At 45.3% G+C, this 57236-nt stretch overlaps 3 protein-coding genes across 10 annotated transcripts; 2 read left to right on the top strand and 1 right to left on the bottom strand.

Annotated features, from left to right (window-relative positions):
• Positions 1 to 1047: 1047 nt before the first annotated feature.
• On the top strand, positions 1048 to 16044 carry ACKR2 (atypical chemokine receptor 2). Of its 4 annotated transcripts, none has more exons than XM_047739227.1 (4): positions 2359 to 2721; positions 5761 to 5807; positions 7878 to 7961; positions 10926 to 16044. In XM_047739227.1, the coding sequence occupies exon 4, from the start codon at positions 10955 to 10957 to the stop codon at positions 12107 to 12109; it is 1155 nt and encodes a 384-aa protein (XP_047595183.1). In that variant the 5' UTR covers positions 2359 to 2721; positions 5761 to 5807; positions 7878 to 7961; positions 10926 to 10954; the 3' UTR covers positions 12110 to 16044. The 4 variants fall into 4 exon arrangements, with proteins under 4 accessions (XP_047595207.1, XP_047595183.1, XP_047595192.1 ...); XM_047739236.1 differs by lacking the exon at positions 2359 to 2721 and adding an exon at positions 3434 to 4226; XM_047739251.1 differs by lacking the exons at positions 2359 to 2721; positions 5761 to 5807 and adding an exon at positions 1048 to 1173.
• Positions 16045 to 16347: 303 nt separating this feature from the next.
• LOC125105604 (5-beta-cholestane-3-alpha,7-alpha-diol 12-alpha-hydroxylase) lies at positions 16348 to 19654 on the bottom strand. Its single transcript, XM_047739218.1, has one exon. It carries the CDS (start codon positions 19501 to 19503, stop codon positions 17998 to 18000), a length of 1506 nt encoding a protein of 501 aa, XP_047595174.1. The 5' UTR covers positions 19504 to 19654; the 3' UTR covers positions 16348 to 17997.
• Positions 19655 to 30169: 10515 nt separating this feature from the next.
• On the top strand, positions 30170 to 38221 carry ZNF662 (zinc finger protein 662). 5 transcript variants are annotated; one of them, XM_047739186.1, is made up of 5 exons: positions 30170 to 30523; positions 32149 to 32275; positions 32952 to 33065; positions 36017 to 36118; positions 37172 to 38221. In XM_047739186.1, the coding sequence occupies exons 1-5, from the start codon at positions 30434 to 30436 to the stop codon at positions 38200 to 38202; spliced, it is 1464 nt and encodes a 487-aa protein (XP_047595142.1). In that variant the 5' UTR covers positions 30170 to 30433; the 3' UTR covers positions 38203 to 38221. The 5 variants fall into 5 exon arrangements, with proteins under 5 accessions (XP_047595142.1, XP_047595130.1, XP_047595150.1 ...); XM_047739174.1 differs by having other exon boundaries at positions 30186 to 30523; positions 32949 to 33065; XM_047739194.1 differs by having other exon boundaries at positions 30186 to 30832; positions 32949 to 33065.
• Positions 38222 to 57236: the final 19015 nt, after the last annotated feature.

Below are 57236 nucleotides of genomic sequence, written 5' to 3'. Positions count from 1 at the left end.
TGGAAATGCATGCAACCCTTCTAGGGACGCCCAGCTGCAACTCTGGTCCGCCTGAGGAAAGCACACTTCTGTCAGAAAAGCAAGACGAGGACCCGCTGGAAGATCAAAACTTCATTAGAATATTGAGAAATTAAAGAAGGACTTCATGGTGAAAAGCGAGGAACTCTCTGACTCTCTCATGAGTTGCCAGTGGCAGCCCTCCGATGCGGTTCACTCTAAAATCCCAGATGAGCCCCCACTGAAGCATGAGGTTCATTAAATTACCTAACTGTCATATTAATTGTCTCCTGTTTTGTTTTTGTTTTTAAAGATTTTATTTTATTTATTTATTTTTTTTTGAGACAGAGAGAGAGAGATAGAGTGCACTAATGGGGGGAGGGGAGGAGGGAGAGGAAGAAGCCGGCTCCTGGCTGAGCAGGGACCTGGATGCAGGGCTTGATTCCAGGACCCTGAGATCTTGACCTGAGCCAAAGGCAGACAGGTAACTGGCTGAGCCATCCAGGTGCCCATTTTTGTTTTTGGAAAAAAAAAAAAACTCCCAGAAATGTCCTGAATTTTATATGTAAATAAATACAAATCTCTAGGACTTAAATGTGACTGATGTGCTGAAATGCAATGTAAATAAACTTTACCAGCACACACGCACGCACGCACACACACAAGAATTATGGAAATAGAAAATCACTGTTTGGCAAACAATACAGTAATAATTGTCAGCACCATGGATGAATGAATATTAACATTTGTGGGCAAAAGTTCCTCCCCACAAGCTGCTTATTAATTACGAAGGAATAAGTAGTAATTTTATGGTGGAAAAACCTGGCAGACACCATCTTACCGGGTGATTAAAGTTAACACTGTCAGTAATGAGACATATTGAAATCATATACCTCTGGTATAATGCACTGAGAAGGACATGTCACTTCTGTGGGGTTCCTACCTAAAATACATAACTGTAATTTAACCTTGAAGAAGTATCAAACCAAAAGTTAGCGGTGTTCTACATTCCTCTTCAAAACTATCAAGGTTATAAAAGACAAAACAAGATGGAGGAACTGCCCCCGAAATGGAGCGACTGAGGAGCCACGACAATCAAATGCAATGTGGGAGTCTGCTTCAGATCTTGGACCAGAGTAAGGACATCAGTGAGACAGCCGGCGACATTTGAATAAGGTCCATAGAATGGTATCATGTCAATGTTCATTTCTTTGTTTAGATCATTATACTGTGGTTCTGTGGTTAACATTAGGGGAAACTGCCTGACAGGTGTATAGAAATTCTGTGCACAATTTTTGCAAGTCTAAAAATTATCTTAAAATAAAAAATTTGAATAAGGTGGTGGGGGGAAGAGGAAAGAGCCTAGATTCTAGAACTTAGCTGTTCTACTTCTCTTAAGAGACTTAATACAGAATGAAAACAAGACAATCTTTAAAGGTTATCCATCCCCAGGGTGGAACCAGGGCTCTGTGGCTTCTGTTGGCCATCTCCCTATTCTTTATCCTTCTAGCATTTATTTGGCCTGGAGAGACTTGGAGACCCACTCACTTGGAAGGTCCTTTGCTCCCCTCTATTAGGGTGAGAACCCATCACAGTTTGACCTCAATGCTAGGTGGCTTGTGGACCCCCGGTCCGTGCCCATCTCTCTGGGGACATTTAGTTCTCATCATGACGGTCTGAAGAAGACAGGGTCCCCACCTCCAGTGCAGATCTGAATACCAAGGCACAGAGAGGTGAACCCACCATCTCTAGATCACACATAGGTACTCATAGCGCCAGATTCAAGTCTGGCACTGTGTGACTCCAATGCCAGTACCTGTGACCACCAGGCATTATTCTGTTACTGCTTAATTCAGGTAGCGACAGCAGGACCAAGCTCCTGCTGTGTATCAGCCTGGCTATGGGGGTGGAGGTGGAGGTGGCTGAGATGTTGTCCCCAGACCACAGGTGCTGTCCTGGCAGAGAGTTACCCTCATACTGGCATGCATATGGCAGGCAGAATGTCACACACGCACACATATTCAATGAGTTTCTGCTCTTGCCTGGCCCTAGCGTCAGGTTGGTTGGTCAAGTATGGTCCTTGCCCTGGGAGTTCCAGACCCAGGAGGAGAGCAGACAAACAAACAGGCAGAGATACATGCTGTGATGTGAGTCCTAGAGGGAGAAGGGTGGGGAGGAGGGAAGATGGTTTGGAAAGTCCAGGAGATGAGAATATTCCTGACTCTCTGGGGAGGCAGACATGGCTCTGCTTGGTGGGAATTTTGGCTGGAGGAGATGTGGGGGAGGATGGTAGTCAGATCGTGCCAGAGAGGTGTCTGAGATCAATGCAGCTGGATGGAGTTTGGCAAAGATGCCTAGCAAAGACCTGAAGGTCTGGTCTGGAGCTGTTCATCTCCTTGGTGCAGCAGCCCAGGAACTGGTCCAGAGAGGTGTGGTTGAGGAGGAGTATTTTCTAAAGTCATTAGATTGTCTTGGGGTGGGGGGAATTGCTCCTAAATGAGGAGCGGTCCTTTGGGCTTGACTCCTTTCCAGGGAGGGAAATAGGCTGCGGCAGGAGCAAAGGGATGCTCTGTCCCCGCCTTAAAAGCAGGATGTGTGCAGGGCTGATCCCAGAGGGGGAGGATTCATACTCTCTCTGCACTTCTCTGAGGAAGCAGGACCCAGGCGCTGCTGCTCTCCTCCTGGGTGAGGTTGGACACCCCCAGGCAAGTGGGTCTGGCTCTGGTAGGTTATGGCCATGGTGGGATTGGGCTGGGCCCTATCCGGGGGGCTGCAGAGAGGGAGACTGGGTCCAGAGGCTTAGAGAGTGGCCACAGGTGTGGGGAGAGAAAAGTGCGAATGGGTCAGGTGGAACATTCTCTCTAGGGCAACTCTTGGAGCAATTGCCTCAGCAGCTGTGGAGTGAGGCAGTCTGCTGACCTTTTTCCCCTTGACTCCAGCTCTGAGAATCTGCTTTGGTGGATTCTGGAAGTCCCTGAGAGTTGGTATCAGACAACTGAGTACCTCAGGCATTCCCTTTCCTCCCTGGGCTTCAGGTTCCCCATGGAGACAGACAGGGATGGACTTTAAAGCTCTCCCTCCCAGGGCTGAGGTTCCCCAGCTGTGCAGTCTTCTTTTGCATATGTCTGCACTCTCTCCTTAGATCCCCTTCTTCTGCCCCAGACAGTCTCAAGATTTCCTCTTATCCATCCCAGGCTGAGCCAAGGGTTATTTTGGGGTCTGGAAGGGAACCAATAGTTAGGTGCCAGACACTCATTTGATTATTATAAACACTCCAGGAAGGAGACATTTGCTAGGTAAGGCTCAGAGAGGTTAAGTAATTTGCCCAGGGTAACTCAATCATTAAGAAGTGGACTCATCTATTCTGTTTATTCTTCCGTGCCACACCATGCTGAGTGTCCCACCCTCCCTGCGGGTAGTGGAGGTGGTGACTGTGTTTCATTCTGAACCAAGCATCATGCTGAAATATAAATGCAGAGAGCCCTAGTGGTAAGATTTCAGGCAACAATGAAAGAGACAAAGGAGAAAAAAACAAAAGTGATTCAGGAAAGACATGAAAATCATACCTTCTTCTCCAGCAGCAGCTCCTTCAAGAGTTGGGCTCTAAAACCACTTCGTTTTTATTAACTGAAATAAGCTTGGGGAGGAGGAGTTGCCTTGTGATTTTATCAGTGTCACAAACATCCCCAGTCCCTGATAAAAGCCAGGAAACATTGAGTAATGTGGGGTCCCAGGGAGCATGGGGAGCAGGCAGGCCTCGCATCTCCTAGGGAGCAGGAGTAAACTTCAAAAGCCCTTACGTCCTGCAGGGGACTGAACAAAGGCACTGTCTTCCAGCCAGGCTCTGTGATTCCACAAATCCAGGGAGGTGTAGTGCAGTGGACAGAGCTCGGGACATGAAAACAGACAAGATACACCAAAACATTCCCAAAGAATATTCCTGGAAGCAGTCAGCCTCTTTTCTATTTTTTTTCTCTTATATTTCTGCATTTTACATTGCACATATGTTACTTCTGTAATCAGGACAAATACATGCTAAAAAAGTAAAGAGAGAGAGAGAGGGAGATCGTGCCATGGTCCAGGGCTCCAAAATTCAGGATTCTGAGGTCAGCTGTGCCTGACTTGTGGCTTGGCTCTGGGCTTCCTGAGAAACCAGGGAGGTGACACCTGCTGCCTCTACCAAGGGACCCAGGACGACTTGCAAGGAGCCGGCTTAAGAGTCTGGAGAGGTAAAGATCCCCGTGTAAATGTTGGGATGCAGTTACTATTGTTTCCACTGTGTCTTATACATCACAATGAATCCAAATGCAAGGCTTCCCAAAGCGGACCATGAAGAGGGCAGCTGTGCCTCCCATGAGTCTGAGATTAGGGCTCCCAGCAGTGGAGCTCCCAGTGTGAGGTCCAGGGCTCTGGCCCTAAAGCTGCTGCAGGGACTCCATTTCTGACCCTGTAGCACACCTGCCAAGTGTCCTTGGGCAAGTTAGTCCCCCTCTCTGAGCCTCAGTTCCTCATTTGTAAAATGAGAATAATAATAGTGCTTGCCTCACAAGGTTGTTGGGAGAAGTAAGTACATTAATACACAGTAAGCTTGGCAGAGGGGGACTTTCTTTGAGAGGCAGTATGACTTAGTGTTGAAGAGCATGGACTCTGGGAGAGGTGCCTGAGTGGCTCAGTTGGTTAAGTGTCCGACTCTTGGTTCTCAGGTCATAATTTCAGGGTTGTGAGATCCAGCCACATGCTGGGCTGGATCTCTGCTTGAGATTTTGTCCCTCTCCTTCTGCCTTCTGCCCATCTCCCCATGCTCACTCGCTCTCTCTCTCTCTCAAAATAAATAAATAAATAGATAAAATCTTTTTAAAAATCTGGGTTTCAGTTCCTGAATCTACTGCTCACTTGCTGTGTGATCTTGGGCCAGTTCCCTAACCTCCCTGTGCTTCAGTGTTGTCGGCTATAAAAGGGGGCTGATAATAGTATTGAACTTCTATAACTTCTGTAAGGTAAATGTGAGGATTGAATAAGTCAATACAAGTAAAGCTCCTTGCCTCAGCACCCGGAACATTGTCTGGGCTCTATGGTGTTAGCTCTATGGTGTTACAATGATTGCACGCCATTTACTCCTCACAAAATTCTTTTCTGTGAGTACTCTTTATTTTATGGGCCAGAAGATAGGCTTGTGCAAGTCAAGGGCTCCAGGATGGAAGCCTTGACTTTGTGTTAGGGGTGGCAGGGCCCTAAGTTCAAGCCCTTCCAAACCAAGCAGTGAAGCAGAGACCCAACTGAGTTCATGAGTTCTCTCCCAGTGTGCCATTCCTGAGACACTAAGCTTCTTTCTTCGGGTCCTCCTTGTATGGCTGGCATTTCCTTTCCCTGTTTTTCATTCCCGTACCATCAGCCCCCCAGCCTCTTCCATGCAGGCACCCCCAAGCTACAGTAGCAGCCTGATCGGTCACTTCATCTCTAGTCCCCATCCTTCACCCTTGTCTTTTAATGAGCAAGCCCAGACTCAGCCTGCATTCAAAGCCCAGCTCTGTGACTTAGTAGCTGTGTGGCCTCGGACAAGTCCCTTAGCCTCTCTGTGACTAACTTTCCTCATATGTAAAATGGAGATGACAATAGCACCTGCCTCCAGGAAGAAATGCATGGAGTTCTGAGAACAGAGCCTGGCCCAACATAAGTGCTATGGAAGTGGTGGGTGTTTATTGCCGTTGTTGAAATTGTCACATAGGCAGTAAGTTTTAACATCTGGTGTTTTCTCAATCCCAGGGGGAAGAAAATAGAATGATCCCCAGCTGTGACCAGTTCACCCTAAAGCAAGTATTCCTCTATGTATGTCCCAAGGCCAGAGCACTTTCCCGGTTGGAGAGGGCGTCACTTCCTAACTCCTTGCTTCAATTTTTCCAGCCACAGCTAGGCCAGAAATGCAGAATGGTAAAACCAGATTTAGAGGCAGAGGGAGCCCATCCCAAGCTGGGCCAGGGTGGAGACCTGGCCTTGGACTCCATCTCCACCCCAGTCCTCCCAGAGCAGTTAGGGGAGCCTCCTGAGGGAGGAAGCTGGGGGTGGTCCAGGGAGGCTGTGCCAGCTGGAGACAGCACTTGAACGTGGCTCAAGGAGAGCAGTGGGCCGGACGTGCTCCACGGCTAGGGGCTTCCAAGGTCGCTGTGGCAGGGCTGACCCAGGCTGGGGAAATGCCCCACACAAGGAGGGTCTTGGCTCTGCTGTGTCCAGGGCACCAGTGAGGGGGAAGGCAGAAAGCCAAGCAAGGCAAAAATGTGGTGGGAGAAGAAGGGATGAAGAAAGGTGATGGTACTGATTAAGTCCACGGTCACTTGCTGAACGCCTCTCAGATGCCAACCCTGTGCTAGTGAGTTGCAACCCCTGCCTCACAGAGGAGACAAGCCATTCTCACAAGGTGACTCCACTCAAGGAGACAGGCACCAAGGCTGAAGAGTGGCCTTCTGTGAGTGCTAGGAGTCAGGGCAGGAGATACACCAGGCTAGAGGCCTGGGTAGGCTTCTGGGAAGGGAGAATTGGGTTGCATTTTAAAGGATATGATTTCTAAATTGTAAGGAAGCCAGCATAATTTTTGTTCACTAGGAGTGATCTCAGATGTTATTCTTGGTTTTACATTTTGAAAGCTGGTGTGGCTTTTTGGGGCAACATTTGAGCTTGTTTATTTGTTCACTAGTCACAGCTGCATGGGGGCAGCATGGTCAGTACGGCCGTGCCACAGGCCACCTACACGTGACTCTGTCCCAAGGGCCCTTGGCTAGAGAGAAGGGCAGCTACAGGACTGATGTGGCACGTGGAGGAGAAAAGGTGATGGAGACACAGACAAGGTCAGAGGGAAATGGACAGGGGTAGGACAGGCTTCATGGGGTCTTGATCAGGGGTATTCCAGCAAAGGTTTAATAATCAGCTCTCAGGGATGGAGGTGGTGGGGGGGGGCATTTGCAAGAAGGAGAGGAAGCTCCAATTTGTAGCATTTGCAACCGTATAAATAGCCCCACCATGATCAATTTCAAGCTACCAACTTAACATCCCCAAATGAGGAATTGGTTAATTCTACGATCATTTGTTGGATGCCTCCCAGATGTTGTGTAACTGGCTCTCACGAGCCTGTGGGAGTTGTTCCAGCATATTAACGACTTTGGATATTTTCTGCCACTGGTTACTAAGGTCAGAAGTCCCGCTACCAGAGGCCCATCCTTCAACTTCAGGTTTGGCCATACTGAAAAAGGGAACTAGAGGGAAAGAGTCACCAGTTCTACCTTATATTGTTGGGGCCATCCAATCCTGGGTCCCTGATTTGCTGATCTGAAGCTGGGGGCAGTGGGACTCCACCCATTCCAAGCCTCAGTTTCCTCATCTAGAACATGGGAATCACAGTAGTATTGCTTCAGAGCTATGGTGAGGATTAAAGGAGAAAATTCCATCCGGGTGTTCAGCTCTTGGAAGGAGCTCAACTAACATCGTTGCCTTCTTGCCTAGATGGACATAGCAATATCCTCTCTCTTGTTGCCTCAACTGTGACTTCTCTGAGAGGCCCAGGGAGGCGAGCCCTAGATCCTCAGGAGGGGACATTACTCTCCGGCCAGAGATTCTTGCTGAGTCAAAGCTGGAGCCAGCCCAGGCTGGCAGCCTCAGGAAGTCACAAAGACCATGATGTTACGCTCCAGAGACAAACTGTAGTTTGCCTTTGTGCCCTTGGCTTCATTGTTGGGGAAGCTCTGCTCACCTCACCTTTGTTTTCCCTCCTCTTTAAATCCTCCTTCTCCATATAATTCCCTAGATTTCCACAAAGGTTCCATGACAGAACTTCATACTGCTAATTCACACCAGCATGTATATAACTGATACCCTCCTTTATTCCTCTCAAGGTATTGCTGGATAAACCAAATGAATTCAGGCATAAAGAAAAGTGAACACAAAAAACAAAAACCCCAGTGAATTCAGAGGAACAGGTACGTGTGAGCTGAGAGGGACATGAAGGGCAGTCTGGAGCATGGGGTTCATGGTCTCAGAGTTCAAGGCAACCTGGAAAGATTCCCAGAGTGAAATATCAGGAGGCCAAAGGCCACGAGAGGGAAGGGAACAGTGTTCCAACGGGAAGGAACCTTGTAAAGGTGACCTCGGCCTGCCTGGAGCCTGCTGACCCTGACTTCTGGCTTTGATCAAAGCAATCATCAGACTTGGCTGTTTGTTAAAGAGGGGACTTTGAGAAACCAGGTCAGGATCAACGTCAGTAATGCTGGCTGGACCAGAAGAGCTGGTGTTTAGTTAGTGACAACTTCTAATTAATAATCCCTAATCAGGCCCAAGTGCAGAAGAGCACTCACTCCTCCCAATCCCAGTAGCTCATGGACTCCAACATCAGCCATGGCCCTTACTGCTGCCTAGGAAAAGGAGGGGCTCAGGGACAGGAGACCCCAGATGCAGAGGAAGGAAATGGAGGAACAGGAAAGGAAGGCACGAGGCAAATTTCCTGAGGCCAGTCCAGAGCCCAGCCCTAGATAAAGCCACCCAGGCTGAACTTCTAGGCAGACCTAGGGCATGTGTGTGATTTTTCCCATTTGGCAGATGCCATTTGATAGGAGCCCAAGGGTGGTGCGGAGGTTTACTGAGCAAGAAGACTCAGGGGCTTCCCTGGGAGACATTCTGTCTCGGCAACATAGTATATTTCCATCAGCTGTGAAGTCCAGGTGTCATGGATATAGGCTGGGTTAGCTAAGGCCCTGAGTCAACAATTCTTTCAGAGTTCTTCCTGGGCAAGGGTTGGCGGAGGGGAGGGGGAGAGGCAAAACTTCTACCAGGAAGGATTGGGGCAAATGTTTGCAATGTATAAGTAAGAAGCTAAATCCCTACCAAAAAACCTCTTATAAAATGAGAATCCCACCCATCAAAACAAAGAACTCTTCACAGAAGACATACAAAAAGGCATTGAACATATTAAAAAGTTCAATATCTCTTGAATCAAAGAATAACAAATAAAGCACAGAAGTGCAAAGTGGGCTTGATTTGTATTTCTTGATTTATGAACCGTAATCACTAGCCTATAGGCCCCACTCCAGAGGCCATGCGTGATTGCTTCCTTGAATGACGATTTTTTATCTCCTACTCTCTCCTCCAAAACCCTCTTCTTCATTGGCAAACAATCTAACGTGTTGAACATGAAGTCTGTCTCCTGGAACACAGAATGGGAATCATCACAGATTCTTATCACTGGCACATGTGAGGCTCTCTCTTAAAAAATCATTGATTTTATTTTATTTTTTAAAGATTTTATTGAATTATTTGAGAGAGAGGGAGAGAGAATGAACAGGAGGAGAGGAAGAGGGAGAGGGAGAAGCAGACTCCCTGCTGAGCAGGGAGCCTGATTGGGGGCTCAATCCCAGGACCCAGGATCATGACCTGAGCTGAAAGCAGACCCTTAACCCACTGAGTCACCCAGGTGCCCTTAAAAATAATTTTTAATAATACAATTAAAACCTGGGAAACTACTGCTCCAGAGGGAACTAACTTGACCATAGACAGTGACCTGCCCTCCTCCCATGCCTCCAGCTTCTACCCAGGCAGCCCCCATCTTTAACGTTGTGCATATCAGTTCCCTGCTTTCCCTTTCATCTCTTTGAACTCCTTCAAAGTATTTTTGTTTCATTTGTTTTAATTCTATTAAACGAGTATCATGTATGCATTTTTATGGGACTTAGAAATGTTGGACATATTCAAATGGCAGTAAGGAGGTAGAGATTCTCAGGTAGTGGTGGGGTGGGGGGTGAGGAAGGAATCCGAGGTGTCTCCCATTTTGCAGTCCTAGGTGACTGAGTAGTTGGTGGTGCCATTCAGTTAGAGAGACGCAAGAGAGGAGAAGACACTGGTGGGAAGACGATGGACTGAGTTCTCAACAAAGCAATAATTTAAGCTAACATTCAATGAGTGCCTACTCTGTTCTGGCACTCTTTCCATAGAGTGTGAAGTGCTCTACATGATTGATCACATTTAAGCTTCACAAGAACCCCACAAAGTAGGTACTGTTATTAGTAGTATCATTTTAAATATGGAAGAATGGGGGTATGGAAAGTTTAGTAGGTTCTGAGTCTCTCAGGAAGATGGATCTTGCCTTTCTGCTTCAAAACTACATATACTGGATAAAATGTTTTTATTTTTAAAATATTAAATATTTGTAAATAAAATATTGATATAAAACTAAATTTTTAAAATAAAGTGTTTTAAAAAATAACAAAAATAAGGGAAATCCTTAGGTGATAGAAGTCGAGAAAATTGAAAGTCAGGGTGGACACACTAGATATTTATGCATAAAATAAGCCACTGAAGAGAAGTGCTTGTTAAAAAAAAATAAGGGGGCGCCTGGGTGGCTCAGTGGGTTAAGCCACTGCCTTCAGCTCAGGTCATGATCTCAGGGTCCTGGGATCGAGCCCCGCATTGGGCTCTCTGCTTGGCAGGGAGCCTGCTTCCCCCTCTCTCTCTGCCTACTTGTGATCTCTCTCTCTGTCAAAGTAAATAAACAAAATCTTTTTTTTTTAAATAAGGCACACAAAGAAGAATAATTATAAGGCATACATGAGGAAGAGTATGGAGAGATAATACACAGGTGAACTGGTATCCCCTAAATAATAAAGAAAAATCTGAGAGACTATCAGTTCTTTCAAACAATGAAGGAGAAAATAAAGAAGAGAAGCCATAACAGAAGAAGGGAGTCCTATGAAAACACCTGAGGTTAAGGCACCCACCTAGGGTGACATAGCTCTAAGTGGTAGACTCAGGCTCCCCACACTTGTGCTCTTCCTTGCTAGCTTACAGGTACAGATATCAATGTGAAGAGTGTGCAGTAGCAAAAGTGGGTTTGGAGAACAGTAAAGAATGCCTGGTTTCATCTTCTTTCTCTCCCACCGTACTCTGGCCCACAGAGCTCCAGAACTGGACGTGTCCTCCCAACATGGCCTCCACCACCTCCCCTCTGCCTCCCACCACCGAGGTCGCAAGTTCTGAGAACAGCAGCTCCTTCTATGACTATGAGTACTACCTGGACCAGGTGGCTTTCATGCTCTGCAGGAAGGACGAGGTGGTAGCCTTTGGCAAGATCTTCCTGCCAATCTTCTACAGCCTGATCTTTGTGCTGGGTTTGGGCGGGAACCTCCTCCTTCTAGTGGTCTTGCTTCGGTATATACCTCGCAGGCGGATGACTGAGGTCTATCTGCTGAACCTGGCCATCTCCAACCTCCTGTTTGTGGTGACACTGCCTTTCTGGGGCATTTCTGTGGCCTGGCATTGGGTCTTTGGGAGTTTCTTGTGCAAGATGGTGAGCACCCTCTACACCATCAACTTCTACAGTGGCATCTTCTTCATTAGCTGCATGAGTCTGGACAAGTACCTGGAGATCGTCCATGCTCAGCCCCACCACAGGCTGAGAACCCGGGCCAAAAGCCTGCTCCTGGCTGCCTCGGTATGGGCTGTGGCCCTGGCCGTCTCCGTCCCTGACATGGTCTTTGTGCAGACACATGAAAACCCCACGGGTGTATGGAACTGCTATGCAGATTTTGGGGGTCATGCGACCATCTGGAAGCTCTTCCTCCGTTTCCAGCAGAACCTCCTAGGGTTTCTCCTTCCGCTCCTTGTCATGATCTTCTTCTACTCCCGCATTGGCCGTGTCCTGGTCAGGCTGAGGCCCCCGGGCCAGGGCCGGGCTCTAAGAATCGTCACAGCGCTGGTGGTAGCCTTCTTTGTGCTGTGGTTCCCATACAACCTCACCTTGTTTCTGCACTCACTGCTGGACCTGCAAATCTTTGGGGAATGTGAGGTTGCCAAGCAGCTAGACTATGCTCTGCAGGTGACCGAGAGCATCGCCTTCCTTCACTGCTGCTTCACCCCCATTCTCTACGCTTTCTCCAGCCGCCACTTCCGCCAGTATCTGAAAGCTTTCCTCGTCACTGTGCTCAGGCGTCACCAGGCACCTGGCCCAGCACAGGCCCCACTGTCCAGCTGCTCTGAGAGTAGCAGACTCACCGCCCAAGAAGAAATGACCAGCATGAATGACCTCGGGGAGAGGCTGGCTGAGCTCTCCCCCAGCAAGAGTGATATGGGGGAAAATTAAACCCGAGTGACCATAACACAGTCTGGCGAGTGTGGATGGGACCTAGCTCTGTTGGGCATCCACCCAAAGCCCTCTTTCCAGAGGCTTCAGGGACCATGTTGCCATACCCTGTGGTCGTCCAGGAAACCAGACTCTCGTGCACGAATTGCTAGAGTAGCTTCCCAACCAACTGCTGTGCTTCTGGTCATCATGCTCTCCTGTCATCTGATCTGCACCCACAGGCCAGAATGATCACCTCACCTGCAGCCATCACTCCAGCCTCCTCAAAGTAGCCCCAGGCTTGCCACCCACCAGTTGGCTCCCTTCCCTGGAGCTCAGCTGGGGACTTACTGCTGCAATATTGTTTAATGTCACAGTGTTGATGGTGGCTCCAAGGGTCCGGCAAGCAGGAGGGGTGGGAAGGGTTCCACTACGGGGGCCTGGGGGACTTCCCTGAAACGTGAGAGTTGGCAGGTGGGAGGCAGAGTGAACATGTGTTCCCAATAGTCCAGGAGGATCACCCTCTCTCTGCTTCCCATGTCCCCTCCCTGGAGCCTTCGGGGGTCCCTAGGGCCTGCACAATCAAGTCTAAAATCTCTGTCCAGCTTCAAGACTGGAGCTTTCACAAGAAGAATCCCATTTACCAGCTTGACCTTATACTCCTTCATTACTTCTCATTTCCTGGACACCAGGCACCCCTTGTTTCTTTTCTTTTTTTTAAGATTCTATTTATTTATTTGCAGAGAGAAATCATAAGTAGGCAGAGAGGCAGGCAGAGAGAGAGGAGGAAGCAGGCTCCCCGCTGAGCAGAGAGCCCGATGTGGGGCTCGACCCCAGGACTCTGAGATCATGACCTGAGCCGAAGACAGAGGCTTAACCCAATGAGCCACCTGGGTGTCCCACCCCTTGCTTCTTACACATTTCCACCTCCCTGTTTTATGCTTGCCCACTCTCTTGTGCAACAGGGGTCTTTTTTCAGCCAGCTGTCTTCTCATCTTTGTTCTGTAATAGAATTCTGCTTGCTCTGGGAAACCACTTGTTTTTCCCTCTGCCTTGTGCTTTGGGTGGCATTCATGTAGAGCACAGGACTTGGGCCATTTCCAGCCTTACCTTTCCCTGGCATGGTGATTCATTTAGGATGGGCACAGGACCCAGATAGAGCTTGTGAAATGCAGCAACTAGAACATGCTAGAACAGAGGCATGAGATTGAAGCCAAGAGGATGTGTGGTGTGTGTGTGGGGGGTTCTCCTTCATCAACTCCAACTTCAGAGGGTGAGGTGATAGCCCAGTGAGTGTGCAGACCCCGAGGGCACTGTGGAAGCCCCGGAATCCAGGCATGGCTGAAGCTCATCCCAGTCCTGGACCTGACAGTTACATGAACCAATATATTCCTTCACATGGGGCTGTTTTGTCACTTGCAGTCTGATTCCTGGCTGATCTGCCCTGCCTAGGTGCTTCCCTCTTCCTGTCTCCAGTGGTTAACATCTGTCCTGGCCACTGAAAACCTTTCCCCAGGGAGCCCCTGGCCCACAGTACAACCTATCCACAACTGGCTGTGTCTGTCCTGAAAATCCAGCACAGAGCCTGGCAGGCAGTAATGCATGGAAGGAAACTTACAGGCGGATAGACTGGAGGACAAGAGAACACAGGGCTGGTTATACGCAAGCTCCAGGAGATCAGGGACTTTGCCACGTATTAAATCGGTATCCCCTGTGCTTAAGCCAGTGCTCAGAATGTAACAGAGGTTCATTGAGCATTTTTAAAATGAATGGATGGATAGAGAATGGACCAGGTGGTCAGTATTCTGCCGTTCTTTCTTCTCTCCCCCTGAGCTTCGGATGCTCTAGTCACGGCCCATGTGTCATGAGCAGGGCTGTCCCCGGATGTTGCCAGAGTTGACTCTGCTGGTTTTATACGCTTTGCTTTTCCCGTCCTCCATCTCACTCAACTCTTGTGCCTTTAGTTCTCTCTCCCAAGGCCCCGGATTCCCACTGTCACAAAGGACTCTGAGCTCCCATGGTGCCCTAGGAAACGGAGCTCTGACTCTGAAGGTGCTGACTTGTTTGAGGATGTGGGTGATGTGGCTCTACTTTAGAGCTCCTGAAATCTGCCCCAGGGGGGACCTCAGGCCTGCCCACAGAGCAGCCTGACTGTACTGACAGGGTCTAGCGACCCAGAGTCTCCGACGTTGTATCCATGATGCACAGATGCATGATGCACAAGCCTGGCAGGGCTTGTCCCCAGCACTGGGGTGTGTGTGTGTGTGTGTGTGTGTGTTGCCGTGTGGGCTGTGCATAGTACATATGGCTGTGTATGTGGGTCCGACATGAACATGTCACCGTATCTGCATGGGTCTGGGTTTGTGCCCATGGGTTTTCTGTGTGTTCCTGTGTGTCTTCCTCTAGGTGTGTAGGTGTGGGTATGTGCTCTCTGCAAACAGCAAGTGTATAAGAAGGGACCTGAAGCCTGTGCCCAAGGAGAAGGAGAAGGGCTGGCCATAGGTGATGTTGATCCCTCTCACTGTCTTCCTTTCCATTGACTGCTGCTGACCATGTTGAGGGCTCTGACTACACACAGACGGCACTGGTCAAGGAGTGAATTGGAGGTGGGCTTTTACAGCCCAGGCCAGGACAGAGCCCCCTTCATCCTGACCTTACTTCCCAGCCTGGACGTTGGTTCCTCCTGCTGCTCTTTCCTGGGAAAGAAAGCTCCCAGGATTGTCTTGGCCCTCAGATTCCGACGCAAGACGGACTTTTCCCACTGGCTGACCTGGGAAGAAGGACAGGCACGGCTCTGCCTGGGAGCAAGGCTGCCCACCCTCTACTCTGTGAAGGTGTGTGGGTTTACAGCAGTTACTACCTATGGGGGTGGTGGTGGAAACAACCAAACCAAACCAACAGAAAAACCTCTTTTCTTTCCCAGATGCCTGCAAATCTGCCACTGGCATGTCACCCCAGATCTTGTTCTGTTATAAGCTATTGTCACAGAATACACATTGTGGGCTATTCTTTGAGGGAGAAGAGACTGGTACAGAAATGAGGATTGGGGGGTCAGGCCTGTTGTGTCAGAATAGGTAGTGACTAAATGTATCCTTGGGGGGTCTCAGTCTTCCTATTGCCTCAAGGCCCCTGGTAGGGAAGGAAGGGTAGTCTTTGTAGAGAGTGTGTCCAGCCCTCGTGCAAAGCACATAGGACTACAGTTGCCATGGGGCCCTCCCTTGTCCTTGAGTAGGCATTGGACTCTGTGCACACACTCTAATCCTGGGTGCTCACTGTTTCCTGGGAGGCTGTTGTTATGGTGGATATCCATGACTCTGGGATGGTACACTTGTATTCATCTCAACCTGACCCATGGAGGATTCCCTTGGTCCCAGGCATACCCTAAAACATGAAGTTCCTGGGAGATCTAAACGAAGTCACTTTCAGTTGAGACCTCTTGACTCAATGGACTTTGGCCCTCCGGTCAGGTCCCTGGTCCAGATTTCTCTGGGTGTGGGGAAAATGAGGGGATGCAGCACCTAGGTCTGGGCAGGGCCCAGGAGTGTGTGAAGACTCTGCGTCTTTGCCCTGATCCAGCACAGGACCTGGCTGTGCAGAGAGCCAGGAGAGGCTCGTTGGTAATCTCTCCGTTGCGGCTCCCAGCCTCTCAGTTCCCTTCACCTTCTTCTGTGTTCCCCATGTCATTTTTTCTTATGCTCCTAGCCCCTTGCAGAATAGGAGGGAATATTCTTCCTGAATATTCCTCCTGACTGGCTTGAGCTCTGTTAGCTCCAGGCAGACATCATCATTTTGGGGCAGCTAGACCCAGAGAAGGGCAGACTCTGGCCCAGAGTCACATAGCTAATGGGGACAGACTCCTAACTCCAGCCCCAGGCCCTGCCTGAGTCGCTCTAACAGCCTATTATCTTAGCAAAACTCTGGACAGGACAGCCAGCCTCAAGAAAAAAAAAATGGAAGAGATCAGTCATAGATGTGGGATAGATGAGTAAGAGAGAAGCCCCACTGGGCATCCTCACAGGGGTCTATGCTGCTTGGCTCCCCTTCTGCAGGACCCTTGGTTAGTCCCCACAGCATCTGCCCCTCCCCTCCGGGGCAGCTCAGCTCTGGCAGCCAGCAACACACTCTCACCCTCTCCCAGCCCTAGTAAGCATACCTGGCAATGGGACTGTCATCATTTCTTGTGCCAGAAAGCTGAGTGAGGCCAGGGAGGGAGAAGGAAATGATTTGAGGACACGAAGTAAAGTAGCTGAGGTGGAGTTGATTTTTTATCATTTAATTTCTATTTGGGGAATTGGGGATCAGAGAGGAAGTAATAAGACACTAAGCCCTATGAGCTCCAGTCTGGGGGAGGGAGCAGGACACAGAAATTGAAGGCACATAACAGATTTGCTGTGATGTAAACTGTGCTAGGGGAGCCTCAGGGGATGGAGTCCATTTCTGGCCAGAGGATGGGGTGGGGGAGATCCAGGAAGATTTCTACCCGTAGCTAATTGTTGGTCATTAAAGCAAGCAACTCTACAGACAGTTCCACTAGAGAAAGTTGGCAATGTTGAATTGTGCTAGATTGAAAATTTGGGGACCAACTGTGGCAAAGTTTAAATGTTAGGTGTGTGGAGGAGCCAGAAAAGTGAGAGAATGACAATCAGATGCAAAAGTTTTGGAGAAAGGGCAGGGTGAAGAGAGGGCCAGGCAGGCCTGGTGTGGAGAGATGCAGAGTGTTGAGCTATCACAGGGCAGTGGGGTGGGGAAAAGGGGTCAGTTTCAGAGACACTGCAAGGGCTTGAAGTGACAGAACTGGAGCCTGATTGTGGGTGAGAGCTGGGGAGGTGAGGATGTCATCTCTGTGTCTGTCTTGGGGGATAGATTGGTGGTGATGTCTTGAGGAGAGACAGACAGGGAAATCCAGAGAAGGACGTGGTTCAGGGCAGAGGTGGGGGACAGATGCTGAGTTCTATGTGAGCCAAACTGAGTCAGAGGGTCTGTGGGACCCCAGTGGGGAGGATGAGGGTCTGGAAGTCAGAGAGGTCTCCAAGGTCAGCAATGGTTGAGGAAACCAGAGGAGGGACTAGGATCACCCTGGGGTGGGGGTGTGGTGGGGGTGTGGAGGGTCCCCACGGAGTGGGGGCTCCTTGAATAACTCCCATTTAAAAGGCAACATGTCTCCAGACCTGCTCTATCCAATTCAGGAGCCACTAGCCACACATGGCTGTTGAGCACTTAGAATATGGCTGGTCTGACATGAGACGTGTTGCAAGGAGAAAAAGTACATGCCAGATTTTGAAGGTAACACAAGAAAAAGAAATGTAAAAATATTTCATTAATATTCTTATATTGATGACATACTGAAATGCTAATATTTTGGATATATTGGGCTAAGTTAAATATATCATAAACATGAACTTCACCTGTTTCTTTTTGCTTTTTTAAAAATGTGTCAACTAGGAAATTAAAAATTACACACATGGCTTGTCTTGTGTTGCTCTGGATGAATCTGAATTCCATAGGATGTGGAATAGGCATTGAGGAAAATAATACAGTGAGGTGGAAGGGTGGAAGGTAGCATCTGCACGGGAATATCATGGCTCACAATAACCCATTTCTCTACCGCAGGACTTGTCAAGTTAGGCATTCTTTCCAAAACTAAGTTTCCCCTAGATAGTTCCCCTTCCTGTGGACTTTGTATGAGAGGGGGGGTTGTGCAGAACCCACTCTGAGAGACGGTGATTTCAAAAGAGATTGATAAGCCTATCAAGTAGCTAGAGAAAAGCCAGAAAGCTAAGGAAGGCCACCTGGACAGAGGTAGGAGATCCCACAGAACCCGAGGGAAGGGGGGTGCTTCAGAAGGGCTGGAGGAGGTGGAGATCCCAAGGGAGGTCTGGAGGCCAGGCTCACATCCACCTTGTCAGGGCTCAGTCGATAGGTCGCAGGCGGTAACGGAAGCGCACCTCATGGCTGGGCTGCATGGTGCCAAAGCCCCAGCGGCGGGGTTCCACAGGTGGCACAGGTGTGTCAGGGTCCACGAGCTCCATGTCAAAGTACGTGACCATGAGCAGGACAAAGAGCTTCATCTCATTGATGGCCAAGAACCTTCCAGGGCAGATGGAGACACCTGAGCCCCAAGGCATGGTATAGTGGTGGATCTTCTTGCCGGCCTTGTAGAAGTCCACTTTGCGGCTACCATTGGAGTCGAGGAAGCGATCATACTTGAAGGCAGTGGGCTCTGGGTGGATGTCAGGATCCATGTGCACTGAAAGATAGGGGAAAAGGGCCACGGTGTCTCCACTTCGGAGCTGGTACTCTTGTCCGTTGGCCATCTTCAGGACGTGGTCACCGTGTACCACCCTCAGGAGGGTGGGTGCAGCCCCCAGCCGCAGCGTCTCCTCCATCACGCTGTCCAGCACTGGAGTTCGGTGCAGGATGCTGACATCAAAGTCGAAGGACTGCCTGGCCTTCAGCTTGGCCTCCCCCAGGACTTGGGTGGCCTCCTCCTTCACAGCCTGCATGGCTTCTGGGTGCTTTAGCAGGAACAAGAGTGCCCAGAAAGAGATCGGGCCCGTGTTCCCCTGGGAGGCCCAGAGCATCATGAAGTTGAACTTGTCCTGCATGGCTGGGGCTACTCCCTGCTCCCTCAGATACTGAAGCATGTAGGATATCCAGCTGCTGATGCCATTCTTTTCCAAGTTTTGCTGCACGGACAGCGCCTTGTAGAAGAGACGCTGGAGCCGGCCCACTTCTAGCCACTCCCGGGGCCCCAGTAAGGAATAAACAAACCTGGGGAACAAGCGGTCAAACTTGCGGAACTGGACAAACAACTCCTCGGCCTGTCGCAGGTCCTGCTCCTGGTCCTTTGTATAGCCGAATAAGCTCAGGTAGCCAGCCCTGAACAAGACGTTGTAGCAGAAGTGGAAGAGGCCGTCTTCACGCCAGCAACTAGCATCTGGACTCTGGCTCATGGGCCCCAGCATGACCAGGGACAGCCCATGCAGCATGCTTTTGTTGAGCTCTGCCAAGCCGTCCCCCATGAGGTATTTGGTGCTGGCTGAGTGTATCATCCGGTAGTCTCCTTGCATTGACTGGTACCCAAATACCTTTAGCACCAGTTTTTCCGCATACTCCACAAAGTCTAGTTTTCTCTGTGCGTCCTTGAGGATGGGGCCAAAGGAGAGGGGGTCCATGACAAAGGTAAAGTACTGGCCGCCTAGCTGCACTGTGAACACATCTCCATGCTTGGCCCACATGTGCTTCAGGAATTCAAACATATTCTTCCGGAAAGCCATGGCATGGCCCAGCCAGGGTATAGGGCCTTTATCCAGAGGGGGCTCCTGGGGCCTGCGTTGCCGGGGCAGCCCCAGCAGACACAGGAACCCCACGGTGAACACCAGCAGGGCTCCAAGCACGAGACCCCAGAGCACCATGCCTGTGCCCTTCCAGGTTAAGCTTTGGACACACTGTTCTCTGTGTGCCAGAGAGCTTTTAAGAGGCTGTGTCAAGTTAGGGATGAACAGGTCTGTCTGCCTGGACCTTGCCCTGTAGCTGTAAAACTATTAAATAACCCTGGGAGCAAAGTGTTCTCTTCGATTTAGCACTTGCTGCAACCTGGTGGGAGGAGGGGGTGGGACCAGAAGGAAGCCCAGAAAGAAGCCTCTGGTTATGGTCACAGTCCCCTCACCAGCTTTAGGCTTTGCTCTGATCTTTTCAGACTCAGCTCCAGCATAATGTCTACAAAGCTTTCTTGGATCCCACCCTACCCCCATGATTTACTGACCATTCATACCTTTATTTTCTCATGCATTTATTTATTCGTTAATTTATTAGATCATTCAGCAGAAATGCACCAAGCACTTATTAAGTTTCATATCTCTCCCTTCCTTATCTTTAAACGATCCATAGAGCCTCTGTTGGGGTCTGTTATCAAAGGAACAAGACTGAGACAAAGTGAAAGTTATGCAAAGCCTTATCCTATGCCAAGCATTAGAAGTTAGACTGACCAAGCAGGGCCGCCTCCGAAGACAGCGACCCCCTCCCGATCTCACAGGCTGGTTTTATAGGGCATGACCACAGACCCAAGGTATGTGGCTTCTATTGTTAAGGCATTTACTCCCGGAATCCATACCCAGAACCATACCAGGAACTGCGGGGGCATTTATTCCCAGAATGAAGTCCATGGATGTAAACAACAATATGGCTACCTAGGCAATATGGAGTTGCTCTGGCTAAGCAGGCCCTAATGGTAAACAGGTTTTAACATTAAACAGCCTCCCAGACTGGCAACTCTTCAAGCAGAGGTTCAGACTTCAGTCCCTGAGCCTGGGGCCTGGAGCCCTACTTCTGGCCCAGCTGGCTTGCACACTTCTCCAGCAAGGGCAGATGGGGAATCTTGCAATACAAAATGTTGGAGTTGATAAGGATTCAAACCAATTGCTTTATTTCATGATGAGGATGTAGGTTCAGAGTATAGTGGGGACTTTCTCTTACAACTGTCCTGGCTTCAGTGGGGGCAGTTGACCATTTTCTCCGGACCTCCTGGGAGGTGTCAGGCCAGGTCCCTGCCAGCACGCCCAAGAAGGAGAAAGCTGTGCCATTGACTCTAAAGCCATTGCTGAAATAATGTGAGGTTCAGACTCAATTCAAGCCATTCTGATAACCCCCAGGTTACTCTTTAACTTTCTAAGTGACCCACAAATAGGGACTTTGTTTCCTCAGATTTCCACATGCCCTCTATAGTGAGTTCCCTTTGTCTTGTGGAGCTCCCCTTTGTGGGGAGCTGGAAACGTCTATACTCTGCCTCCAGGAAGTCCTCTCTGGTTACCTGGGACAACCACAGCAAGTACTCAGTATCATCCACTCTCTTCTCGCTTAGAATCAGCGGTCAGAAATTGTGGGCCAACTTCCATGAGCTGAACTTTGCCCCCCAGCCTTTAACGGATCGCAGCATCACCTTACCTTCATTCTCACCTATATTTATTAAATCCCTCCTTCCTTGGAACAGACCCATGATATTTACCGCTCACTTAACTGCCAGAACTTCTGCTATAACCAAGCTCGAATCAGAGGGACACGGTCCCTGCTCTCTTGGAGTGTATGGTCTAGGGAAGGGGGAAATATATATTAGTTCCTAAACAAATACGTAATTACAATTGTGTTAAGTGCTCCATGGGAGAGGAGATCGGGAAGTGGGGTGGGGAAGTCAGGAAAGCCATACTGATTAGGTAGTGATTAAGTGGAGGCCCGGAGGAAGACAAAGCCAGGTCAGTGCGTGCTGCGTGCGGCGGTGGGGTAGACGTGGAGGTCGGGGAGCGCGCGGGACGTGCTGTTCAATGCAAGTAGCAGGCGGGTCCAAGGGACGGATGCATATCCATTCTGGCGCCAGCGTGACTGAGGGGCTCAGAGGAGGGGGAAACGTTTTCAGCGCAGCGCAGGCTCGGCCAGCTCAGGGTGAATTGGAGCTTGGACCTATCTCACAGCACTGAACTCTAGGGCCAGCTGGTCCAGTCCACTTGGAGCCACTGGGGGGCGGCCTGACGCAGGGGCAGTCCTTACTGGTTTTTAACCCGCCGGAGGCTCGCTTGCCCCGGGGAAATCGGCCCATGCGGCTGCCCGGCCAACCCTCCCGAGTGGCCAGCGACCCAGAGCGAACCCCAGGAGCCCCGCGGGACGCCTCAGCCTTCCCAACTAGGGCCGCAGCTCCGCAGGAGGGTGGCACAGAGCTACAAAGTGGAACTGAGAGGCTCGGGAGGACCATCGACACGCGGAGATGACCTCCGGGCGTGCTAGAGCGGGCGCGGGTTCGAGGGCCGGAAAGGCGGTGACGCACTTCCGCCCTTGCAGCCTCCGCGGCGGCGTCTCTACGTAGGTGCTGTGGAAAGTCGGCTGTGCGGAGGCGCCCTCTGTCCGTCGGTCGGCCAGTCTTATTTAGGCATTGTGTGTGTGTCTGTTTGCCTGCGGAGCTGTCAGTTTAAGGCCGTGGGCTGGGGGAGGGGCTGCGTCCTTCACTGCCACCGCAGCTGTTTCGGACGAGCGCGCTGAGCGTCACCGCACTGCGGACCGCATCCCTGAGAGTTCTCACCTACTAAGTCTGGCGGGAGCATTGTTTCGGCTGTCCTTAGACATTTTCTGTGCCCCTTTCCTGCACACCTCCTTTGCACACTCCGTGGGGAGCAGGTGGTGGTCGGCCGTGGTTTGAGTCCTGTAGACAGGGCTCAGGCGTGTCCCTGGTCCCTTCTGGTGTCTTCTCGTTACATATATGGCCCAGAATTTTGAGCAATTGTCCACCAATAGGAGGATTCCGTTTACCTGCTGTGGTTTCTATATTGGGGTTCTCCTTTGGGAGTTCTCTAGTCCAGCTGTACTGACTACCCCCTGCATCTTGTTTGCTCTTTGTTGCAGTGCTGAATGATACTGACTGCTCCCTTAGTGCATGCCACTTCCTGCCCACTGCCTCACCCCAGAACAGAAGAGAACGACAGTGCTGTTGGAGTGGAGATGCAGGAGGAGTTGTTTTACTCTGCTTTTAGAGCAAATAATAGCCTCATTTAATTTAGTGCTGGACTTATTTATGGCTTCCTTTACTTCCTAGCTTTCAAGGTTCCTTACTTTTCCATTCCTCCCTAGTTTTTTAAGGTTCTGCCTCTATGGTAGCTGGGTTCTTGACAGCCTAGCCCCAGGTTAATTATTTTACTCCTAGGCTGTATCACATATACCAGGTGACAGTGAAGTCAGTACAGAATTTAAAGGGCAGACTTGGGTTCTTGTTTCAACTTTGTCACCAGCTCATGACATGACTTAGGACAGTTCAGTTTACCTCTCTGGGCCTTACTGTTATGCTGTGTCAAACAGGAAGCTGAACTTGAGGTACTTGCCAGTATTGAGAAGCCATTATAAAGGTATTGGGTTGCAGCTTAGATATGAGCGAATATAGTGGGAGAAGATAGAGGGAAGGATGGGAATTGGGTTGATGGACCTTGAGCATCTATCCTATTCATGGCTCTGTACTGGTCATCCCCATTGTCACTGTAATCATCAGTCTTCTTTTTTTTTTAATTTATTTTTTTTAAGATTTTATTTATTTATTTGACAGACAGAGATCACAAGGAGGCAGAAAGGCAGGCAGAGAGAGAGAGAGGAGGAAGCAGGCTCCCCGCGGAGCAGAGAGCCCGATGCGGGACTCGACCCCAGAACCCTGAGATCATGACCTGAGCCGAAGGCAGAGGCTTAACCCACTGAGCCACCCAGGCACCCAATCATCAGTATTCTTATGCTGAGAATTTATCATGAGCCAAATTTATGCTAAATGCTTTACATGTATTAAGCAATCTAATCCTCACATCAATTTGTGGGGGATCCCCAAGACCACCCTCACATTCAGAGATTCACTAGAAGAACTAATGGGACTCGCATATAGTTGTACTCATGGCTGAGATTTATTACAGTGGTTTACTGAGGATATATAGCCAGATCATAAGGGAAAAAGACACACACATGGAGTCTGAAAGAATCCACATGGAAGCTTCCTAATGCTTTCTTCTTCAAAGAGGAAATCAAGAGAAATTAGAAAACACCTTGTGATGGATGAGAAAACCAACATACCTAAACTTATGGAATATAGTGAAAGCAGTGTTAAGAGGTAAAATTATAACTGTAAATGCTTACATTAAAAAGAATATCTCCAATCAATAATCTAAGTTTACACCTTAAGGAATTAGAAAAGAAGAGCAAGCCAAACCCAAAGCCAGCAGAAGGAAGGAGAGTGTAAAGATTAGAGCTGAGATACATGACATAGAGAATAGAAAAACAGAAAATCAGTGAAACCAAAACTGGTTATTTGAAAAGTTCAAAATAGACAAAACTTGAGCTAGATCAACTAAGAAAAAAAGGAGAGAAGATGCAAATAACTGAAGTCCGAAATGAAAGTGGAGACAAAACTATTGGCCTTACAGAGATAGGATTATACAAGAACGCTTTGAATAATTGTATGTCAACACTGTCAATAATTATACGTAAACAACTTAGATAACCTAGAAGAAATGGACAAATTCCCTGAAATACAAATTACCTAAACAGACTTAAGAAGAAATAGAAAATCTCAACAGAAATAATAAGTAAAGAGATTAAATCACTAATTAAAAGCCTCCAAACAAAGAGAAGTCCTAAACCAGATGGCTTCACTGGTGAAGTCTATCAAATATTTACTTTTTTAAGTTTATTTTTTTAGTAATCTCTACATGAGATTAGTAATCTCTAATGAGCCCCAATGTGGGGCTCTAACCCACAGTCCCAAGATCAAGAGTCAATCTACTATCAATAGTACCATGATACCAAAGTCAGATGAGAACATCACCTAAAAGAGTATTTCAGGCCAGTATCCCTTGTGAATTTAAATGTAAAAATCCTTGACAAAATATTAGCAAATCAAATCCAACAGCATATTAAAAGCATATAGTTTGGTTATTCACCATAACCAAATGGGTGTATATCAGAAGTATAAGGGTGATTGAACACAAAATCAATATAATACATTAATAGAATGAAAGAAAGAAACCTACATGATCAATCAATGCAGAAAATGGATTCGACAAAATTGAACATCCTTTCATAATAAAGTCTTTTAGAAAACTAGAAAGAGGGAAAGTTCCTTAACGTGATAAAGGGTGTTTATGAAAAAAACCATAGCTAATATCACATTCAATGGTGAAAAACTGAAAAGTTTCCCTTTAAAATCAGAAGGCCTGAGACAAGGATACCCACTTTCACTGCTGCTCTTCAAGTGTATACTAGAAGTTCTAGCCAGAGATATTAGATAAGAAATTAAAGATCCAAATTGGAAAGGAAGAGAGAAAACTATCTCTAGTTGCAGATAAAATGATCCTACATATAGAAAATCCCAAAGAATCCATAGGAGAACTACTAGCATTAATAAATTCAGCAAAGTTTCAGGATACAAGATCAACATAAAAATCAGCTGTGTTTCTATACACCAGCAATAAACAATCCAAAAAGGAAATTAAGACTCAGTTCCATTTACATTGACATCTAAAAGAGTTAAATACCGAGGAAAAAAATCTAGCCTAGTTGGTGAAAGACTTGTATGCTGAAAATACAAAACATTGCTGAAAGAAATTAGATTTACATAAATGGAAAGACATTCCATGTTCAGGGATGGGAAGGCAAAACATTAAGACGTTAATACTACCTAAAGTGATCTATAGATTCAACACAATCGATATAAAAATTCCAACAGGTTTTTTCACAGTATTGGAGAAGCTGATCCTCAAAATCATATGGAATTGCAAGGGGCCCCAAATAGCCAAAACAATCTTGAATAAAGTTGGGAGGTCCACTCCTCTTGACTTTGAAAAACTACAAAACTACAGTAAATAAAACATTATGGTACTAGCATAAGGATAGACATATAGACCAATGGACTAGAATAGAGTCCAGAAATAACCCTCACTTATATGATCAGTTGATTTTCAACAAGGATGTCAAGACCAAAAGGGAAAGAAAGCAATTTCGGTAAGTGATGGCGGGTGGTGGGGCGGCGGGGGGGGGGGGGGGGGGACTGGGTATCATTTGCAAAAGAATTACTTATACCACATCCAAAAATTAACTCAAAGTGTATCAAAGACCTAAACAAGTTCTAAAATTATGAAACTCTTAGAAGAAACCATTGAAGAAAATCTTTATGACATTGAATTTGACAACAATTTCAAGCGTATGACATCAAAATCACAAGCAACAAAAGAAAAATAGGTAACTTGGATTTCATCAAAATTAGCTGTACAAACCCCTAGCAGGATAAACCCAAAGAAATTCAAGACCAGACACAATGTAATCAAACTTCAAAATTCTAAGGACAAGGAAAAACATTTTGAAAGTATCTAGTGAGAGAAACAGTATATCACCTATAGAGAAACAATTCAGATGACCATGGATTTCTTAACAGAAACCATGAAAGTCATTTGCAAGTAGCACAAAATTTATCAAGTGATGAAAAAGAACTGTCAATTCAGAATTCTATGCCAATAACAATATCCTTTAGAAATGAAGGTAAAATCAACGTGCCCTCAAATGAAGGAAAATTAAGAGAAACTGTCATTAGTATACCTACCCTAAAATGATGGCTAAAGTTCTACAAACAGAAAATAAATAGTAAAAGCAGGACTCTTGGAAATCAATACAGAAAGAAGCATACAGACAAATGTATCTGGACTGCCAGCCACACAGTTGAGTGGCAAAGAAAACTGGAGCACTTAAGTCAGGGTACTGGACCTGGTGAATCCTGGCAAATAGACTGTATGGATTGCCCACCTTCATATGGAGAATACTCTTGGGCATGGACTATAGTAGAAACCCTTTCAAGATAAGTCACTACTATCTTCCACACAGCATATGGGGACAGTACTACTCAAGGATTCTTAGATGACCTATGTTACGTATTTAGCTTCCCCTAACACACCCAAAAAGATAATAGTGCTATTTTTATAGCTAAAAGTACCAACAGTGGAGAGTGACCTGGGACATTAGCTGGACCTTTCAACACCTGTATCAACTCCCAAGAAGGTGATATGAAGAGAGACTGTGCACTCTTAAAAACTGAAAAAGATAATTGGACACCCTGTCAAAAATGCTGTCAGTGGGGGCACCTGGGTGGCTCAGTGGGTTAAAGCCTCTGCCTTCAGCTCAGGTCATGATCCCAGGGTCCTGGGGTCGAGCCCCGCATCGGGCTCTCTGCTCAGCAGGGAGCCTGCTTCCCTTCCTCTCTCTCTCTACCTGCCTCTCTGCCTACTTGTGATCTCTGTCAAATAAATAAAATCTTTTAAAAAATGATGTCAGTGCTGTACAAATTAAGTTAATTTGGGCTCCACATGTGATAATTACGTAAAAGTACACCTCCTATTTAAGTATAATGTTTATTTATGAGGTTCAGGAGTGGGAGAAAGCCCTAACTGGCTACAGGAAACCCAGACTACATAATTTACCCTTATTGCTCTATTTTTTCCCCCTCCTATGCCTATCACTGGAAAACTGGACTGCTAGAATTTGCAAGTAGGATAAAAAGAGCTGGGATACTGAAACTTAGTTTATCTCCCCACCCAGCTATGCTTGCTGGATTTGGGCAATTATAGATAATGATTATAATGACCATGAATTAGGTGAAAACTCAGGTGTTGTTGGCATGACCCACATGTCAGAGGGTAGGAGATATTCTAAAATGTTCTAAATTATAGAAGAAAGGAACTTCTGAGCTAACCAAGGATGAGTCTAAGCCTATGGTGTGGGTGAGAAATGGAGAGGACAGGGAAAAGGTGAGAGACTAGTCATAATGGTCATATGGTTGTGGAAGAAGAGGGACAATCCTGGTTGGTAAGATTTAGACCCTGGGCCTGGGAAGTCAGGGACAGAGGGAGGGAGGGAGGGACCCTTACCCTCTTAGCTTTTGTCTGTACAACATCTGAGCAGCAACCCAGGCTTCCAACACCACCCTCAATTTTACAATTAGCCAACAAATAATCTCAATTTAAAAACTCAGAATCCTCCCAATAGCTACTGACTCCAGAAAAACAGTCTCAGCAAGAAACGACAGAATAAGATGAACTTCCTGGATATTGAAATTGTTCTCTTTAGGCTCATGCTGTTATTGTTGGACTTCTTGTACATTTTTCACAGACCACTGATTGTTCTAAATTCTCTAGCATGAATGGTAATGGACAATTGTACTGCCCTGGATTTTTTGCTGGCCAGTTTAGGAGGGGTATGGGTCATTGCCAGTATCTCTTGCCTCGTTTGAATTAATGACCTATTTAGCTGGATTGGCTTCGGATGAGGAGCCTGACTATGGTCCAATTTCCAGTGGGCCTGGTTATACCACTACATGTCACTATCGTGGTCATTTTTGGCTGAAGTTGCCTAAGACACATGGAATGTATTTGACCAAAGCCTCTATCAGTACAACTAATTAGAGTATCTGATAACCTATGTGGTAATTCATATTCCTGAGAATCTTTATGCGTAAACAGTTGGGAGGTCTTGTTGTAGGGGAATGGCTTCACCATGGTGTCCCGGCTAGTTTGCACATATGTAAGCCGTGCAGGCAAAAGCTTGAACAACAGCTACTCTGAGTCATGGCAGAACACCTTGTGATCCTTCTAGAACATGAGAGGATGAGAGGAGCTTTACAGGCTTTCAAACCCATCTCCCACTCCCTTCCCTATCTCTTGTGGGAGGTGATCAGGAGATAATTTCTCATTGCCTCTCAGATTCTGAAGAGGTATGAGGCTTTCTGGATATAACTACAGACTGTAACACTGTTTAGCTACAGTCTGAAATTGGCCCCTCACCAAGGATTCCTTGAGCCCCCTTTTGTTTTGGTGTCATTGTGTTTGGTGTGTGAGACAAGGATCTGGGACTGGAATGTTTGGATACTGGGATGGAGTCCCGCATCAGGCTCCCTGCTCCTTTTGCTGTTTACATAAGTAATACATTGTATGAATCTAAAAGCGACTTCTTGTATCTTTCCTGGTCAAATCAGTTAGGACAGGGCCCTGACCTTGCCTGCTGTTGTGTGTTTAACAGGAAGGAGAATGGAAAGAGTAGAAATATATGGTGAATATGGGTAAAAATAGACTATCTCCCCTTTAGTTTTGAACCAAAATGCTGGTCAGAACCATAAGAGACCTTCTTTCTGGTGGACCATGACTTAATAATCAGGCACCCGAGGGCTCCTTATACTGAGCTCAAACTCCCCCTGATTATTTTGTACTGAGCGCAGTTTTCTCCATCTTGTCCCTAAGAAGATCGTGGGAGGATTTGTTGTGTGCTCATCCTTTCTGTGATTTTTCCCAGGGTAAGACTCACTGCTTCCTTCTCAGTGCTCACAGACTATTCACTCCTGTCCTTTCAGGAGCTTCTTCAGGATCCTCTTAGAAACAAGCATGCAAACAAATCAGGAATCTCATCTGAAGTCTCCTTTGTTCTGTGATTTTTCACAGGTAAGGTATCTGTAAGCCCTTAATACCTGGGGACCGGACAGGAATCTGAGTCTCTGAACTGGAATTTCAGTGAAGCAGACATCTTCCTACTTTGTTCACCCCAAAAGACTATATATACAAATGGGAAATGGCCAGACCATATAGAAAAATAGAACTCCGACCCCTAGCCTGCAGCAATCAGTCCAGGAAGCCAAAAGGAACCCTGTGGCAATCAGCACCAAAGAGCCAGAATTTGATTAATATCCTCCCACCAACCACTCACATAAGGTGCCTTGTTTCTAGTGAGCAACCCCCCCCCCACCAAGCCAAGGATCTCCAATCAGAGCATACCTGAAGTCTCTCCCCACCCCACCTCCTCCCCTCTTCTCTCCTCTCCTCTTTTTTCTTTTTTTTTCTTTTCTCTCTCTCTCACTCTTTTTTTCCCCTTTTCTTCTCTTTTCAGCCATAAAGCTTTCCCACTTCTCTGCCGGGCTTAGTCTCTGTCAAATGCAAGTGATGGTGGTTGACTCCCTTGCTTATAGCAAGCTCTGAATAAATAGTCTTTGCTTGTTCTCATTTTGGCGGTCTTCTTTTATTTCTACAATTTCTTTTAAAGGTTTAACTTCCCGGCAAGCTGTGTGATGTTAGATAAGCCATTTCTTCTCTTTCTCCACCTGAAAAACTGGTTCAACATTTATTCATTCCTTTATTGGACAAGTATTCCTCAGCACTTAAAGAAACTGGGCCATAAGAGGGGCTAGACGTTGGGTAGATACCGAGGCACAAAGACGATCAAGGCCATTAGCTGCTCTCTGGGAATGTACAGCCCCGTCAAGGGATGGAGATCTATGAACAGGCATGTCAAGAGAAGCAAGTGCTCTTTCATACTAGCATCCATCCTACGAGCGCAGTGCAGTAGAGCAGAAGGGTGGTCAGTGGGAAGAGGAGGGCTGGGAAAGGATTCCCAGAGGAAGCCTTCTCCCCAACCGCCCGCTCCCCTGCATCCCCACAGCCGCGTCCCGAGGCAGCTAGCGTGTCTGGAAGAGCCGGACGCGCTCGGGGCTCCCTGTTTCTTTTTAGGGCAAGAAGGGAGGACCACAGAGACGTGGCGCCCTCCACCATCCTAGAGAAGCCAGAGTGGCAAGAGTGCAGCCGCCTGCACCTCTCCCGTGCGGAGCTCTGGCTCGCGAAAAGCGTGGGGAGCTGGCGCGGGGCTGACTCGCCTCGCCGGGCGTGGAGTGCGGAACGTGCGCGGCCGGCTGCTGGGCGCAAGGCCGCCCTATGGGACCCGCCTGAGTCCGGAGCGTCCCTCCCCAACCCTGGGCAGCCCCCGGTCTGGCCTGGCGCGCGCTCGCTTCCCGGGAGGGCGGCCTGGGCCATGGCGGCTGCGGCCCTGGCGATCGGGGACCCCTTCAGCCCTGCACTCGAGCTGCTACCGGGACAGCCCGCACCGGTCCGGGCACGCCCGGTGAGTGCGGGGCCGGCGCCACGAAGCTGGCTCGGCTCTGCCCCGGGCTCTAGGCCCACAATGAGGGGCGGAGGGGGCAGTGCGGCGACCGGGAAATCGGGGTCCAGCCCAGTGTGGAGGGGCCGGAGGAACAGGCAGGGAGCAGAACGGATTCGACATCCCCCAGACTGACGCCAGCAGGGAAAACACGTGCAGCTGCACAGGCGGGAGCCAAGCACTGGGGCAGAGGTGTTCACAGAGCGCTGTGCGCCGTGATGCATGTCCAGCATTTCCATGTCCCTGGTTTTTACAGAGCTGGTTATGTTTGAGGTGGGTCTCGGGATGAATCTGAGTTTGCCGGTCCCAGAGGGAGGAACTGCATCTCCAGGCAGGGGGAGCTGCAGGTGCAAGGACACAGATCTGGGCAAGGCAGGGGTTTGGGTTCGTGACAGGTGACAGGCTAGGGGATGGGGGGGGGGTGGCGGTGCAGGAGATGATTCTTGGCAGGTGAGCGGGGCCTCTGAACAGTCAGTGGAATTGCCCATCTTGGGTCTAGGCAGAAAGCTGACAGCTTTCTTGAGTAAAACCCTTGCTCCCTGACCATGCAGAGGATTTGGGTGTTTTGAGGTGGGGCAAGGGTGAACCAGCCAGTCTTTGAGCCCTGGGGTGCTGGGTGAGTCGCTGTGCTGACTTTGTAAGGCAAGGACCTACGTGAAATGCAGCAGTATCAGCCTCTCAGTAGTGTGGAGATCGACATCCCGAATGAGGCAGCGGCTTGGAATTAGAAGCCTTGATGGCTCTTCATTAGTCCTGCTTGTGTTTCTTAAGGAAGAAGGTAAGAAAAAGTGCAGAAGCTTGGGCTCCCAGAGATACAGGAAAAGGGGGGCATTGAGACTGAGAAGTGAGGAAGAGAGTAGGGTGCCACGTTTGAGAGAACGTGCTGGAGTGGCAGAGTGCAGGGAATCAAGTCAGAGTGTGGATCTCCAGAGCAGCCTGGGTATTCTGAGGTGCCTTTAGCTGCCTCTGTGGCCCATGACAGTGAGGGCGAGGGAGAGAAGAGAAAGAGCCTTACATAGGGGCACCAGGGTGGCTGGAGTGAGGCTAGAAGGCAGTGTGGCCCAGGAGAGAACAGCTGGAGAGGCAAACAGCCCTGAATTCTGTCTCCATTCTGGAACTTTGGGGGCAGTGATTCTCTGAGCCTGTTTCTTCTATAAAAGGAATCTGATCCACTCCTCATAGGCTGTGAGGCATATACAAAGTTTAATATAGGTAAAGTGCCTGCCAAAGGCTCAGTCAATAGATGGTAGTTGTACTTCTTATCAAGGGTTGACGACCTCTGACAGAGGGCCTGCTGTGGGAAAGGAGGGTACCTAGAGTCCAGATCGTTGTTTGGGCCACAAGGATGAAAAGGGAAAACTTGCAGAGACTCAGGAAAAAGAAGAAAGGATGAAGAGACATGAAAAATTGATGGCTGATCCCTTGTATCTTTGTAAGTAGGTGTGCCAATTGGAAGAGAGTTCCGGAGACCTTCAGAATCCAGAAACTCGACTGGCATCCCTTCCAGTACTTCTTAGTGCCTGGTCTACCCCTTACTCCAGGCCTGGGTCTGGGATTGTTCTAGGGCATTTAAACACATGTTGTTTCAGGAGTTAGTGACCTTCGAGGATGTGGCCGTCTACTTCTCTGAGAACGAGTGGACAAGCCTGGCCCCCACTCAGAGGGTCCTGTACAGGGATGTGATGCTGGAGAATTATGGGGCTGTGGCTTCCCTGGGTAAGGATTTTATTTTTGGACTCTGCTTCTGCCCTTCAGAGTTTCCTGGCTCCTTCTGCCTTAGAAGCTGAGGAGTCTTTGATAACCCCCACCTGAGTGGCAACCTCGGAACCTCGGATTCTTAATGACCCAGCCTCAGTGGTTGCTGGGAAGTGGGAAGTCCTGGTATACATTTGAGCCTCATATCAGACTTTCTTGTCCCAGGGTGAGAGCTGCCTGACTCCCAGCTGGGGGTAGAGTAGAAAAAGAGCAGATTCCTGGTGTCCCAGTAATGCCCCACCAGATTCCTGGTGCCCCACCAAGTGCTCAGTTTCCCACCTGCTCCGTCTGGGAGATCGAACCCAGTACCAAGCGCCCTCATGCAGATGTCTGAACTTGAGAGCTGTAAGAGAGGGAGAGAACAAGAAAGCTCAATCTCAATGAGTGGAGTCATCCATGTGCTTACTCAGACTGTTATTGAGCACCTCTTACTCTAATTCCTGACCTTTGTAAGTCTCCTGCTCCCCCGCTCCGCCCCCCAGTCTCTGGTCCCTTCCCCTGGACTTCCTTTTCTTGCTCTCCCTAGTTAATTCCCTTCTTTCCCCTCTGCCCCTGGAGAAAAAGCCTGGGAGGAGCCCTGGGATTGCTCTCTGTCACCCCACTCACCTGCCTGTCCCATTTCCTTCCCTGAAAGCAGCATTTCCATTTCCTAAACCGGCTCTGATTTCCCAGCTGGAACGAGGGGAAGCACCCTGGTGCAAAGCTCCTCAGGGAGCTCTGGATGGAGAGGGCCCGAGGGGCATCTCCTCAGGTGAGTGAGGACAGGTGCCAGTCATCTGGCCAATTCCATTGTCTTGATCTTTAAAATGTAATCAGTATGCATTCTCTTAACCTAGTGCTTTAGACACCAGTGGAATTCCTTTTTTTTTTTTTTTTTTTGTCTTCTTTTTCTGTGCTCCCACGATTTTCCAGCTCCTTGAGTCTGTTTATTATTCACCCTGGCTCCTCTTCATTCACCTGTTTGGCCTTGAACCCATCTCCACTGTTCTTCTCATGGCCTCCATTCATCTGTTCTCCCTGACTTTGCTGTTGACACACTGGGCTGGCCTTTCTACATTCTCCACCTCCTTATAGTCTTCCAGCAGAAGATTCCAACTGCCCTTTTGTGGTGTCATGCCCCTCTTTATCATTATAAATCAAGAAGGCCCTGAGCCTTATAGTTCCAATTCAGGGGTTTCTGGTGGGCAAAGCCCTGGCATTCCTTTCGGCCCAACACAGGGCTTTCCTGTTCCTAATTTCCTAGTGACAACTGTGTCCCCTTTTTGCCTCCCTGGCCCTGTTCCATCTTCTTCCTGCAGAAACTCTTCTGTGGGCACATGGAACTTGAGCTGTACCTTCAACTTCCCCATTCTCTGCTGTGTCTGGCAGTCTTTCCATATTAGGATGTTTTTGATTGCAAGTAACAACCCAATTCAGATTGGCTTAAACAAAAAAAGGGAATTTACTGTTTCATGTAAATAGGAAGTTCATAGGTAAGGTGCAGGTACACCTTGATCCAAGTTTCAGTCTCTGCTCTTTTATATCTCCTTGTATGTTGGCTTTGTCTACAGTCTGGCTCCTCTTGTGGTTGTAAGATGACTGGTAGTTATATATACACTATGGAGTATTATGCCTCCATCAGAAAGGATGAACACCCAACTTTTGTATCAACATGGACGGAACTGGAAGAGATTATGCTGAGTGAAATAAGTCAAGCAGAGAGAGTCAATTATCATATGGTTTCACTTATTTGTGGAGCATAACAAATAACATGGAGGACATAGGGAGATGGAGAGGAGAAGGGAGTTGAGGGAAATTGGAAGGGGAGGTGAACCATGAGACTATGGACTCTGAAAAACAATCTGAGGGTTTTGAAGGGGCGGTGGGGGTGGGAGGTTGGGGGAGCCAGGTGATGGGTATTATGGAGGGCACGTATTGCATGGAGCACTGGGTGTGGTGCATAAACAATGAATTCTGTTATGCTGAAAAGAAATTAAAAAAAAAAAGAAATAGTACATAAAAAAAAAAAAAAGATGACTGGTAGTTGTAACCAAGGCTCTGCTTCTTCATACCTAGGAAGAGAAATAGGGCAGGCCTTCCTCAGGCCTTTGCGATGTACCATCTTAAGTCTTACGGCAACTCTAAACCAATCTCTGTGGCCAGAGAAGCATGCACTGATGGTCTTGGCCTGGACTGCCAGTTTCTGAAACTATCTCTCTTGGAGTGAGTGGGATAGGTTAACTCACTTGACTTAGACCAGTGAGGGCTACACTAGAAACTGCAGTTGGGACCACTCCCCTCCAAAGGGCATGGCTACTCCATAATGGTGGGGATGACGGGAGGGGGGTGGTTGGTGGTGGTGGTAGATTGGATGTAGAGAGACAACTGTAGTGTCCTATGCCTTCTCTCAGGATCTCAGTGCTTACTCTGCTACCACCCATGGGAATTTCCCATCTTGGATCTAGGCAGAAAGCTGACAGCTTTCTTGAGTAAAACCCTTGCTCCCTGACCTGTAGAAAACTTCCTTTGAGTACATGCCCCTATTCGAAGTCCATTTTCGGGCTTCGAAAATGGGGACACACAGTCCTTGGCTTCTGCAATATAGAAGGCGGTCATTTGGAGAGTGAGGAATTGTTCTGTTTTTTTTTTGTTGTTGTTGTTGTTTTTTTAAGAGGCTTTGGATGGGAGTTCCAAAGAGACAAATCTTAGCTAAGCCTAAAGAAAAGTTTATTGGCTTGGACCTTTGCTATTAGAAGTGTCTGTCATTAGAATAAGAAGTAACTTCTGGAAATGGCTGAGTGAGGCTTTAGGGCCATGTCTAATGCGTGCCATAGAGAGACCGACCCATAGTTGGCCCTTTGTAGAAAGAGAAGGTGTTGGGGTCCGTTATCGAACGAGACTGAGACAAAGAATTATGCAAAGCCTTATTCTATGCCAAGCATTAGAAGTTAGACTGACTGGCCAGGGGAACGAGACTGAGACAAAGTGAAAGTTATGTGAAGCTTTATTCTATGCCAAGCATTAGAAGTCAGACTGACCAGCCAGGGCCGCCTCCGAAGAGAGCGACCCCCTCCCAATCTCACAGGCTGGTTTTATAGGGCATAACTGCAGACCCAAGGTACGTGGCTTCTATTGTTAAGGCGTTTACTCCCAGAATTGATACCCAGAACCATACCAGGAACTAGGGGGGGCGCTTATTCCCGGAATGAAGTCCGTGGATGTAAACAACAATATGGCTACCTAGGCAATATGGAGTTGCTCTGGCTAAGCAGGCACTAATGGTTAAAAAGGTTTTAACATTAAATTGGCCCTAACAAAGGCAATATAGATAAGTGGATAGAGAGGGAGGAAGCTAAAGGACTGTGGCTTCCCAACATAGCCTCAGGAACTACTCTTTGCAATTCCATCCCATCCTGGTTGTTTTCTATGTCAGTTGGCTTTTGCCTTCTAGGGGAGGTAAAGAAGAGAACTTGTCTCTCCTATTTCTTCTTGACATTTAAAAATGAGTGATTCATTTTCATGTTCTGGGAAACTGATGGAATCCCAGCTTCGATGTGCACCTGTTTTCTATCCTTTATATTGTTCTCCTCAAGTTTTAGGTCACCTGTGTACCAGTCTCTCCACCCACCTTCATTCTCCCTTACCACTTCCATCTCTGCTCCTTTCCTAACGTGCCCCAATCTTCTGACTGAGCCAGCCTTATTTATATCTTGACCCTGGCAGGATGTCCATTTCTAAAGCCTGCTGGGATCTCCCATCTTGAGCAGGTGGAAGAGCCATTGAACCTGAAACCGCAAGGAGAGGGTCCAAGCCTAATCTGTACTGGTAAGTGAGGGAAACAAATGCTTTCCTCCCAGGCACATGTTTTCCACTGTCTTTCTTTGTAAACTGTTAAAATTCCATTTTACTGTTTATGTTCTAAATAAAAATCCCTTGAGAAATCCCCAAGTCAACCATTTAATGAAGAGCAAAGTTAAACTCTAAACTTCAGGTTTCACTTGGACATGATCAATTAGTTCGGGTGGGTCTTGGGTCTTAGACTCTAACAGAACAGATGGTCTACTGGCTGCTATGGTCAACCAAAATTTTAAAAGTAAATGCTGTATTTTAATCATTCTGTTAGTTTTTAGGGATCAGAGAGCAAGTAATGTATGGCCCCTCTCTTGCAGGGCCTCACAGTCTAATGGTACATTCTACATATACATATACATTAATATGTATACATATATATAAATGTATAATTTACATAAACGTATACATACATATACATATGCATAAATGTATAGTTACAGTAAAGTCCGATGCTGTAACAGAGGTATAACCAAAGCACTGTGGGAACAAAGAGGAGGCAGTTTTTGCCTGAAGTAGTTTGGGGAAGCGCTTTTCATGGTGGAACTGGGAACTGGATTGAATGAGAAGACCATATTTCCTTTTAGTGTTAACCAGTATGAGGAAGATTCTCCCTGTTGCTTCCCCCTGTGTGTGACAAGTTCAGGTTCCCCAGGTATACCACAAGGATTTGTTATTTCTGAACAGGTCCTCTGTCCTGAACCCTGGCCTTCTCATGTTAGAAACCAGACTACCTAGAAGAAATTCTGACTTGTCTCCCTTAGATTCAACTCATCTATTTCTGGAGAGCTCCCCTGTTGCTTGGGAATCATAGCCCTCAGGGACTCTGTCTAGTTTTTGCCTTACTGTGGCATACACTTTGGTTACTTTCTGTATGATATCGCTGTTGTGCCATTTTCAGCTAGAGCAGGGCTGCTGAGACACAGGGGTGGCAGTTGGAGTGAAATGGACACATTAGTACCACTTGGTGACCTTACTTGCTCTGTCCTGGGTAATGATGACATTTGCAGCTTTGATTTCTTCTTTCAGAGAGTGTGTTGAAGAGTGAGAAAGAAGATTTTGCTCTGAAGGAGGAACATTGTGAGGAGGCAAAGGACCACATGGTGGTATCACGCAGACCTCGGTGGTATGGTTCCCAGGAATTCTGGTTTGGAAAAACCTGTGAGGAGTTAAAAAGCAGGTTAGGGAGATGGTCTGACTACTCAAATGGGAGAAGTGTGGAGAACACTGCAAATGACATTATAGAAGTGATTGTCAAAGATGAGATGGTGTCAGGAGAAGATAGTTCGGAAAACATTGATGTGAATACCCACCTTGTTATCCGTCAGAAAATTCTCAGTCAGCAGGTGTTCTATATATGTGAAGAATGTGGCAAGTGTTTTGATCAAAATGAAGACTTTGACCAACATCAGAGAATTCATAATGGAGAGAAGGTCTATGGATGTAAGGAATGTGGGAAGACATTCAGTTTTAGATCACATTGCATTGCACATCAGAGAATTCACACCGGGGTGAAACCCTATGTGTGTCAACAATGTGCTAAAGCCTTTGTTTGGAAATCAAACCTGATTCGGCACCAGAGAATACATACCGGAGAGAAACCCTTTGAATGTAAGGAATGTGGGAAGGGCTTTAGTCAGAACACAAGCCTTACACAACATCAGCGAATCCATACTGGGGAGAAACCATATACATGTAAGGAATGTGGGAAAAGCTTTACTCGGAACCCAGCCCTACTTCGACATCAGAGAATCCACACTGGGGAGAAGCCTTATGAATGCAAGGACTGTGGGAAAGGCTTCATGTGGAACTCCGATCTTGCTCAGCACCAGAGAGTCCACACGGGGGAGAAGCCCCATGAATGTACAGACTGTGGGAAAAGCTTTATCTGCAAGGCACACCTTATCCGACATCAGAGAATCCATACTGGGGAAAGACCCTATAAATGTAATGACTGCGGGAAGGCCTTCAGTCAGAATTCCGTTCTGATTAAGCACCAGAGGCGCCATGCTAGAGAGAAACCCTGCAATTGTCTAACCTCTCATTTTCTTGAACATTAGCAAACACATAATAGCGGTACTTGTTTGTAATTCTTACGCACCAGGAACTCAGGAGACAAAACGAGGTGGTTGTCCACAGTTTGTTTTAACTCTAGTCACCAGTATTATCTTGCCCCTTCTGAACAGATTCCCCTTGATCTAGCAAGACTGGTCGTCCTGTTCTACCACGTTCATGCTAGGCAAATTTTAGTTGAGTGTCTGCTCTGTGAGATACTATGCTAACCACTTTACATACAATCTTTAGTTTCTCTTAATCCTGTTCAGGTGGGTACTCCTCATTTTACAAACGAGAAGTCTGGGGTTGAAAGAAGTTATAAAACTCATTCAAGGTCACTTAGCTAATGTGTTATGGAATTGAGATTGGAAGCAGGTCTACCTGACTCTAGATTTACTGTTCTTTATTTGTGCACATTTCTGCTTCTGCTCATTTCTATTTGCTCAAGTTTCCCTAGGCTAAAAATTTCCCTTCCTCATCTAAGACCCAGCTCTGTCAGCCAAACAGATCTCTCTTCCTCTTCTACTTGTCATCAGTACTGTCCAAATTGGTATTTCACTATGTGCTGTCTTAGATTCTAATGTCTTATGTAAGTCCAGCTAAATGGCTCTTTGAGGACCAACACTGTATTTCTTTTATGTTTTTCAAATTTTGAAACGTATTTATTTTCAACTAGCTATAACATGCTCATGATAAAAAAAAAGTTGAAATAGTTCAAAAAGGTGTTTAATGAAAAGTAAATCTCCCAGTCTACCTTCTCAGAGACAGCCACTTTTACTGTTTTTGTGTGTTCCTGGATGTATTCTTTTTATATACAAGTACTCAGCTTTCATAAGTCTACCTCACTGAAAACCATATTTGCTGTAGATGACAGTGCAGTTACATTGCCAACTCCAGAACTTTCTTTCTTCCTCTGAGGTTGTGGTCCACCTTGAGGTCACCAAGGTAACTTAAGGAAAGTAGTGGAGGGTAGTCTGAGATGTGTAGTCTTGAGAGACCTGATTCCTCTTGTGTTAGAAGATAGCATTGTGGAAAATGTAGACTTTTGTTTTGTTTTCATAAAAATGTGTATAGCTACAACCCTTCTCATTGTTCCACTATCCCAGATGCCTTTCTAGGCTTTCCCTTCTATTGTCATGATATCTCACATTCCAGAGTAAGCTGGAGCTTCTGGTAGTAAGCTACTGACTTAGAGAAACAAAGGCCCTATTCAGAGAAGAGTGCTGGCCAAAACAGATGAAACGTACATTCCAGACTTCACCTTTAGAGGCATTTTTCAGTTTGCACTTTGCCTCTGCTCATTAGGCATTCCACTTTAGAAGCTCCCTACCAGGTAATATTACAATTGTTGACTAAGGAGCAAGGAAGAGAAGCCAGAGGCTGGCTTGGACTAAACTAATACTTCCTCAAAATTACAAAGATACTATCTGATTGCTGAAGCCTAAAACCATGTAGTAAGGAGAACTTGGCTTAGCATAGTCCATTTAGGGTAACCTCTAATAAGCATTGAAACTTTAGTACTACACAGAACCAAGGAATGGAAATGAGTGATGTGAACAGGCATTTGGGGTAAGTTTATTAGGCAAATATCACTGAGTACCTGCTTATATGCAAAGCACTGTGCTAGGTGCTGCATGAACAATGGTAAGGCAGACCTGCTTCCTGCCTTTCTGGAACATTCATCTAGTGAGAAAGACCAAACAACAACAAAAATATCAAGTAATTTATTAAAAAATTGCTAAGTGTTATGGAGGAAATGAATGCTACAGAGAGAGGGAATGATGGAGAGGGAGCCTCTTTATATAAATGGTCAGGGAAGGCCTAGCCTAAGAGGTCATATTAAAGCTAAATCAGAATGAGAAGAAGGCACATGTATCAAGAATGGGAATAACAGCAGGCAGAGGGAACTGCTCTGTAGACTCTGATGTGTGAAGGGTTTGGTATGTTCAAGAAACCAAAAGTTTTGGGCTATAACATAATGATCAAGAGTAGGAGAGGCATAAGTTAGATTTGTAGACACAGGTGGACCAGATCATTAAATTCCATCCTAAGTGAAAGGCCATTAAAGAGTATTCAGTGGAGGAATGACATGTTGGATTCACATTTTAGGATGATTGCTGACTGATAAGTAGCCAATGGTCTGTAGAGGGAGGAAAGTGAAAGGAGACCATGTTGGAGATGGCTAGCAATCCAGGTTGGAGATGATAATGACTTGGAGTGGGTGGTGGTAGTAGAAATGGAGAGAAAATGTGTTTAAGATATAGTTTGGAAATAAAAATCAGTGACCTGCTAACAGTGGATGCAGGAGTGACAGAATTAGGGACAGCTTTCTTGTTTGTGGTTTGAGCATTTAGTCTAATTGAGAATTAGACAGCAGACCACTTACTGGAATGAATAAGACTGGAGTGGGAATGGGTTTGGGGAAGGAGAAACTGAGAACTCTGTTATGGATTAAGATTTGAGATATGTATGAGATGTATAAGTAGAAATTTCAAGTGGTGGTTGTATATGTGGGCTAGAGCTCACAGTTGGTCATATCTAGAGTTTTGCATCTGGGAGTCCTCAAATGAGCAGAAGGTATTTAAAGCCATGGGAAGAAATGAATGAGATCCCCTGGAGTTGCTCTACCAAACACAGTAGACAGGGGCTATATGTAGGTATTTAAATTAGATTTAAAATTTAGGTTCTTATATTGGCCAGAACATACTGGATAGTGTAGACATAGAACATTTTCATCATTTCAGAAAGTTCTATTGGATGGTACTGCCTCCGGAGAGTATAGCAAAATATGAGAACCCAGGATAGAGTCCTATAACACACCAATTCAGTATTTAGGGAGTTGGACAGGTGGAAGTGCCAGGAAGAGATACTAAGAACAGTCAGTGAGAGATTGGCGATATTACCAGTGGACACATTACACAGGCACAGTTGATAGAGGGTTGAATGCTTGGACTAGTGCTACAAGGAGGTGATCATAAGAATCCTAAATATTAATAAGCTCCCAGAGTGAGGGTGATATGTATGCTAGATGACATCAGTATCCTAAAATGGGAGAGAGATAATGAATAGAAGATTAACCCATAGAAATGGAACCACAAAAGAGAAGAAACAGTTTGGATTAATGGAGGAGGATCATGGAAGTTAATCAACCCTAGGAACTCTTTTCCTCAAAGATGGAAATATTGTAGGCAGAGTGGTGGAATGGCAAGACAAATTTTAGGAGTATCGCAATGAGAGAATTATCAAAATACAGCAAAAGATGTGTATTTCAGAGGGATTAAGAAATACCATGTAGAAATGGATGCCCCCTACTAAGAGAATTCCTGACTAGTTTTCTCCTTACCAGAGCCCCAGAGACAGGTACTTGAAAGCCCTGAGCCTATATCAAAGACTGTAGTCTGTGGTGAAGGATTCATAACATGGAAGACCTTCCAATTTGTAATGACACTTCCCACACATCTCAAAGTCAGAAGAGGAATGAAATTAATACTCACTTCCTAAATTTTGGAGAAATTTAAATATGAAAGAAAAATTAGAAGTTTAAGATACTTTTTGATAGATTGTAGTTAGCAATATATTAAAATCAAAATTGATTATGGTAAAATTTTGTCTTCAAAGTTTTCAAAAGTAGGATCAGAAAGTGAGGAAATGTAAAAATAGTGTATAGAGTCATTCACATAGGAAAATTAGCTGTTCTGCCCAGAATCTCTTGGCAGTAACGAATAATGAAATCCCTTCTGTTTTACAACTCAGAGGGAGCTACAGAGTTGTCTTAGAAGCAACTCAGTTGCAAACCAGTATCTGCAATTCTGAGCATGTCTTTGTCATGGTCAAGTCAGTGTTCCGTATTATTCATCTCTGATTGGTTCCCAGCATCCATTCTCCTTCTTTATGGTGACAATAACCCAAATAATCTTTGGGAAAACATCCTTTCTCAGCCACGTGGTTTGGCCTCACCCCCAACTTCCTAAGCCCAGGTCCATCAACTTGTCCTATTTGGGCAACAGAACCAAGGAGATATGAGGAGATATTTAGTAGGCCTTCTGAAAGAGAGAGGCTTTTCTTTGAAAACAACCAAAGAAGACACTCTCTGTCCTCCTCTATATGATATATAGGAAGATATGAGACCTTGAACTAGGGCAACACTTTTTTTTTTTCTGTTAAAAGAACAAGTGAGGGGGGAGTCTGGAGCTTCCTGGTGTTAGCAAGTGGAGCCTGAGAATGAAGGCAATACCAAAGAAGATAATGGCAAACTAGAGAAAAAGTTGGTGACATTGAGCCACTAGTCCAAGCCTTACCTGAGAGAGACCTACCTTTGGGCTTTTCAGCTATGTGAGCCAAAACACATCTTTTGTTAAACCAGTTAAATTTGGATTTTCTGTCATTTGCAAATAGTCATACTGATAGAGGCTTGTATTTGAAAGCAGTGGTTTCTAGTACAGCACCTTAATGTTTCATTTTCTCCTGCTTAAAAGTCACACGAGCTGCTCATTTGTATATCATCTCAGTTGCTTGGAGTTTGAGTGGCTAATAGGCGTGCCCCATGCCTTACACTTAATTTCATGAATACCAGCAGACATATTTTGTCATACCTCAGCATACCTTCCAAATATGAATATAATACTCTCCATTCCAGATTCTCTACTGGATAACTTCCTGTCTCCTTTGATGTATTTTCTAGGCACCCCCTACCCGGCCTATGTGAATTTGGGGTTTGCCATGTCACCTATATTTTAAGTTGGTTTCTTGTGAAATAACCGGATATCTTTCGTATCCACTGATGCATTGTTTTACTGAGCAGTGTTCCAATACTACTGAGAGGTACAGAGTTCCCTAGAGCATGTTCTCTGAAATTGAAAGTCATTTATCTGCTAAGTAATTGAGAAGTAAGCAAGAAGTTACTTCCTTACCTAGGCAAAAAGAGAAAACAGAAAGAACTGGCTTTGATCTTCCCTTCCCCTCAAGAATATATTTATATTTCTGGTATAAGTGATACAGGTGTTGGAGGTAAGCCAAAGCTTTCTTCATCTTCCATCCCCATTTCCAGGATCCCTAGTCCAGGCTGGACTTAGTATGTTGCTTAGTATGAATGAACCATGAGACCCATTCTGATTGCTAGTATATTGAACCCACTAAAGTTGATAAAAAGTTATTCACTCATTTTCAAGTATATAACAAAAATTTTATTTTGTTGATAATATAAAAAGAAATGAGAAAAAGTGAGCAGGAGCAAAGAAGCAAAAATGTAAATTTGCCTATCAGACAATCAGCTATTGTCTTGGATGGTGTCTTACACTATAGATAAGTAAGTTGGGAAAGGGATGAGCAGCATATACACTGGGTTGCCTTATACCCTTTTCATGGCAGGGACCCGACACTGACAATTTGTCTTTGTGTTCCTCCTACAAAACGTCACCCCATGCTCTTTCTCTAGGGTTCCATAATAGAGAAGTATTTGATATCTGAAAGAAAGGGAAGAGTCAGGCATGACCAGAGACACCAGGGTAGGAAAACACCCATGGTGGACATGACCAGATCAGGGCCAGCCTTCTCCGGGCCCTGTCCAGCTCAGCCCTTCTGGCTCCCAGCCTGGCTCACTGCTGGGCCATTCAGGACTGTTCACTATGAATCAGTGGTGCAGGCCCACGTTCAGGGGCCAGGGCAGCACTAAGGAAGGGGGTGAGGGGGCTGCAGAAACATCTCCTAGACCCAGAAGAGAGAAGGCCTCAAGTACCTGGATGAGACCAGATTCCTCAGGGTGAGCCTCATAAAGAGAGACAATGGGTGAGAGCTACAAAGAGAAGCTATGCATTGCAAAGATGAACACAGCAACATGATGCCCATAACACATTTCTTCCTTTCATTTCTTTTTGCTTTCTCTCTTTGCAATGCATAGCCCCTCTTTAGCGCTCACACCCATTGTCTCTCTTTATGAGGCTCACCCATCAAACCCCAGCCTGGATACCCCACCCCAGATCTCTCTTTGAAGATCACAACACACACCTTTACTCTCAGCTCCCAACATCTCAGCTCCACCAAGCCAATGGTACTGTCCCTTTTCACCATTCTCTGGCTTCACCCAGTCAGTTATCCCAATCGTATTAATCCATAAAAATCCCACAGGATATCCTAGTTTTGGGGTTTTGACTGTTTGTTTTGGGACTTCTGGAAATAAACTGCTAATACTGGCTTTCACTTTTGATATCTCGATTCAGAAAGACTTGACTTGTAATTCTCCTACCCTGTAACGTCTATCTCTGGGATGGCAGCATCAAGATTCTCCTCATCCTATGAAAGCAGTGTGAATTTGTTCCCTCTGCTTGTTCTCTGTATGACCATGTAGAAAATTGCACTACTGGGTATTTACCTCAAAGATATAGATGTTGTGGAAAGAAGGGCTATCTGAATGTTCATACTAGTAATGGCCACAATCACTAAACTGTGGAAAGAGCCAAGATGCCCTTCAACAGACGAATCAATAAAGAAGATAGGGTCCAGAATGGATAAGGAAGATGTGGTCCATATACACTATGGAGTATTATGCCTCCATCAGAAAGGATGAATACCCAAGTTTTGTAGCAACATGGACGGGACTGGAAGAGATTATGCTGAGTGAAATAAGTCAAGCAGAGAGAGTCAATTATCATACGGTTTCACTTATTTGTGGAGCATAACAAATAGCATGGAGGACATGGGGAGTTAGGAGAAGGCAGTTGGGGGAAATTGGAAGGGGAGGTGAACAATGAGAGACTATGGACTCTGAAAAACAATCTGAAGGGTTTGAAGAGGTTGGGGGGTGGGAGGTTGGGGGAACCAGGTGGTGGGTATTAGAGAGGGCACAGACTGCATGGAGCACTGGGTGTGGTACAAAAACAATGAATACTGTTATGCTGAAAATAAATTTTAAAAAATGACCAATAAAAAAAAGAAGCTATAAAAAAATAATAAATAAATAAATAAAAGACGATAGGGTCCATATATACAATGGAGTATTGTGCCTCCATCAGAAAGGATGAGTACCTAACATTTGCATCAACATAGGACTGGAAGAGATTATATTGAGTAAAATAAGTCAAGCAGAGAGAGTCAATGATCATATGGTTTCACTTACTTGTGGAGCATAAGTAATAACACAGAGGACATTGGGTGAAGAAGAGAAGTGAGTTGGGGGAAGTTGGAGGGGGAGACGAACCATGAGAGACTATGGACTCTGAGAAACAAAATGTTTTGGAGTGGAGGAGGGTGGGGGTTTGGGTGAACCTGGAGGTGGGTATTAAGGAAAAATAAAATTAAATTTAAAAAGAAAATGTATTGCTACCTCAGCTTTCTTTTTGCTTCCATTTGCGTTATAAATGTTTTCTAATCCCTTTGTTTACATTCTGCATATGTCTTTAGATCTGAAGTGAGTCTCTTGTAGGCAGAATATAGATGGGTCTTTTTTAAAATTTAATTTTTTTTCAGTGTTCCAAGATTCATTGTTTATGCACCACACCCAGTGCTCCATGCAATACATGCCCTCCTTAATACCCACCACCAGGCTCACCCATCCCCCCTTCCCCTCCCAAACCCTCAGTTTGTTTCTCAGAGTCCACAGTCTCTCATACCTTAGGGTGAGGACTGGCAAAGTAAAAGATCCTGAGGCTTAGAGTAACCATAATAATTATCACTGTTGTTACTCATCACTCTTGTAATTATTACCATTGTTTATAGTTAGCTGTGGTTCTTATAAAAACACCGCAAAAAAATTCTCCATCCATGGGGAATGTAAAATTTATTAGACAGTGAAAGAGGGGGGTTTTAGCACATGGAATTTTCTGTAGCTTTCAGAAAATGTATTGCTTGTATTCAATGTATTCAAATGTATTGCTAGTCTATTCAAAAAGTTACATAAACCATCACCATTGTCTAATTCCAGAACATTATCACCACCTCAGAAAGAAACCTAGGTTCAGGGCATCGAGTGTGTAGCATGCCGAGCATAGTTAACAATACTGTATTAGTACTCTCTACTAGAAAGCTGCTGTAAGAGTAGACCTTTAATGTCCTCACCATAATGACAACAACAATAAAATGGCAATTATGTGAAATAAAGGATGCCTTGACTAACCTTATGGTGATAAAAATTTTATAATATATGAACATTTCAAATCATCACATTGTACACCTTAACACTATACAATGTTATATATCAACTCTATTTCAGTAAAGTTGGAGTGGAGGAAAAAAACCCAGCACTGATTAAAAGATCTTCCTTTTCCACCCTCCTTCCAGCCCTGGCAACCACCAATCTGCCTTTCTTCTCTCTGTGGGTTTGCCCATCATGAATACTTTAAGCAAATGTAATAATAAAATATGTTACCATGTCTGTCTCTGCTCTGGTTACCATGTCATGTTTCTGAGGCTCACCCATGTTTGTATTTTTTTTTTAAGTCCATGCCCAGTGTGGACTCAACACAGGGCTTGAGCTCATGACCCTGAGAACAAGACTTGAGATTAAGAGTCAGATGCTTTACAGACTGAGCCACCCAGGCACCCCTCTTACCCATGTTTTAACATACATCAGTGTCTTGTTACTTACCTCAATAATATTGTGTATATATACATTAATGTATATACATAACATTGACTATATATATATATATATATATATATATATATATTTGTGTGCTACTAAATCCCTTTTTAAATTGTGGAGATTATGCAGATTGAAGCACTGGTCTTTGTAACCATTTAAAGTATACAATACATGCCTCTGGGGGCCTGGACAAAGGGAAGCTCTGAGCCAGCAACTCAGTTCCTGGGTTGGTTTGTGGAGTGGTGGCGGGGTTGACGTGGGCGGGGGGAGTCACAGTAGGAAACTCTGCTGAGGGGGTGGGCAGTGGCAGTGGCCAGCACTAGCTGGGTGAAATAAAAACAAACAGAAAGATCACCAAATGAAGGGAAAAGTGGCAAAATTTCTAAACAAGGACGAGACATAATAGCATCAGAGCTCTACTGTTTGAGAGCTGGGGCTGCAAATCTTGAAATTACCTCTGAAAAATGCTGGCATGTTGGGGTCTTTGCTACTTCTTCATAAGGGTATCAGAAACAACATGGTGGAAACAGAGGGGAAGATGGGGCCAGAGTAGGGGACCTTATTTCATATGGTCCCTCGAATTTAGTTTTTTATCTATCAAAGCATCCTGAACACAAGAATTCAGCCTGAGATGTCAGAAGATTAATCTGGACCTCTACAAGCATAAAAATGACTACTTTTTGCAAGGTAGGAGGTGCAGAACCTGGAATCTTAAGGGGAAATATCAGAAGATAAACAGAGGGAGGAGGGAGCCTCCATAAGCTGGCAACCAGAAAGTGATATAACACTGGAGAACAAAATTAGGACCCTTAGAAATCTGCTCCAGTGAGAGACATCCTCTCTGAAAAGGGTACAGGGAAAGAATAGGGCAGAATTCTACATGGTCGCAGGATTCCAGGAAACTCAGAAAGTATGGGGAAGCCTGAACCGATAGAGTACCCAAGCAGTGGAGCAGGGAGACTACTTACGGTCAGTGGGCCCAGAAGGGACTCAGCTCTGGTCACCATAAAACACAAGCTGGGCTGGTAGGGGGACCACTTTCTTCCTGAACACTCTGGAAAGGACTAGACGATGCAGGCTATTTAACATCCCATGGGAGATATAAAATGGCTTGCGTCCCCAACAAGTCAACAGTTCTCAGGGCACTGTGATCCGTGAAAGGAAACTGGGGCACCACACAAAGGAGCAGTGGAAGAGGGTATGCACAAGGCCATGGCCGCTAACAATTGCAAAATCACAAGGCACAGGGACACTCGTGGGTGTCACCTGGAACTCCCCCAGGAGAGTTACAGTGGGCATGAATAGCACCAGTATATGGAGTTTGGTACACACAGAAGTGGAGATGGTTTGACTGGAGGGTTTACTGAAGAAAGGGAACCTCAACCTGTGGCACTGGGTGAAATATTCCCACATGGTCATATTTGCTCTGGCCCTCTAAAGAGAAGTGGAAAGCCACCAGAGAATAAAAGCCATGTAGCCCATCAGCTCACATTAAACCCATCTGCTTGACAAGGGGTGGGGCAACTCCACCCAGGCAAAGACCCATGAGAAGCCAAGCAACAGTCCCCTCCCCCAGAAGACAGACTTGAAGAACAGGTGAATGATAAGTTTATTTTCTACAGGACTGTAAAACGCCAGCACCAGGGGGAAATAATATAGGGAGCTCCAGGTGTTCCCTCACAACTCATTTATACTTCAAGCTAAAATTTTACATTTATTTTTGGTTTCTTCTTTCTTTCTTTCTTTCTTTTTTTCCTCTCTTTTCATTTTTTTTTAACCCTGTTCCTGTTTCAAATAGAGTCATTTCCCAACTTCTGTTTTTAAGTCACTTTTTAACCTTTATTTTTTCAAATGTACGTTTTATATATTTATGACCTTTTATCACTCTATTCAATTTTATCTTGATATATATATATATATATAGATAGATAGATATTGATATAGATCTCTCTCTATATATAAGTTTTGATTACTTTGCAATTTTGGGGTATTGAGTCTTCTAATACACAGACCAAAAATCAGTCAGGAACAGAGCAGATCACCCTGCTTTGTCCACACCGAGAGATTATAATCTCTCTTTCCCTCCTCACCTTTTTTATTGTTTTGGATCATCTTGGCTTTGTTTGCATACCTGTGGTAGTTTCCAACCCCTTCATATTTTTTCTAGGGTGCATTTTGCTTGGCTCATGGTTGAAATTTTGGACTCTGTTCATTCTCTCAACTATCCCTTGACAGAATGATGATAAGGAGGAACTCTTAACAAAGAAAATAAACTGAGACCTTGTCCTCTACCACAGAACTAATGGGTATGGATATAAGCAAGATGTCAGAGATGGAACTCAGGATAGCAACCATGAAGTCAATACCAAGGCTTGAAAAAAGCATTAGTGACAATATAAAATCTCTAAGGGCAAAAATGAGATCAATCAGGCCACACTTGAAAATGCTGTGAATGACATACGGTCTAAATTGGATATTCTTTTTTTTTTTAAATTTTTTTATTTTTTTCAGCGTAACAGTATTCATTATTTTTGCACCACACCCAGTGCTCCATGCAATCCGTGCCCTCTACAATACCCACCACCTGGTGCCCCCAACCTCCCACCCCCCACCCATTCAAAATTCTCAGATCGTTTTTCAGAGTCCATAGTCTCTCATGGTTCACCTCCCCTTCCAATTTCCCTCAACTCCCTTCTCCTCTCCATCTCCCCTTGTCCTCCATGCTATTTGTTATGCTCCACAAATAAGTGAAACCGTATGATAATTGACTCTCTCTGCTTGACTTATTTCACTCAGCATAATCTCTTCCAGTCCCGTCCATGTTGCTACAAAACTTGGGTATTCATCCTTTCTTTTTTCTTTTTTTTTTTTTTTTTTACAGCTTTATAAACATATATTTTTATCCCCAGGGGTACAGGTCTGCGAATCGCCAGGTTTACACACTTCACAGCACTCACCATAGCACATACCCTCCCCAATATCCATAACCCCACCCCCCTCTCTCAACCCCCTCCCCCCATCAACCCTCAGTTTGTTTTGTGAGATTAAGAGTCACTTACGGTTTGTCTCTCTCCCAATCCCATCTTGTTTCATTTACTCTTCTCCTACCCCCTCAACCCCCCATGTTGCATCTCCTCTCCCTCATATCAGGGAGATCATATGATAGTTGTCTTTCTCCGATTGACTTATTTCGCTAAGCATGATACCCTCTAGTTCCATCCACGTCGTCGCAAATGGCAAGATTTCATTTCTTTTGATGGCTGCATAGTATTCCATTGTGTATATATACCACATCTTCTTTATCCATTCGTCTGTAGATGGACATCTAGGTTCTTTCCATAGTTTGGCTATTGTAGACATTGCTGCTATAAACATTCGGGTGCACGTGCCCCTTCGGATCACTACGTTTGTATCTTTAGGGTAAAAACCCAGCAGTGCAATTGCTGGGTCATAGGGTAGTTCTATTTTCAACATTTTGAGGAACCTCCATGCTGTTTTCCAGAGTGGTTGCACCAGCTTGCATTCCCACCAACAGTGTAGGAGGGTTCCCCTTTCTCCGCATCCTCGCCAGCATCTGTCATTTCCTGACTTGTTAATTTTAGCCATTCTGACTGGTGTGAGGTGATATCTCATGGTGGTTTTGATTTGTATTTCCCTGATGCCGAGTGATATGGAGCACTTTTTCATGTGTCTGTTGGCCATCTGGATGTCTTCTTTGCAGAAATGTCTGTTCATGTCCTCTGCCCATTTCTTGATTGGATTATTTGTTCTTTGGGTGTTGAGTTTGCTAAGTTCTTTATAGATTTTGGACACTAGCCCTTTATCTGATATGTCATTTGCAAATATCTTCTCCCATTCTGTCAGTTGTCTTTTGGTTTTGTTAACTGTTTGCTGTGCAAAAGCTTTTGATCTTGATAAAATCCCAAAAGTTCATTTTTGCCCTTGCATCCCTTGCCTTTGGTGATGTTCCTAGGAAGATGTTGCTGTGGCTGACGTCGAAGAGGTTGCTGCCTGTGTTCTCCTCGAGGATTTTGATGGATTCCTTTCTCACATTGAGATCCTTCATCCATTTTGAGTCTATTTTCGTGTGTGGTGTAAGGAAATGATCCAATTTCATTTTTCTGCATGTGGCTGTCCAATTTTCCCAACACCATTTATTGAAGAGGCTGTCTTTTTTCCATTGGACATTCTTTCCTGCTTTGTCGAAGATGAGTTGACCATAGAGTTGAGGGTCCATTTCTGGGCTCTCTATTCTGTTCCATTGATCTATGTGTCTGTTTTTGTGCCAGTACCATGCTGTCTTGATGATGACAGCTTTGTAATAGAGCTTGAAGTCCGGAATTGTGATGCCACCAACTTTGGCTTTCTTTTTCAATATTCCTTTGGCTATTCGAGGTCTTTTCTGGTTCCATATAAATTTTAGGATTATTTGTTCCATTTCTTTGAAAAAAATGGATGGTACTTTGATAGGAATTGCATTAAATGTGTAGATTGCTTTAGGTAGCATAGACATTTTCACAATATTTATTCTTCCAATCCAGGAGCATGGAACATTTTTCCATTTCTTTGTGTCTTCCTCAATTTCTTTCATGAGTACTTTATAGTTTTCTGAGTATAGATTCTTAGTCTCTTTGGTTAGGTTTATTCCTAGGTATCTTACAGTTTTGGGTGCAATTGTAAATGGGATGGACTCCTTAATTTCTCTTTCTTCTGTCTTGTTGTTGGTGTAGAGAAATGCAACTGATTTCTGTGCATTGATTTTATATCCTGACACTTTACTGAATTCCTGGACAAGTTCTAGCAGTTTTGGAGTGGAGTCTTTTGGGTTTTCCACATATAGTATCATATCATCTGCGAAGAGTGAGAGTTTGACTTCTTCTTTGCCGATTTGGATGCCTTTAATTTCCTTTTGTTGTCTGATTGCTGAGGCTAGGACTTCTAGTACTATGTTGAATAGCAGTGGTGATAACGGACATCCCTGCCATGTTCCTGACCTTAGCGGAAAAGCTTTCAGTTTTTCTCCATTGAGAATGATATTTGCGGTGGGTTTTTCATAGATGGCTTTGATAATATTGAGGTATGTGCCGTCTATCCCTACACTTTGAAGAGTTTTGATCAGGAAGGGATGCTGTACTTTGTCAAATGCTTTTTCAGCATCTATGGAGAGTATCATATGGTTCTTGTTCTTTCTTTTATTAATGTGTTGTATCACATTGATTGATTTGCGGATGTTGAACCAACCTTGCAGCCCTGGAATAAATCCCACTTGGTCGTGGTGAATAATCCTTTTAATGTACTGTTGAATCCTATTGGCTAGTATTTTGGCGAGAATTTTTGCATCTGTGTTCATCAAGGATATTGGTCTGTAGTTCTCTTTTTTGTTGGGATCCTTGTCTGGTTTTGGGATCAAGGTGATGCTGGCCTCATAAAATGAGTTTGGAAGTTTTCCTTCCATTTCTATTTTTTGGAACAGTTTCAGGAGAATAGGAATTAGTTCTTCTTTAAATGTTTGGTAGAATTCCCCCGGGAAGCCGTCTGGCCCTGGGCTTTTGTTTGTTTGGAGATTTTTGATGACTGTTTCAATCTCCTTACTGGTTATGGGTCTGTTCAGGCTTTCTATTTCTTCCTGGTTCAGTTGTGGTAGTTTATATGTCTCTAGGAATGCATCCATTTCTTCCAGATTGTCAAATTTGTTGGCGTAGAGTTGCTCATAGTATGTTCTTATAATTGTCTGTATTTCTTTGGTGTTCGTTGTGATCTCTCCTCTTTCATTCATGATTTTATTTATTTGGGTCCTCTCTCTTTTCTTTTTGATAAGTCTGGCCAGGGGTTTATCAATCTTATTAATTCTTTCAAAGAACCAGCTCCTAGTTTCGTTGATTTGTTCTATTGTTTTTTTGGTTTCTATTTCATTGATTTCTGCTCTGATCTTTATGATTTCTCTTCTCCTGCTGGGTTTAGGGTTTCTTTCTTGTTCTTTCTCCAGCTCCTTTAGGTGTAGGGTTAGGTTGTGTACCTGAGACCTTTCTTGTTTCTTGAGAAAGGCTTGTACCGCTATATATTTTCCTCTCAGGACTGCCTTTGTTGTGTCCCACAGATTCTGAACCGTTGTGTTTTCATTATCATTTGTTTCCATGAATTTTTTCAATTCTTCTTTAATTTCCTGGTTGACCCATTCATTCTTTAGAAGGATGCTGTTTAGTCTCCATGTATTGGGGTTCTTTCCAAATTTCCTCTTGTTATTGAGTTCTAGCTTTAGAGCATTGTGGTCTGAAAATATGCAGGGAATGATCCCAATCTTTTGATACCGGTTGAGACTTGATTTAGGACCAAGAATGTGATCTATTCTGGAGAATGTTCCATGTGCACTAGAGAAGAATGTGTATTCTGTTGCTTTGGGATGAAATGTTCTGAATATATCTGTGATGTCCATCTGGTCCAGTGTGTCATTTAAGGCCTTGATTTCCTTGTTGATCTTTTGCTTGGATGATCTGTCCATTTCAGTGAGGGGAGTGTTAAAATCCCCTATTATTATTGTATTCTTGTTGATGTGTTTCTTTGATTTTGTTATTAATTGGTTTATATAGTTGGCTGCTCCCACGTTAGGGGCATAGATATTTAAAATTGTTAGATCTTCTTGTTGGACAGTTCCTTTGAGTATGATATAGTGTCCTTCCTCATCTCTTATTATAGTCTTTGGCTTAAAATCTAATTGATCTGCTATAAGGATTGCCACTCCTGCTTTCTTCTGATGTCCATTAGCATGGTAAATTCTTTTCCACCCCCTCACTTTAAACCTGGAGGTGTCTTCGGGTTTAAGATGAGTTTCTTGTAGGCAACATATAGATGGGTTTTGTTTTTTGATCCATTCTGATACCCTGTGTCTTTTGATTGGGGCATTTAGCCCATTAACATTCAGGGTAAGTGTTGAGAGATATGAATTTAGTGCCATTGTATTGCCTGTAAGGTGACTGTTATTGTATATTGTCTCTGTTTCTTTCTGATCTACTACTTTTAGGGTCTCTCTTTGCTTAGAGGACCCCTTTCAATATTTCCTGTAGAGCTGGTTTGGTATTTGCAAATTCTTTCAGTTTTTGTTTGTCCTGGAAGCTTTTAATCTCTCCTTCTATTTTCAATGATAGCCTAGCTGGATATAGTATTCTTGGCTGCATGTTTTTCTCATTTAGTACTCTGAATATATCATGCCAGCTCTTTCTGGCCTGCCAGGTCTCTGTGGATAAGTCTGCTGCCAATCGAATATTTTTACCATTGTACGTTACAGACTTCTTTTCCCGGGCTGCTTTCAGGATCTTCTCTTTGTCACTAAGACTTGTCAATTTTACTATTAGGTGACGGGGTGTGGACCTATTCTTTTTGATTTTGAGGGGGGTTCTCTGAACCTCCTGAATTTTGATGCTTGTTCCCTTTGCCATATTGGGGAAATTCTCTCCAATAATTCTCTCCAATATACCTTCTGCTCCCCTCTCTGTTTCCTCTTCTTCTGGAATCCCAATTATTCTAATGTTGTTTCGTCTTATGGTGTCACTTATCTCTCGAATTCTCCCCTCATGGTCCAGTAGCTGTTTGTCCCTCTTTTGCTCAGCTTCTTTATTCTCTGTCATTTGGTCTTCTATATCGCTAATTCTTTCTTCTGCCTCATTTATCCTAGCAGTGAGAGCCTCCATTTTTTATTGCACCTCATTAATAGCTTTTTTGATTTCAACTTGGTTCGATTTTAGTTCTTTTATTTCTCCAGGAAGGGCTTTTATATCTCCCGAGAGGGTTGTTTTAATATCTTCCATGCCTTTTTCAAGCCCGGCTAGAACCTTGAGAATCGTCATTCTGAACTCTATATCTGACATATTACCAATGTCTGTATTGATTAGGTCCCTAGCCTTTGGTACTGCCTCTTGTTCTTTTTTTTGTTGTGAATTTTTCCTCCTTGTCATTTTGTCCAGATAAGAGTTTATGAAGGAGCAAGTAAAATACTAAAAGGTTGGCAACAACCCCAGGAAAATATGCTTTAGCCAAATCAGAAGAGATCCCAAATTGTGAGGGGGGAGAAAGGGGATAAAAAGGGGTTCAGAAAGAAAAAAAAAAAGAAACTATTAAAAAAAAGAAAGCCGATAAAGAAAAAATATAAAAAGAGGAAAAAATATATATATATTAGATAAACTATTTAAAAAACGTTAAAAAAGAAAACGGTAAAAGTTAAAAAAATTTAGCAGAAGAAGAGAAAAAGAAAAAAAATTGAAAAAGAAAAAAAAATTAAATTAACTGCAAGGCTAAAAAATCATGGGGAGAAAGCCGTGAGTTCCGTGCTTTGCTTTCTTCTCCTCTGGAATTTCGCCGCTCTCCTTGGTATTGAAACTGCACTCCTTGGTAGGTGAACTTGGTCCTGGCTGGGTTTCGTTGATCTTCTGGGGGAGGGACCTGTTGTAGTGATTCTCAAGCGTCTTTGCCCCAGGCGGAGTTGCACCGCCCTTACCCGGGGCCGCGCTGAGTAATCCGCTCGGGTTTGCTTTCGGGAGCTTTTGTTCCCTGAGTGCTTTCCGTAGAGTTCCGGAGGACGGGAATGAAGATGGCAGCCTCCCGGTCTCCGGCCCGGAGGAGCCGAGAGCCCGGGGCCCCACTCCTCAGTGTGCCCTCAGAGAACAGCGCCCAATGACTCCCGTCACCCTGGCCTCTGGCCGCGCTCCGAGTTGACCAAGCCTGCGACTGGTTCAAGGCAACCCCGAGCTGAGAGTCACTCCTCGGCTCTGTCTCTGTAGCCAGCTTCCCCGTTCTAATACCGGTAAGCTCTTCGACACTCAGACACCCCCGATCCTTCTGTGACCCTGCGGGACCTGAGGCCGCGCTGACCCCACCTGGGCTTCACCCCAGTTAAGCCTCTGGAGCGATGTCCCTCAGCGGAACAGACTTTTAAAAGTCCTGATTTTGCTCTGTTGCACCGCCGCTCGCTGGGAGCCGGCCCCTCCCCCCGCGGTCTATCTTCCCGTCGCTTTGGATTCAGTTCTCCGCCAGTCCTATCTTGCAGAAAGTGGTTGATTTTCTGTTTCTAGAATTGCTGTTCTTCTTCTCTTCAATCTCCCGTTAGATTTGTAGGTGTTTGCAATCTTTAGATAAGCTATTTAGCTGATCTCCCGCTACCCGAAGTAGTCTCAGCCTGCTACTTCTCCGCCATCTTGACTCCTCTAAATTGGATATTCTAACAGCCAGGGTAAATGAGGCAGAAGAGCGAATTTGAGATCTAGAAGATAAGCTGATAGAGACGAAGGAAGCTGAGGTAAATATGGTTAGGCAACTTGTAGCCCATGAGAATAGTTGTAGAGAGATCAATGGTGCCAGATATTCCAATTATTGGAATTCAGAATTATTGGGATCCCCGAGGGGGTGGAGAGATATAGAGGACTAGAAGGTATACTTGAGCAACTCATAGCTGAGAACTCTCCTCATCTGGGGAAGAAAACAAGCATTCCTGTCCAAGAGGCAGAGAGGATAGCTCTCAAACAAAATCAGTAAAAATAGATCAACACCCCAAGATATAATAGTGAAGCTTGCAAATTTGACAGCCAATGAAGCTATTCTGAGAGCAGCTAGGGGGAAGAAATTTCTTACATAGAAAGAGAGGAACATCAGAATAACGTCAGACTTATCCACAGAGATCTGGCAAGTCAGAAAGGGCTGGCAGGACATATTCACCTTACTAAATGAGAAGAATATGCAGCCAAGAATACTTTACCCAACAATGCTATCATTCAGAATGGACAAAGAGATAAAGAGCTTCCAGGACAGGTAGAAACTGAAAGAAAATACGTGACCACCAAGCCAGCCCTGCAAGAAATATTGAGGGGGATTCTATAACCGAAGAATGACCCCAAGAGTAATATAAACCAGAAATTAACAGAGACAATCAATAGAAATAGGGACTTTTCATGCAATACAATGGCACTAAATTTTTATCTTTCAATAGTTACTATCAATGTGAACAACAATAATCAAAAGACACAGGGTTTCAGTTTGGATAAAAAGGCAGGACCCATACATATATCATACTCAAAGGGTCTATCCAACAAGCAGACCTAACAATTGTAATATTTATGCCCCCAACATGGGAACAGGTAATTGCATAAACTAAATAATAACCAAAATAAAAAATCATATTAATAATAATGCATTAATAGTAGGAGATTTCAAAACTCCACTCACAGCAATGGCCATTTCATCTAAGCAGAAGATCAACAAAGAAACAAGAGCTTTTAAGGGCACATTGGACCAGATGGACTTCATAGATATATACAGAACATTTCATCCTAAAACAACAGAATATTCATTCTTCTTGAGTGTACACAGAATTTTTTCCAAAATATATCACATACTGAATGGGCCACAAATCAGGTCTCGACCAATACCAAAAGACTGAGATTATTCCCTGCATATTTTCAGACCACAGTGCTTTGAAAC

The sequence above is a fragment of the Lutra lutra genome, chromosome 1, assembly GCF_902655055.1.
Source record: "Lutra lutra chromosome 1, mLutLut1.2, whole genome shotgun sequence".
NCBI lineage: Eukaryota > Metazoa > Chordata > Mammalia > Carnivora > Mustelidae > Lutra > Lutra lutra.
The sequence above is the reverse complement of the archived record's forward strand: the minus strand, read 5'-3'. Positions and strand labels throughout refer to the sequence as shown.

What these genes read in the sequence shown, in the direction of transcription:
- ACKR2 (XM_047739251.1), top strand. Translation starts at nt 10,955, where the DNA reads ATGGCCTCCACCACCTCCCCTCTGCCTCCCACCACCGAGGTCGCAAGT.
- LOC125105604 (XM_047739218.1), bottom strand. Translation starts at nt 19,503, where the DNA reads ATGGTGCTCTGGGGTCTCGTGCTTGGAGCCCTGCTGGTGTTCACCGTG.
- ZNF662 (XM_047739174.1), top strand. Translation starts at nt 30,434, where the DNA reads ATGGCGGCTGCGGCCCTGGCGATCGGGGACCCCTTCAGCCCTGCACTC. An exon ending in TGGGGCTGTGGCTTCCCTGG is followed by an intron (nt 32,276 to 32,948) that starts GTAAGGATTTTA and finishes CTTCCCTGAAAG; the next exon opens with CAGCATTTCCATTTCCTAAA. An exon ending in CCCGAGGGGCATCTCCTCAG is followed by an intron (nt 33,066 to 36,016) that starts GTGAGTGAGGAC and finishes TGACCCTGGCAG; the next exon opens with GATGTCCATTTCTAAAGCCT.